The 72,089-nt window shown below is 38.2% G+C and overlaps 2 protein-coding genes across 3 annotated transcripts; both read right to left on the reverse strand.

The window, feature by feature from the left end:
* Nucleotides 1–14,074: 14,074 nt before the first annotated feature.
* LURAP1L (leucine rich adaptor protein 1 like) lies at nt 14,075–33,839 on the reverse strand. The gene is made up of 2 exons (XM_085042624.1): nt 33,648–33,839; nt 14,075–14,830 (listed from the first exon to the last, which is right to left on the reverse strand). The coding sequence occupies exons 1-2, from the start codon at nt 33,837–33,839 to the stop codon at nt 14,456–14,458; spliced, it is 567 nt and encodes a 188-aa protein (XP_084898750.1). The 3' UTR covers nt 14,075–14,455.
* A 25,454-nt stretch (nt 33,840–59,293) lies between these two features.
* On the reverse strand, nt 59,294–70,058 carry TYRP1 (tyrosinase related protein 1). Of its 2 annotated transcripts, none has more exons than XM_085042671.1 (8): nt 69,962–70,058; nt 68,952–69,424; nt 65,815–66,137; nt 64,311–64,515; nt 63,252–63,419; nt 61,704–61,883; nt 60,137–60,283; nt 59,294–59,603 (listed from the first exon to the last, which is right to left on the reverse strand). In XM_085042671.1, the coding sequence occupies exons 2-8, from the start codon at nt 69,331–69,333 to the stop codon at nt 59,398–59,400; spliced, it is 1,611 nt and encodes a 536-aa protein (XP_084898797.1). In that variant the 5' UTR covers nt 69,334–69,424; nt 69,962–70,058; the 3' UTR covers nt 59,294–59,397. The 2 variants fall into 2 exon arrangements, with proteins under 2 accessions (XP_084898797.1, XP_084898795.1); XM_085042669.1 differs by having other exon boundaries at nt 69,890–70,058.
* Between the last annotated feature and the right edge of the window lie 2,031 nt (nt 70,059–72,089).

A 72,089-nucleotide genomic window follows, 5' to 3' on the forward strand; every position in this document is an offset into this window, starting at 1 on the left:
AAAAATGCATGTGCCAGTATAGAGGTCAAACTGAAAAAAAAGAAAAAGTTGTTTTACGTCAAATTTAAAAAATTATCGCGCTTAAAATATTGTTTTAATTTTACCTCCTTTTTAGCTTGGTTTACAGAAAGCATTAGGACAAAGGTTAGCTCTTTCATAGGAGATGAGCCCTTCAAATTCTCCTGATGATATGGTACTACTTTGCACAAAACACATATAAAATCTTGTTGATCAAATAGAAGCAGAACTGAAACTCAGATGTGATAGTTCCTAGGGAATTGGTTTAAACTATAAACCATATGACTCAACAGGGAAGTATCTAGAGGCAAAGGAATGGAAATTAGGGCTAGAACGGTTCTGAATCATGATTTTTACATCTTAATTTAAGGCTGAATGATAGGCTTCAAGAAGACAAGAGACTTCCTTCTTATTCATTTGGGAGATGGGGTTTTGGTCCACTTTCTAAGGCTGGAGTCGAAACTTGGAATAGTATGTTCACAAAAAGTCAAAATTTTAACTTTCTTGCTATCTCAGAAATAATTCTCCTTTCATCTCAACCTAAACCACTTACTGAATAGGTCTGTATTTATAAACAGTTTTAATGTGGCAAAGTTGGCACTTTTTAGCCAAGACTGCTATTAAAAGAAACATGAAATGAAAATAATTCTCTACCTTAGAGCTCATTTGGGCTGTAAATATTTCCTATGCACAACTGTTTATCCAACTGATATCCACAGCTTAACTGATGCTCATAAAGTGCAAGTAAATTTTGAATTTGATGGAGTTAAATAATTAATGGAACTGTTCACTCATGTGTGCATTTAATTGATTAATAAAAAGTTAATGGGCATTCTGAACTTAGCTTCACCACTGGGGACTTAGAGCTGGTCAAATTAGTCTTTCTTAGTGGAAAGATCTTCGATCTGGGTATGAGTCAAGCAAGTAGCCAGAATTAAATCAATAGCCAGAGTAATATTGGTAGGACTCTTAATGAACACAATTGAACCAAAATCTTCAAGCTTACTGGGAAGAGCAAGCATTTTGGTCTGCTTTCTTGAATTCAAGGACTTTCTGGTATGCACCTCATCTGGGCATTTACTACACATTTCCAGACACAATTTAAGACACAAACACAGAATTTAAGATGTCAATAGCTTCCTGCTAAAATGTTGTCAATACTTTCTGCCAAGTGGAAAGCATAAATTGGATGAACATGTAGTTCCTTGGTGCTGCCTAGTGCTTTGGGATGCTGGGATTCCTTGTTTACCTAAACATGGATTTATTTTCTGAGTTTCAGACAATGTATTTTTAAGCTGTTGACTTCTATTTCAGGAGAAGTTGTTCAAGTCAAACTATCAAACTCTCATTGAATTCAAAAGTAGTTATTGTTAAAAGTATTTAAACTGTATTATAATGTTGTAAAGAACATCAATATCCATCTATTCCTGTTAACAGAGGAAGTCAATCAACCATAAAAGAGATGCACATTGAAAAATAATTGACTGTAGCTGCATGCTCTTTTGAAAGCACCAGGCTACATACTTTTGTAGGGAAAACATAACTATGAGCCTCACACACAGAAATATCTCCAAAAAGCAACACAAAAATTTCAAGGACACTTTTATGTGAGATGTTTTGACAGAGTTGGATAGTTCTGTTTTCACCTTTTTGGGCAAGAAAATAGTGTTTTGTCTAGGTACACTGATGCTGTTCGTGATTCAGTTCAACATTTATGTGATATGTTGGCCCAAAATACTTGTGTTCTTCCACAACAGTCTGGAAGCTTTTCCCGTGTAAACAGCATGGAATCCCCTGCAGCTATTTTACTACATAGCTTTACAGAGTGAAGAGAGTATAAATTGATGTTTTTGTCCGAATGCAATTACAGACATTCCAGCTCTTGTCAGACTAGATCATGCCCTTCTAAACATTTAGACAATTCTGAAAGAATTTGTGCCACCCATATTTTTTGCCACAAAGATATTATCACATTTTGACAACAATAACTGTCCCCATACTGCTTCTCCCTCTCAGTGAAAGCAACAATTAGATTAGATAATAGGTCCAAGTGTTTTTTCCCATTGCCTAAACAGAAAAAAGCTTTTAAAGTTCAAACACTTGCATGTGTTTATATGCTTATACCCTGAGGATGCAATATACTGTAATCATTCTTTTTTCAACAGCCATTGATTCCTTCTGCACTGGTCAATACTTATTTAATTCCACAGCCTATTATACAGATTTCTTGGTTCTTGCATTCTGTTTGGTATAATCCATTAAATGTGGTCCAGCCAACCATTTGTCTGAATGTCCTTGAGTTTCAGAGTGAATCAAATGATCATTTCCTAAACAATCCTGCATTTCCAAAGAAAAAAATAGGTGCAGATTCTGGTAAGCATGAGCCACTTTTATAATTAAAATGTGAGTTATATTAGAGAAAGAAGAAATAAATAGCTGGAAATTTTCTTGCAAGACAGTTTTGAATTTAAAATAAGAAACACACTCAACAGAGCACAATAGAAAAAGATTTGATCTGTGAAAGTAGGGATTGGGTCTCCTATGTTGCAAGAGGATGCTTGGTCTAAGTCTACCAATACCTTCTGGATTTATGCTGTTTATAGTCTCACAATCAAGTTTGATTCTCCCTACCAGGACTAGGTTATTTAGAGGTCACAGTACACACACGTAAGGAGAAGATAGTGTAACAAATAGAAAACAAATAGTAAATTAGACTGGTCACACTGTGTGGTGCTAATCTTTGGTGTACTGTGTGCCCTTTATTCTCACACAAGTCATTCTTGCAAAATTCCTGGGACAAATTTGGATAAATAAACCCTAACAAGTGTACTGCCTTTGACAGAAAGAGGGTTAGTCTTCAATAGTTTTTAAAAGATTCTGTTCATGCTAAGATCTTGTCATATTTTCATTTTACATATGAGCTATTTCTATACATTTCTGCTCTCTCACCCCTAGAATGACAAAGTCTATGTATTTTCTGCTTATGAGGTCTGTGAGAAAGCATGAAGATAGTTAGTTAGGGGACTTTTAACTTCTTCTACTCCTTTTAAGAGAAAAAAGGAATCACTTTTAGTTAATCCATAACCACTTCCAGAGACACCGTATGAAAAGTCCAATAACATGTCCGAACTCCGTGATGAGAAGACACATATTGTACTTCACAATGATACGCTGTACCCTTACACATCCCCAGCTATAAGGATACTTTCTGGTGCATTTACCTCCCTTTTCCTGTGATAGTCTAATGGAAGTTCCTTAGGAGACAGCAAAAAAGAAGATGCCTTTCTTGCTTGTTCCTTATCGACAGGCAACAGCCTAACTCCAGCATAAGAGAAGCATCAGAGAAAAGAAAACCCAAACTTTGCCTACAGTCTGAGCTTAGTCACTACTGGCTGACAATTCATGGAGTGAGGATATCAGTAAAAATAGTATGGGAACCCAGGAAGAGTATTCACACAGAACAGACAGAGAATTACGAGCAAATTTACCCTTCATTCTCTTGATCTCAGTCTTCTGTATTTGAATAATACATTTATTGTCTTCAGGGAGAAAACTACAGAATGTTAACACAAAATTATGGGAGTACATGCTAGCAGAATGCAGGATTGATTTTCAGGGAAAGAACTGAGAAGCGCTGTCTTTACTCAGTAAGATCAAACAGCTTCCCTAATCCTTAACAAAAAAAGGGAAAAGAAAGCCATTTCTAGGGTGATTGTTTTTGTTCCTCACTCCTCACCTGCCCGCCCGCCCAGCATAATTTGAAGATATCTGGCAAGTTGACAAAGAATTCAGAAATTTTAGACATCTTAAGCAGGTGTTATGACATACAATAGTACTGATTGAACTATGACTGAATGATTAATATTTTTCCCTAGTCCTGTCACAATGTATATTTTCCCTTATTTTTGAAAAACTGACTGAAGTGTTGGCCAAGATTACAACACAACTTAAAACAAGTACTGACATTTAAAAAGAAAAAAAACAGCTCATATTCTGACTAATAAACCCCCTACATTTTCATTGAACCCTGGTATGGTCACAATTTCAATTACACCATTATCAGAGAATATTGCTCCATGACACTCTCTGTAAAGATTAAGTAGGAAACAACAGAAATTTGGATTATCTTCCAGTAATGTGGTGATAACAGAGGCATTTTAGAGACTGTGAAAACAATGAGCTGTGGATACTAAGTGAAGACCTTTTGGCAAACTTTCATTTGGAGAGATCCAGTGTCTGCACATTTGTCTCTGTGCAGGCTGAAAGGATAACCAGAAGGAATTAGTTCCTGATTCAGCCGGGCATTTAAGGACATGAATAGTCCCATTGAAATCAATGAGATCACTCACTCACTTGAAGTTAACCACATACTTAAGTATCTTTCTGAAATGAATGCCTAATAAATGCCTACACTTGCAGAACAGTTGTAGGAAACTGGTTTGCCAGAGACTGGCAACAAATCAGCTTTGTAATGTTTGTTTGGAAAGTCTGTCAGAACTTTCCCATGAAAAGGTACATTTTTCTACCCCACTGCACTGCCAGGATAGCTAGGGGCAAGTAGGTGAAGCAGATAAAATCATCCTTTGCCTTGTTCGTTAAGAAGATTATGCTGGGGCATAGAGTAAGTTCTTCCCACTTTGCCTAGTGTGTCAAGAAAGCCAATTGTTTTGCAGACTAGATTTTCTCATAAGTTTATCTTAATGAGTGAATTTATTACTGTAGCAAATACTCCTCTTGGGAAGCTCTTCTAAAATGAAATTAAAGTGCTGATTGATTTGCAAGATTTGAAAAATATTATTCATGTGTTGTTTTCTTTCACAAAGGCAAAAATACCTGAACAGCATTGTTCCAAAAGTTTGAAAGGACATCCCCTATCACTGCGAATGAGTGCTCTCAGCTGAAAAGAAATTGAAACTAAAGTGGAAGATTATTAGTCTTATCTAAATTCAATTAGTTCAATGAAAAGGAGAAACCAGTGTCCATACTTTAGCATTATGAGTATTAGAACCTCAAAAAATTAAATGAGTTATTCATTTAAAATAATTTTAAACAAGTTAAAAATGTAAACAGTGACTGCTTAGGATTACTAAACAATAAACTTTTACACAGAACAAAAATCCTCCTAATTTCCAAAATGAGGCTAACTGTCCAAGAATTCTACACATAAAACAGAAAATACATTGAAAAAACATGAAGATATATACAGTATAAATTTTTTCCCTTACAGGCCAAAACCCACAAGCTTTTGAAGAGAACTATTGTAGTGAACAGTATTTTGTCAAAACTAAAAGGTAATCCTTGATAAAGTTATGTGATTTAGGTACTATGGGCTTTATTCCAAACTGTACTTTGAACTTCCCTCACTATCAAGGAAAAGTGACAAACCCTTGTACCTTATTGCTCCATATCAAAACCATAGGGAATTATTCTTTTTTTTTTCTTCATTTATTTTTAATTTCTTTTGGGAAAAGGCTAGATTTTTTTACCAGTTATTTTGATATTTTGACACAATGAAGCTCCATTTTGTATACAAGCTGCTGTAACATAAGCAGAATACATATGGTTGCTGAATTAAGGAATTGTAAATCTTTAAAGTTTGCCCTTCTCCACCACTTTTTGGCTAATTAAGTTCTGTTTACTGTACTGGTTAACACAAATCAGCATCTAGTAAATCCTGGAGTGTAGTTCTGAGAGTTGAAGGTGAGTTGAGTAGTGGCCAGTTCTTCTTCTACCAGGATTCCTTGCCTGAGTGTTAAAAGGTAGAGATTAAGCTTTTTTCCCAGGCTTTTTCCAAGGTGAAAAGGAAAGTAGCTTGGGATGAGAGGTAGAAGAGACAAGTAAACTGTAGCATGTTAAGGGGTTAATGAAATTATTCCCTACATGCATAGAAACAGCCCGTGAAAAGGAACAATGCATTCTGATTTCCTCACAAGAGTACATATCCCTGACACCTACAGTGGAGATACAGTGGACAAATGAGATGCAGTTGTTTTGTCTTTCATGATTTATCTGGCTTTGTGATTTTGGTTGCTAACCACCATTTGGAGCCTGCATGACACCAGTATCTTTTGACTTTGGCTGTGTTATAATCCTTTCTCCCCTCTCAATCCAACACCTAATCTTTCTCACTAAACAGTTCTCTTCAATACAATACAAATGCCAACTTGTAAGTTTTCCGTAAAATAACCTGGTGCTGATGGAAACGTGTGTTCCTTTTCCAGGCCTGGTTGTGAGAAAACCCAGCAAAGCAAGCTGTGGGGTTTTTATCTGAGAACATGGCTTCTGTTCAATAACATGTCAAGTTTCTCAAAATTGTCTGACTGAAGCCCTTTATTATCACACAGTGGTGAAATTATTTGCCTGAAGGGGAAACAGAGCATTAATAAATTGAATGAATTGTACATTGTTCATGACAGACCCTAATGGTACAGTCTTCTGTGTACTGTACATTCCAGATACAACCTCAGGTCCTACTGATTAATATTCATCAGTATAAAACCGTATGACTTAGCTTGAGATTCGTAGCACAAACCAGCCATTCCCAGGATGCCTTACTGAAAGCATTTCCCAGGCTAGATCACATGCCACCTAGTCTTAAAACATGTCAATATATCATGTTTACCTTGTCAGTGGTTCATTAGCCTGATGTCATGGCAAACTGGCAATTCCAGCTTTAAATAGTCATGTCATGATGTCAAGATTAACATCCACTTGGAAATGTGGAGAAAACCAAACTTGTTTCTTTTATTGCCCTAATTGTCACGGTAAAGAATCTGAAAAAGTGGATGCTGCCTTGCAAAGTCCTATATTATTTTCCTGCTCTTTGAGAAAAAAACATAGTAACTTTGTCTTTCTAAATGATTCTAATAACTTTAAGAAATAACAACAAATTCTTAAAAGTCTTGCTAGAATTTTGCTGGCCCAAATGAAAAAGACAAGGGGAGAAAAACCCTTTATAGTTTACTGTATCCCAGATTTTCTACATTTTGAAGAGAACTACAAAAAGAATTCATGTTGTGCAGAATTGTGAGGAAACATTGGTCCAGGGCTGACTTCCTCAGTAAACTGCTTCAAGGTGTTTTCTACCATGGAAATTCAAATGCATACTAAAATATCACAGGCATGCTTATTTAAATGTACAGGAATGCCAGCATTTTAACAGAAAGTCCAACTCCAGGCATGGTGTTTCAGATTACCACTATTCAGTTAATGTCTTGGTGGTTCTAACTGCCAAACACTTGAAAGCACAAACACGAAATGGGTAAGTATTTGATTTCCTAAACCCTAGATCAGCCCAAATATAGAGTGGAAGAAACCACCCAAACAACCAAACCCCGCCCAACAACTGAAACCCCAAAACCTGCAGCCACCAAACCTTTGCCCATAAGGAAGTCTCCACAAATACTGTATCAAATTCCCTATTGTTTGTAAGATTCACCTCTGGAAATCAATCACATGGTAATTGTCTTCAGGGCCATTGCTAGTGCGTACTTCACTGGGATCAGTGGCAAATTCTATTTATTCAATTACTGTAGTGGTATTCAGTTACTCCCTCATCTGTGGGTTCCAGTTCACCAAGAAACTATACTCCCTGGATAGCTTATGTTCTCTCTCTGAGATAAAAAGGGGAAAAAAAAGCCTTCAGTAAATCCTGGGTAACCTCCTGAATTTTAAATAATTTAGGAGCAAAAGGTATCATAATATTTTCATAAAATTTTGGATGGTGTCTTTCTCTTTTATGTGCGCTTTGGCATAAAGGGTCAACAGCAAATCTGTCTTCCCCTTACAAACTGAAACTCACCCTTCAGCTTTTGTCAGTGGCCAGAGTAATTTAGGCTACAGTATGACAAGTGGAATGATAAGAATGAAAACCCTAGGCTTTCATTATTTTTTTTAAAGAAACATAATTATCATCTGAAAGCCTTTTTCAACTCTACCTTTCCTGATGATGTTGTTCTGAAGAGCAATCAGTTCTATGTGAAGATTAAACAAGTCAGTAGCTTCCCATACAGCGCTGTGACTCATTTTGAAAATCTCTGTGCTGATATCAGCATGTTGAATACCAGAAAGAAAGTGACCCAGCAGTGACTCTGTGTAGCTTCGTGCACTGAAGCAAATATTTACATTAATTCAGAAAACGGGGGAAATGGGGTGGCACAATGAAAGCCATATTTGTTCTAAGAGTTATGTCACTGTTCCAGACACAGCTTCTCTGTGTAAAAAGTGAGGAGCATTTTAATTACCCTTCTCCTCCCCCTCATCAAAATATTTTTAGGATTATTTGACTGTACAAACTGTGTGATAGCCAGTTGTCAGGAACAAAGGGCATTGTATTTCTGAAACAAATGGTCTGAGCAATCAAAATTCTCAGAGATGCACAAAAGGTGAAGAGGTTGTCCCTAATTTGATCATTTATGATATCAACTGGGGAGTTAATAACTTCGCCTAAATAACCGGATTGCAAAATATAGAAATACTTTGAAAGAAATCTCATGTTCCCTGGAAAAGCCTACCTTTCAGAAAAAGTAGCTCTCAGAAAATGAATAGGGGAAAAATAAGCAAGAACTACTGTTAAATAGCTTTTTATATTCGTGTACTATTTTAATATAATTGTAACACTTCAAACATTTGAACACTTCCCTGGAAATCAGAGTGTCTTAAAGATAGAATAAGCAGTCTGCAAAGAGAGACTACCAAATGCCAAGTCCATAATATTTTTTTTCTTGGTATAACAAACACTTTTAGGTAGAATTCAAGAGCAGATGAAGTGTTCAGACTTGTTTTCTATGTACAAAACATTGAGGCTGCCTCCTGCAAGCCAGGCCATAGGGTCAGATCTGTCTGTAACGTACTGAGATCCTCCATCATTTCCATGCACACCGGACTGGGTGCATTGATAACTACTCTGTTATTGTCTCTCTTCCTTCCTTTCCTAGAGAAATGTCTTTGGTTCTCTTTTTTTTTTTTTTTCTGGTTTGCTTTCTGTTTGTTTTTTTGTTTTTTTTTTCTTAAAAAGGCAGCACAATCACTTTATTAAAAATACTACTTTATGCTACATTGGTTAATTCTGATTTGCCTGAGAAGACATTTGCTATTGTTTAGACATTCATCCAGTAAGATGATGGGAACACTTCTGACAGTGTTGAACAAAGAAAACTTGAACAAAGAATTAACCAAGTGATTTTCTAAAAATAATCTCAGAGATAATATTTATTGTTCTCTTTCCTTAATGTTGGCTCTTGGAAATTTACTTGGAATGAAAATAAAATAGTATTTTAGACTCAAAATAAGAGATTTTCTTTCTTCAAAATGAAAGTAGTAGCAATAGTCATACTACCAACAATATATAGTTACAATTGAAATTTCTAAATCTTAAAACCTATTTTTAATTCAGTATTTCATGCATTGTTTTAATGCTTTTACAACTTTAAACAGTTCTGAAAAAACCCCACATAATGAAAAAAGTAAACTTTTTCTGTTTTTTTAGGGATATAACATGTATTGAATGTAAACAGTCTAACAAGATTGAAAAGAAACACAGTGTACTACAAGACAGACCTAACACAAAGAGGTTTTTAATTTTGTTGTGTACTTTGTTCTTTGAGTTCATGATACATAACCCAAAATTTACTGCATTCTAACAATAACATTTTCCATTACAAAATCAAAGCAGTATCTTTTCTAGATTTAAAAGTTTTCCATGGTCTCACAAGTTTACAGATGAGCAATGCAGTCATTGTGTGAAAGAGTTTAAAAATATTATAATGTTCTGTCAGCTATAAAATTTTGGACCCATCAATGCTGACAAATTTGCACTGAAGATGAGTGTTCACAGGTAAAAAAAAGCATGTTTTCAAGACCTTTGGCCCCAAGCTGCTGCTTTTTCTCCATATGACTGTCAGAAAAAATGGGGGGAAAATTTTCAAAATTGCTCAAGAATACCAACTTGGTTTTTCCAGCCAGTTAAAAAAATATCAAAACTAAAACAAACAAACAAACAACCAAAAAAAAAAACTTAAGATGAAACTCCAGTAACAAATCAAGAACCCTTCCCTCCCTTTCCTAAACCAAAATTCTGTTACTGGTGTTTATTATCGCGTACTTGTATCATGGGGTCTCCTAACAGTAACTAAAAGACATATCAAACATCCTTCTTTTGAAACTGGGCCAACACAACCAAGCAAGATTATAAGAAATGTCAGTTCTGAAGACCAGATGTGATTGCTGGAAGAGCAGGGTTTTAAAAGGACTTCATAAAGATTGCTTACCCCATTAGTGGTATGCCATAGCATAGAAAATTCCAGGGCAGGAGAGTGGTGTGTGGAAAAAATAGTTTTATTTTCACTCTTGACATACTTAGTAGGGAAATTTAATCTCTAGCCAATGAGAAGGTCAATTTATTTATGTAAGGGAATTTATGTAAGGGAATTTTAATTTATGTAAGGGAAAAGCTTCTGTTTGTTTCAGGGCAAGATGCTCTTGAACTGTTTCTATAGTAAATTCATAGGTATTCTGAGAAAGACAAACTTGCTGTAAGAGAGCACATTTAAAACAAGACAAAGCCTCCTTTGCTGTAAGGTGATTGATGCTTTCTACTGATCTCACGTTTATTTGGTATATGCTAATTCTTTATATCAAAGACACATCTTTTAGACTAGGTTCAGAAGCGTTGGCAAGATGAAAAATACTAACACAAGCTTTTTCGACAGTTCAGTAACTGCTTAAGATTATTAAACAAAACCCCCACAGTTTCTCAGTCGATTATATAGGGTTATATGAGGTGCAGCTACCAGACGTTATTTTAGACTGCACTTCACTCACCTTGACTAACCAGTCCTCTTTTTCAAAGAGAAATGTAGAGAAAAATTTTTTAAACTTCAAACGATTCTACAGCACTTCCAGCATTTTACTCCTTCAAAAGTCATGGTTCATTTTAAGAAGATATACCAGATTTCTGTCTCTTTTAATCACCTTGTTTCTATTATAGGATAATGGTAGTCCATCTTCCAAAGGCAGTGATGCTGTTCTCTCTTTGGTCTCCCAGTGCAACATTTCTGGCCTCCTGACAGATGATTCAAGAGGTCCTGCTTGGTTGTTCGTACTGTCACAGCATTTGACTGAGCCATGCAGCCTTGAGATCAATACCAGACCTGGTAGCTGGCAGGGAGATCTCAAAGAATTTTAATTGCTCTTTTGAAAATGCCTCAAAACTTCATAACTAGACTGTCTTGGCAGAATCTTTAAAGTGCCACAGTTTTCAGATGTGAAAGTGTTAGCTTGTTTTTCCCTCTCCTTCAGTAGCTTTTTTGTGAATCAGAGCACATCCACTTACTAGCTGGTTGCCATTAGCAGGAAACAATCACCCTAAAACAGATAGCATACAGACTTTACCTTATTTTTGAGTCTCCCTTCTTGTCTCTGAATGACAGAGTTTACACAGGGGAATGTCTTTCAGAAGACAAAACTTCAGTGGTATAGAAATAGGAATGGACTGGGTGTTGCTGTCACCTGTGATTGTACAAAGCGTCTTGAAATTGTTTGTCTTCCCTTAAACCAAGCTAAGTGCCAAAGGAGCCAAGGTGATAGAATATGACAGAGAATAAATTAATTATATTTACTATTTACCCACTTTTTTAAAAAAATTCTGTTGCTTTTATCCATTTGAAAGAATCACAGCTTTGTAAAGTACTTTCAGATACTTTGCTCTATGCCACTGAATTTATTTTTTTTTAGTTCTGTAAATCAGAGAAAAAGTTACAAGGAAGTCCATGCTGGAAGAGGGCAGCCACATTCCTTTATGCCATAAAAGGATTTTGCAAGACCAAGGTCAACCAGGTAAAGAGGAAGCTGGAAAAAATATGTAAACTGTTTAAAAGCAAAGTTAAAGAGCAGCCAATGGGAATAATTTTTGAAGGAGCATTGACTTTTCCATTGTCTAAATAGCTGAGTTGTAGCTCAGTTTTAAGTTATTTGATTAATTCTGGGAGATGATCAAATTTCATGGTCTGTCCTAAGTAGGAAGGCAGAATAAATCGTTATCTTTTGACTATGAAATTCTGTTAATTCTTTAAGGAATCCAAGTCACACCTGAATCTTTGAAGCTTTTAGGTTTCAAAAAAAATGAACCAAGGTGTTCATGTTTCTGGATATCTGAAACACAACACCTGGAAACACTTGTTTCCTTCTAGCAGTCTCCTGACATCTCTGTTTTGGCACTCATACTCTTTCTCCACTTCCAGTCAAGAGACATAGAGGAACAACATCTTCTAATCACATACAGCTCTTCCTTTACCACTTCTAGTAGGAGGCTTTTTTTTTTTTTTACCAGCTTTGATTTCCATTTAAATGCACTTTTAAATCATAATGTGATAAATCTTTCAGTGATTAAATTACTCTTTATCCAATGTTACAGTTGTGAGTGGGCAGGTGACAGCTACAGTCTGTATTTTCCTTGAAGTAATTTCAGCATAACTCGAGGGGATATTTGAGAAGGTATGTTAAGAATATTTTCTTCATGGTGAAAAAGTTTTATGTACATTAGCCTACTGCCCAAAATCGCAGATGGAGAAGACTGTATATTGCACATTCACATTAGATTCAGAGGGACTATACATCCTGATGTTTAACTTCCATGCCAAGCAATAAAGGTAGAAAAACTTTCAAGAGAGTCACAGTTTTATATTAGGGAGATAGTTCTGTTCTCTAGATTAAAATAACTGAAAATAATAAAACCTATTTTGAATTCCCAGTCAATATTCTACTTAATGTCAAACTGAGAAGAAACTCTTCCCAAGATTTTTTCCTTCAAACTTTTTTTTAAGCCACATTCAGTAGATAAAAGCTGGGGAAAGAAATAAAAAAAATAACCCCAGAGAAGTTAAATCAGCATGGCATTGCTATTTGCTCATTTTTCTTCATGCCACCTGCAATACCCAGGTTGATCTCAGTAGAACTGAGAAGGCTCATTTTTGAAAACCACACATTTCTTCACTGTCGCTCTATCTGATAAATCATGATGTCCAAACCAGAATACATGTCTTATTTTTTAATTTTGAGAGAGACAGGTATCTTCTACATTGCGAAGCAATGGAACTACTCAGAAAACACAAATTAACACTTTCAATTTCTTGATTTTTTACCTTTTCTTCCCACTTGGTGTTGCTCAAGACTGGACAAGACGGATCCATGGAAACACGGCTTGGATGAGCAGAACTTTATTGGACTGTCCCAGAATGAACCAAACCCACATACATCAACTGCTGCATGTATTCGTATTCCTTCAGAAAGTGTAAAATAGCTTTTAAATGGGAGCCTCCCTTATATTTCGTAAACATTACTTTAGTGAGGGAATTTCATGCTGTACTGCAATAGGATTACTGTCAGACTTGGCAAAACAGAACACTTCTAGCTAATATGTAAGTATCAACACCTCTTTCACTATCTGTATGCTGGAAATACACATCCATGATCTTTTAGTGTCTAGTTCAATTTTAGTTCTTTTTTCTAATTTTTCTTACTATAGAAGGATAAAATCTTTGGGGGTTTCTTATGATTCTGAAGAATGGAAAAGAAAAATCCACCTCCTATTCTTCAGCACAAAAAAAAGCATGGACCAGGGCAGCCTTGAAGCCAGAGACTTTCCATACAACAGTTACCACTTTACTTCTCAGCAGTTTCCAACATAACTGATTAGCTGCAGCTCTCAACTGCAACAGTAGGCACAAAAAGGTTAAGGCAAGCTCATACCTGTAAAACAGGAAAGAAAAACACAGCAGGGCAAGACTGCTGAATTTAAAAATCAAATTTAGACTCAGAATTCAACATCAAAATTAGGCAAGAGATATGGGACTATTACAAAATTAAAGAAACCTCACAGAGAAAAGTTTAGGATACTTTATATTTAAAGTGAAGCAGCTTAACAGAATCAAATTTCATTGCTTACAAAAGGAAAATTATTTTGAAGAGGTATTTTCAAGATTCAGATTTAAGGCTCAATAAGAACAGTGTCTTTGGAAAGGCCAAAGCTGGTAGTCAAGAAAATTTATGACAACATATATTTATCAGAAGATATTTTATTGACAACAAATATAAAATTGTTGCTCTCATTCCCTGATGTTTTATTTTAAAGATAAAGCTTTTCCTTCCCCACTTTTACAGACTTGTAAATAAAGCATTGTAAAAAACTAAAACAAAAAAAATTGCAATAATAAATTAAGAAAAAGAAAATGTGAGAAGGAGGAGGAGGAGGAGGAGAAATGCCTGGCCCATCAAGGAGAAAATGCATTAGAAGCAATAGAAAAGTTACGCAATAGAATTGAAGTATCATATAATGTTCTCCTTCCAAGATAACTTTGGGGGTTTCGCACATGAAATGAAATAGCAGCAAAGAAAAAGGGTAAGTACAAGTGCATTTGCATCCCACTGGAACTTGTTCTTTTTAACCAAAACAGTAGTACTCATCAGAATCAATTTTGGGATGCTTATGCAGAGATTGTGAGTCCTCCATGACAGAAGAATCACTGAACTTGTCCATATCTGAAGGGGTTTGGTGACCAGGGACATCATCCACTAAGGTATCCAAATAACTCCCCACTGATATTCCATCCAGTCCATCACTACAGTCTTGTAAACTGTTACAGCTGCCATGGAGGGATGTCTCCTGACTTTCCAGCAAGCTGCACAGGCTGCCACTCAAACTGCTGCCTCGGCTGGCAATGGCTTTCTCTTCAATCATCCACTTGATTGATTCAATACTTTCATTGATGATGAGGAGCTGGCGCATGAGCTTCACATCAGTGGCTCGGAGATTAACCTACAAAGCAAAAGTGATTACAAAAATTAGTCTTTTCATAAGCAAGCCAAAGAGCCGGCTGGAGGCAATGAATGGGTTAAAAGAAAACACAAAAAAATCCAGCTTTCATATCTAGCACAAGTCTATTTCCATAACCAGTTAAAAAGCCCACAAACAAACCTCCAAAGAATAGCTATATTTTCAGTGGTGGTCGGGGAACCTGATCAGCCTACCTAAGCAGTCCATTAAGAGGAATGCTAGTCAATGACAAGACTTGCACACATATTGGAACAACGCTATTTAGATGAGAAACACAGCTGCTATGACAACTCCCGGGGACAGCTTTTCTCTAATCAGAGAAGGAAGATACAAAGCCATTTCTATTTACAATTACGCTAAGCTACTTAGAGCTACAGACAGCTAGGCATTCACCCCAAGTTATCCTTATTACAGCTACTCGGGTGACCTAAAATTTTCAGTTGTGCATATTTGGAAAAAAACTTGTGAATCTTTAACTTTTACTCACACTACTTCTGAGTGGACATTAAAATCTGCCATGTAAGTGTCTGAGAGTTGAAGTATTGAACTTATTAAACCTGTAAATTTCAGGTATTTAAACTCATATTAGGTGAAGGTGATGAGTTCAGAGTCAACTACTTATTATAGATATGGAGCAACCATTTCCAGTAACTAACTAAATAAAAAGTGGACATTACAAAAAAACTCCTACAGAAAGTGTTAATGGTCATGCACAGTGGAATATTACAATGTTGCATTTCACAGATACAGAGTTAACCATGTTTTCCTTAACAGGTAAACTATATAAGCCACTTTACAAGTCACATCAGATGAAAACTAAAGGTTAGACCTAAGATTCATATTATTACTTCTTTCTCTTGATCTGAAACATCATAAGTATTGGAAAAAAATAATCTGTGACACTGTCTTATGTGTCATATTGGGAATTTGAAAGTCTTCACTCAGCTGTGAAATAAAAAACCAAGTAAAATCCATTACATGAGACAACAGATGTTTTATGCAATTCTCTGAGTCCACAATTGTTGTACAGAAAAATAGCACCTGTATTGTTCATACACAATGGACTGGAACAGAATCAGTATTCTCAGGAAGCAAAGACTATATCTTGTTTTGCTAAGAGTGTAGTCTGAACACGATTCTTTCCATACTCAAATGCCATCTTCTCTGTGCCCCAAATTACACTGACCTGGTGCAGTTGCTCAAAAATTATTTTAATGCGTTTCTATTATCTTAGATACTGCAGAAGATTGTAGTGGTCCAGATGGGATGCTTCCTAGCAGCTGGTATGGTGTTGTGCTCTGTATCTGTGACCAAACCAGTGTTGGTAGCACCCCAGTGTTTCAGCTCTTGCTTAGCAGTGAGTGCAGTCAAAGCCTTTCCTGTCTTTCAGTCTGCATCCTCAGGGAGTAGACCGGGTAGACTGAGAAAGATGTTTGGAGTTGACAGAGATGGTACAGTTGACCAGAATACACCAAAGGGATATTCCTTACCCAGGAATGTTGTGCCCAGGAGTAAAACCCATGCATTTGATCTTTCCTATAGAGATGTTGCATGGAGGCTGGCTTGGTCTGGTGGTGGGAGATGGTGTGTCACTGACTTTGCAACATTTGTTCATTTTATTTATTTCCTTCATTTTTTAAACTTTCTTTACTACAATCCAAGTTTTTCTTACTTTTGTTCCTCTAATTCCCTCCCCTGAACCCACTGGAAGACAAGCAGGGAGGAGTGAGCAGCTGGTGGGTACTTAGATACTGGTCAGGGACAACCCAATGCAAAGACATTTCAAGCTCTGCCAGTAACAGACTGCCTCTGTAACTGTGCTATGTATTCCCAGCCTCCTCCCCCAGTCCCCAGAATGACTTCTGCGTTATTCTCAATCCTGTATCACAAGATTTAACACAGCTAACCTGGTACGGTGCAAAATAGCTTTACCTACCATTCACAGTTTTAACAATACTGCCCATCTATCATTGTTTCAGAGGTGAGGTTATGAAAACAGATTGACCATTTTGTAGTTCTCCCGCTCAAGCCAATTCCTTTACTCTTACCAATAAATCATTATAAACCATTCGCTTGGCAACTAGGCTGTCATGAAAGCAATAAACTACCCAACTACTCAAAAGCTACTACAGACTTCAGCAACTTGCTGAATGTAAACATGCTTGGAGACAAGTTTCGCAAAAGGCTGATTAAGGAAATGTTTAACAGAACTAGCATCAGTATGACTCAAAACAAAACAGTCCCTTTTGGATAAAGTAGACATCTCATACATTTCAGATTCAGTTCACAGGAGATAATTTTTTGCTCTAAATACACCCAACAGCTTCAGCATTTTTGTGGAACAGCCTTACTGGAAGCAATTCTTTGCATTCCTGAGTACTAGAGTCGTCCTCCTCCTGGCTACGATGTCATTCCAAGTCTCCCATACCAAGAGTGTGCTTTTCCTAAAGCAAATATTAAAAAGTAGTTTAACAAGTGTCATCTTTCTTTAACATGGGTTACTTCATCCCCTGCTTGATAACACAAAATGTCAAAATTATATTTTTGCCCCTTATCTGCTTTAGCACAGACACAATCACATTAGTTTTTACTCACTTATGTAGCTGCAACCCATTTATCTTGCAAGTTGTTAGAGTAAACAAGTCAGTCCAAGATGGTCCAGCTAACAGGACTAAACACAATAAAATCTCACCATGCTTGACTGCTCCACTTGTTTTGCACAATAACAGGTGAATTTCACTAAACAGTGAAATACACTAAACAGTGTATCACAGCTAATACACGAATTTCAGAACAGTTTTTACAGCTGTCCTTTGAGTTAAAGGTAGAGCACAGGACCACCATGGGAAGGTGTGTGTTATTATGGATCAGCCCTCAGCAAAAAGTTATGGTGTATAAAGGAAACGATTTGTGATGAAAATGATGAAAAACTAAGTTCTTGTTACAGGCTAAAGTTTATACATTTTTGCTCAGTTTGTATATTTGCAATAGTGCTAATCACAGGAAGGATAATAAATGTTTAACATTAAGAGCTAGTCACAGCAAGAGAAAATAACGAAATTAAAGTAACAGCATCTTTCAAGTAACACAGTCTGGTTCCATAGGTGAACAGATTAGCATTCAGACAGAATCAGATCTTCAGTCTGGAAGGAAGAACTGGACTAAACACCTGTCTGTGCCTTCCTCTCATACTTCTTGTTCTAACAAGATATTTCTGCCTTGTTTCCATAATAATATGTACAACACTGTCATAACTTATTAAAGAGAATTTATGTATATATAAACATAAATACAAGGGCTTTTGTGTACAAATATATGCAGAGAGATACACAAATATTCATACTATTTTTATATATAATTCACTGCTTTTAAGAAAGGATTTGACTAGGTTATTGCTTTTAGAATAAAACTCTTAATAACCAGGGCTGTAACAAAGACAATTATAGCTTCCTGGCAACCACCCATACTACTGCACTGGCTGTCCCTAGCCTGGTCACTCAGCGTTTGGATCAAAGTCCATGAGCAAAAGGAAAAGAAGTGAGTGAACCTAGATAATAAGGTATTTCCTTCAAGGTAAGTCTTTTAGCCACACCACAGCAAAATAAGTCCTTACAAGACACAAAATCTTATACTTACAAGTTAATGGATTCAGGGAACTATTTAAATCACCCAGATCAGAAGCTCTGCTCTGCAAAGGATCCCAAGCAGGACTCAAATATTGATCTAGGGCTGGCTTGTATGGAATTTGTGCTCTAAAACAGCTTGAGTTTGGACACAAATTCCACCATAAGTGGACGTGGATGGAAACACTAGCAAACTACAATACTCCAGGGAAAGCCCCTCAAAAGGTTCAGCACCTGGGAAGTCTTGCAGAACATAACGAGTGTGGAGAGGTTAGAAGAAATGGGCACTGCAGCCAGCCCATGGTAATGTTAAACACTACCATACCCATCTCTATCACACTTTTTACAAACAATTTCAAACCAGCAGAACTTTTCTATATCAAAAAGGTGTGTATGACTACTGGTTCATGAGTATTAATGCTACTGTTGTTTCTATTTTCTAGGATGTGTCAGAGACAGTTTTCCACTTTCCTATTCAATTTCTTCTTTCCTCTATCATTCAGGACGAAGAGCTTGCCAGGGATGCCTACCTCCCCTTTCTTTTTTTTAAAAGGGAGATTACCTGAACATCCCATGGAATAGTAAACTCCATGAACTAATTTGAGACGCAATTAAAAAAAAATCTAATAATCAATGTCCAAATAATTATTTGTATTGCATTCTGATAAGTCTCTTTCTTCAAAAAAGCTAACCTTATTCCACTTTCTCCTGGTGCTACTTTTGCTATGACAAACACTGAATAACAACTTTTCAAGTAACTAAGGAAATTAATTTATAAGGAGAAAGATAAAGGTGTGGAAAATAAAACAGTGGTTGGCAATATTGAACTATTAAAGTACTATCAAGACACAAATACAGTAAAAAGATATATAAGGATAAAAAACTCACCAATAAAACCTCATTGACTAATTCTCTAAGAGAATAAGGATAAAAAACTCACCAATAAAACCTCATTGACTAATTCCCTAAGAGAATACACATTAAAATACTGTAAGCAACTTATTCAAAGTCCAAAATGCAGAATACGTGAATTCAAGCTTTTTTTAACTGGAGTCACCAAGCTAACATATTTTCAACAGGGATAAATCTGGTGACATGCACAGGCCTTGTTTATTAAGGCATCACCATAAAGCATGAAGCATGCCATTTGAAGGTGAGCTAGCTCAAAGGGATACTACAACAGCTTCCCAACACCACTGAGTAAAAGAGATGCTCTTTTCTTTTTCCATTTAACATGTTTAAAATAAAATAAAACCACTAATAACAGATAATGTCTGCTCCTTTAACACACAGGATGATTAACAGTCTGCACAGGAGCTACATCCTATTTAAATTAAAACATGTGCATGTGCATGTCTTTAAACTTCTTGCCTGCTTCTAAATTGTCCCACTGATGCAAGGTATTTGCTTTGGTTTCTTCATATAATTATGCTGCTTTAGGCAATGGTATTTCAGGATCAAGATGAAAAAATTAGAATGCCTAGGCTGACTTCAGAATTTGAACATAATCTTCAGCATCTCCTGTTAAAAATGCAGGGAGTTTTATGTGACAGGGAGTAAGAACATAAGTTTACTGTCATTAACTGGAAGGGCTCATATATGCACAGGTGGAACACTAACTGCTTGTGGGAATGCACCACATGCATTCCACAGAAAAGCCAGCTAACTTTGGTTAATTCAGACACCACAATAATTCATGCTAACCCAACCAACCTGACTGAAACTGTACATGAGCTCTCTCAAACCTATGGAGATGGGGACCAAAGCCTGGCAGAGATGAGACTGTCAGAGTCAAGATAGGTGCTGCAATGTTCATCATTATGCTATGTGTCTCTGACTGTGATTTACCTCACACGGATTTAGCTAAATTTAATTTCAGTCAACAGTGATAAATGTAGATCAACAGCTTTTTCTGCAGCTGATTTCTTTCAGCATGGACTTGTGTTGTAATGTATTGCTGTATCATTTTCCCATTTATTTTCTCCTGGTTTTCAGGTTTGTGGTAAGCTTCAGACAATGAGGGAGCACATACAAAAGCTACATATATGTAAAAAGCTAAATTTATGTGATCAATTGTTGATTTGTAGTTATAGTTTGCTGATCTACTTTCCTTCTGCAAAGTGAGTAACTTACACTGACCTTTCTCAGCTGTAGTTCCATAATGAATCACAATAAAAATATTGTGGCAGACTACAGAAGCAGTTTTGATCACTTAATTTTTGACTTCTTTTTCACGAGATGGATTATACTCTTGCATCTCTTGAAGACTCCAAAATTGTTAAAACCCTCATATCAGATTTTTAGGTAGCATTCATTACAATCACTGAACTCCCAACTGCTCATAAAGCCAGCAGTCAAGTTTTCAGTTTCTGTCTGAACCCTTTGCTACTATAAACAGAAGCTCCAGCATAGCTCTTGTCCTGTTTCAAGCTGCTGCATTTTCACTGCAATCCTTCACCAAGTCCTTACAATAAATATTTCTGCAGGTCCTTCCGTAAAATTTGGCAGTCACGTAACACAGTTTTGAGAGTAGCCATTTTTAACTAGGAAGGAGAACGAGAGACCTTTTGATTCCACATCAGCCACAAAAGGATTCTCCTCTAAGGAGAGCTTACCAACCCATTAGCTAAAGCAAGCAAGCAGGCAGGTCAGGTCTGAGCCACTACCAGAACAAGGCAGGAGAATACACCAGAATAATTAGGAAGCAGAGCAGCTTCATGAGGCAGCAAGTTAGTTCAGTAGGCAATGAGAGTAAATAACCCAATGAGCAGGTTCCAAGGACATTTCTTGCGAATATATGAACAAAATATTATGCTAACATGTTTATCATCTGATACAGGAAATTACAGTATTGTTGATTTACATTTATCTTATAACACCCTATTTTAATATTTTAATTATATGCATACTAATTGATTTCCCTTATACTTAACAGGAAAATTTATACAAGCAAGTTGTGCAATTGTTTAGTCATACTATCTATGGAAAAAAAAGGTGAATCTCAAGGCCATTTTCCACTGCCTTGAAATATGCATGGTCCTTGTCTGGGGATTGTGTGTGGGCAGCCTGCCAAGTGCATTAATACCTTTGATAATAAAATATGAATGATTTGGATAACTCATTTGCTCAGTAGGGTACATTTTTTTCTTTTAACATTGTACTGTTTGAGGTATCTTGTAAGTTTAAATGCAATAAAAAATTCCCAGGGTGGGAAGTATATTTTTGTTAGTTTTAGTTTTTTATTTTATTGTGAAAAGAAAGAAATTATTTAAATATCTCCTAAGCGGATACGACAACGTCAGAAGGAAACATGATGTACAACTGAGAGAAAGTAGAAGAAAAAAAAAGGTAACTCATTAAGTCCTTATTTCCTTACCTCCTGTTCAAATAAAACTTAAGTTAAATAAGGTCTTTCAATATGGAGTACCATTGAATTTGGAGAGAGAAACATCCAGTCTCAGAAGGATGAATAGAAAGGGAAAATAAGTTTATTTGAATTAACATGAAAGGGAGCAGGGAGAAAGTGTAGGGGTTGGAGGAGAGGAAAACTTCTAATGCTGCTGGAAGGTTTTACTGAATGCTTCCAAATATCTCATAAAAGCATCATCTGACCTTAGAAATGTATCAACTATGACAAAGGTGAAAATGTGCAGAACAATCCATAATATGGACCCACATTTGTTGACAGACAAGATAACACCACTGCAAACATTCAGGTCAATATGAATCCACATTTGTCTGTGGGTGTCAGAAAATGTTACAGCAGATGGACCATCACAGCATCATTGTAAAGTGTTCAGGACACCAGCCACAACACAGGACTGTATGTGTCTTCCCACCAACATGAGACAGCACTGGAGCTCAGGAGCATATATGATTTTTTTTTTTAACTGGATTTTCCTCTGTGCCTTATTTATGCTTTTCTTAACTAAAACATTGTCTTAGAAACACTATGGAAGAAAAAGGAGAAAATACAACAACCACTCCATAACTGTTTATCCCTTTAAAATTAATTATTTTTAATACCGGCACTGTGCAAGTATACTCAAAAGCATATAACTAAAATGAAAATAAAATAGGTATATCTAAAGTCTGAAAATATTGCTTTTATGGAGATAACACCGAAGTTTAAAAACATTTTTAAATGTAAAAAACCCCCAAACCAAAACCCCCAAAAAACCAAGCCTACAAAAAACCTCACCAAACCACCCAACTTATTTCATTAAATCCAAACTGTGGCACAACAATATTAATACTGGAGAGAAATCTGAACTTTCTTGAAATTCAAGTCTGCTTTCACACCACTGGAGAGACACATAAAGTTAAAAAAACCCCTCAAATCTTCATCTGATTCTTCCAAGAATTCAAAATGGAATTCAGTTAAAAACAATTCTATGGTCCTGGAGATTGCGTATATCCTATTGAAAGAGTATTTTTAATCTAACAATCAAATCTTTAGTAAAGGCAACCTCCCATCCTATTTTCTGAAGGTTTATCTGGATAACAATAAAACAGAACTTCAAGACAGCTTTGTTATTACAAGTGATCACATGTGCTCTTAAAAAATGCTTTAAGCTGATCACTGGGAATGTTGATTAAAATAATTTAATCATTTCGATAATGATTAAAACATTATGAGAATTATGTTTCCATGCTAAATAATTTGAAACTTTTTGAATGAAGATTAATCAATATTTTATAAACTAAGGGGGTTTTGGTTTGTTTTCTTTATGTTTACTTCGTGAACTATTTGAAGTTCCAAGACTTTCAAATTCAGCTTCATTTTCCTTTTTAATCCAAATCTCCTCAGTGGTGCAATCACTACTCTAAAATATGGTTTCTACATAGTCTTTACAACTCTTTCTAAAAGTACTAGCAAGTTTGAGGTCTTTCAGACAAAATGAAGTTGCCTATTTTGAGTCTTTTTAACAAAAAAACTCTTTCAAACTTCCAGGTATCTGGAAAAAGTTAAGCAATTTAGCTCTTTCTCATTCACTAAGAAGGTATCAAACAGGTAGCAGCTAACCTGCATCTGCACCTAGAAGCAAACTAGAGGGTAGAACCATTTCTAGCAAGCTGAAATACTGAAATTGGCCAGCACAATGAGCCAAGCAGGCTGTTGAGAACTACACCAGCAGCAGGTTTGGAGCTCTTTTGGCTCAAAAAACCAGGAACCCCTTTTTTTCCTACAGAAGACACCACAGCAATTCATTCTGGAGGTCACAAGGCATGATTATCAATGTACATTAACAATTAAACAAAGACACATCCTATGCCTCTAGGCAAGGATGTGAGAAGGTACCAACAGTAATCACTCATGAACTGCAAACTTCAATGCAAAATTCTAGGTAACATTTTCTTTCCAAGTTATTTGAGCCCTTCTCTGATCAGTAACTATTATCCGCACCATCTACTGCAGTCCTCAGCTTCTCCTACATAACTCTAGCCCATGTCATATTGCTCTTTTTATACTTAAACCTGTTCTCAGCAATGATTTCTACACAGAAGAGTACTGGGGCATTGTGGTGTGATTCTAGCTCAGCAAAGAATCATAGCTATCAATGCAGCTATCAAAGGTATGAGTAGCTTGGGCAGAAATCAAGGTGATTGCTTACAGTTCTCATTTTTTCTTCTACTTGGGAAGTACTAGCTACTAAGCTAGTTAGAGAGCAGAAATAAGGTGCAAGACTTGCAAAACATGGCTAGGAAAAGACAAATATGGTCTTTGCGAATAATCAAGGGTGGCCTGGGAAATGAGATATTTAAGGAAAATACAGCAGGTTTGGACTAGAGAAGTTATGTTGTATTTGAAAAGGGCTGGTTACAGCTCTTCTGAAGTAATTTTGGTATTAAACTTCACCAGAGTACAAATTAATAAAAATGGAGAGACATTACAAAAGATTAAAGATCATAGAGTCACTTTGGTTGCATTTCCTTTCTTGTCTGAAATGGGTGGACTGATGCTCTACACTGGTGAATGCATAAGTAGCTTTATGAAGTTATCGTCACAGAAGGCTACCTCATCTGGCTATGGGCAAAACAGCAACCGTGTCTTCACTCCCCTGCTCCAGTCACAGCAACCAGTGCTGGGTGCTAACAAAGGAGGATGGAAATGCCATGGGCATTTGAAGAAAATCACTGCTGCTTTGGTATGCTAGTAGTACTACTCTTCTCTTGCAAAGAGGCTTTCTCCTCTGCTCCAGCAGGATTTACAGTTTTCTCCTACAAGCCCTGTAACACTAGAGCCCTGCCACAGAACACCACTTGAAACAAAAATATTTCAGTACACAATTCTGCCAAGACATGTGGACAAGCCATTAACAATCACAGTAGTTGAAATAGCCCTGTGAAGGCAAAATGCATTTAAAGTCACAGAACAGGAAAAGCCCTGTTTAAAAATTTTCATTCTGGCTTCGTATTTGCTCCTCTCAGAGCTGTATAGTTTTAAGAAAACTAGAAAAATAGTCCAAAGTTTACATTGACTCCTTGAATGATTTCTCCCAGCTGTGCAGACCCATCCAAATCCCATTTGTCAGGAAACCTTCCTGCCCATGGAAAGGATTCTTCAACATCCAAGTCAACATAAACCCCTTACATTACCATTGTGTTATCATTAAGCACTTATCTAAATTGGCATGGTTTGCCTTTGTGTAACAAAGAAAATGATCTGTATTTGCAGCTAAACTTAGAGAACAACTCCGCACTTTCAATGTGGCTGGAACAGGCCTTCTCCAGGCATTCTTGAAAATGTACATATTAATCTCACTCCAGGAAGAATGCTAGATATGCAGAATCAGAGAATCACAGAATAGATTGGGTTGAAAAGGACCTCTGAAGATCATCTAATGACACATCACTGCCATGGCAAGTTGCACAGGATTGAGTCCAGGCAGGTTTTAAAAATTTCCAGAGAGGCGGACTACACAACCTCTCCAGGCTGCCTGTTCCAGGGCTCAGTCACTCTCAAAATAAAAAAGCTTTTCCTTATATTTGCATGGAGCCTCCTGTGTTTCAGTTTGTGCCCATTGTCCCTTGTCCTGTCCCAGGGCACCACAGAAGACAGTCTGGTCCCACACTCTTGGCAAATGCCCATACAATATTTGTACACACTGATAAGATCCTTGTTCAGTTGTCTCTTCTGCAGGCTAATCTGGCCCAGCTCTCTCAGCCCTTCCTCATAAGAGATGATGCTCCAGTCCCCTACTTATCTTTATAGCCCTCTGCTGGACTAGCACTCCAGCAGTTTCTTGTCTTAAACTGGAAAGCCCAAAAAGCACTCCAGATGTGGCCTCACCAGAGCTGAGTAAAAGCAAGGTGTGTATGTAATTTCCACTGGTTTTCTGAAGAGAGAGCTAAACAATATAGATCCTGTTTTGCTTTACATAGAAATGCTTCATAGTTTCTTCCTTGGTGTCAGATTTGCTATTTTCTAGTAATTTATAATTATTGGAAGGATTAAGGTCTGAGTCTGAAGTTTTTAAACTAAAAAATCTTTTCAGCAAACACTAGATAGTAAGAGAGTAATCTCTAATGTTTGTTATATCTCATAAGCAAGTGTCTGAGTTAACAAAAGCAGTACAACAATCTCAAATACAACTTTTCTTTAAACCAGGAGAAATTCTGTAGAAAAAAATACAAAACAACAAAGCTATTCTACTTTTGTTTCTACCTTGGGGGAAAAATATTTGAGTGTGGGAACATCAGCACATTTGTTGCATTATAGTTCTTGGATGTGTTTCCTTCTGTACCTAGAGAGAGGTAGTTTTCATAGCCAAAGCAGAATGCAGTAAAATGGCTCTCCTTCTGGAAGCATTTTAGTCATGAATGCAGCTGATATCTAACAACAGTGAAGTAAATTACAAATTAAGCCAGTAAAGTGTTATAAAATCTGAAACCCCTAATAGTTAAATAGCAATTTACCATTGCTTTAAAGTCACTAAATGCTTTCACTTTCTCTGGCACTGCACCCAGCAGGGCCATACAGCATTGAGAGGTGTTTATTGTACAGCATGGCAAACGAAGCATTTGGATAACTTCTCTGGCAGCTTAGCTAGTTTGTGTTTACTGTTAATTAAGAAATGCGCCATACTGTTCTCTTGTATCTTAAAACCATAAGTATTAAGAAAGGCTAGGGTGGTGGGAAAAGACAAGGATTGGATTGCAGAGACCAGGGTTCCATTGTGTACCAGTGTGCTCTTCTGCATGTTTATGGAAGCTCTAGGCAAGGCTGCATATCCTGAAGAAATGGAGTAACTGAATTTATATACTTAAACATCTGACATATATGTACACACTCTAGTGTCCTTCCTTATCTTGCTCTGTGAAAGGAGAGAAACCTCCTTGAGAGCTACTGAAAAGAGGGGGATCCCCAGACACAATTTATTCCATGCACTCATCTGCAGGCAGGCACAAGAGGGACTCAGCACTGGAACACTGAAGAAGTGACGTCCAAAATAAATTATCATCCTAATATCCTTCCAGACTTGAAAAAGCTTAAATTATGTTGTTCATACTTTTCAAAGATGTAATATAAAAGGCTTACGGACCCTCTGGATGTATTTTGTTGTTTTGGTCACCCGCCAGGTTAGAGTTGCTTCCAGTTGCCTATTACAAACGCTTCCACCACAGGAAAACATTTATAATTAGATGCCACATTTATGAGAGTAAGGGCTGGTTAACAAAGGCTACGAATCTGTCTTCACAACAGAAAAGTTTCCCTCCTACTAGGAATCCATAATTTTATGATCAGAGTTCTTCATCTTTACAAACAGTAAACTGAGAACCATGTTTTAGAACTGCTTACATATAGGAAGTATAACCTCCATGTTTATAAATGCAGTTGAAATCCATGAGAGAAATTGCACTCAATTTAATTGAATTACAATTGCTTTTCAACAGCTCAGATCCCCTGTCTTTTTACTCCTGTAACTTTATCCTCATTTGCTTCTGATTTCAATATTCAGCCTATCTTCTAGGACATGGATGTAATGAAACACATAGAAAACAAACAAGTCCACTATGGAAAGTTTACAAGGTTGTGACTTTGAGGGTAGAGAACAAATAATCTTGTAACCCTTAAAACATGAACAGAAAATGTATTCTTTTTGTTTAACTATTTACCGTTAGGAAAAAGAAAGTATTGAAGAGTAGAAATGCACTTGTTGGCCATCACCTCTGCCTGATAGATGTATTTGGTACTGTGCATTTCAAGTTTTTCCTGCTCATATACAAAGGGTACTTTTAAATTACTGTTTTCGCAAGTAACCACACAAAAGAAGCATCCACACAAAATTATAATGATCAAAGGGCTGGAGAATCTGCCTTATGAGAAAAGACTGAAGGAGCTAGGTCTTTCTTCCCTAGTGAAGTTTTGGGAATAGGGGGATGACATTCCAGTAATTTGGGCTGATACAAAGAGGACCAGGAGAGTTAACGTTATTCCAGGTTACTTTTTTTCAGTGAAGACAATCAATCATGAGAACAACCTTCCCAGTTACATGGCTGGAGGTTTTTAAGATGCAATTGGACATGATGCTTGATAATCTCACCCAGACTCCTTTCCTTTGAAAGGTGAAACCAAATGGTCTTTGGAGGTCCCTTCACGGAACAGCCCTTCCACCCCAGGCTATTCTGTGAAAAGCCATGTTCTTCTGATGATTTCATCAGAAAGGTTATAATCTATTTGCTAGGAGTTACCATAAACCGTAAAACCCCATGCAGAAGGCGTTTAAGTATTCACATCTTTCCATTACAAATTGTCAGGAATCAGACTTCAAAAAGCAACTTCAATGATTCTTCTACTCTTGAAAAAGTAATCAGGAAGGACACATGAAAATGTAATACATATTCTCTGACAAAAAGGCTGGTCAAAATCTCACAGTACCTGGGCAGTCTAACTCGGAAGTCTTGACTGTAGTATCCCTGATACTGCTGTGAGTCACACATGAAAGAGATGAACACGTACTGAAGGATCTCACATGGATGCTGCTAGGACTCTTGGCCATGCAACAGCTAATAATGCAAGCATATATTCATCTGTACTTGCTGGGGACTTAAACCCTTCAGCAGCTGCTGCAGCTGAGTAAGAACAGACATAAGCACTGAGTACAATATGGAGATGTTCCACAATTCAAATCCTTCTGCCAGGCACTGAGTGAGATTTGTCAGTCAAAACATATGTTTAAATATATATTAATTTAAACAATCTAAGTCACCTCATCATTCCAGAGATGATCTGAAAAGATGGAAAACTTGGCAAAGTTCTAGTACTATAATTAGGTTGCAATTTTTCCTTATTAGACTTGATCATTTACCCTAAGAATCAATCTACAACTCCCTTTTAACATGAGTATCCTATTATCCCTGCCCATATCCATTATATGCAAAAATTACAAACTCTTCTACTACACCATGCAAATTGGAGGGTATGGAGAAAACTTGATAGCAAGATCCAGGATTACCACCTTTTTCAGTGAATTTCAGGAGGACTTGGGGAAACAAGTTAATTTCTATTTCTGTATGCCTTCTTTCTATTTCTAGGAGCCTCACTTCAGGGATTCACTGAATAGCTGCCTCTAAAAAAAAAAGGTTAATCAAACTCTCCTTCATAGGTTTGAGGCTTAGCCACTAGTAATTTTAAATTTAAGATTTTATCTTCAGTCATGTTTTTAAGCAAAAATTACAATTAATCTAATAGAAAACCAGCATTTGATACATAGCTTTGCATTGCTAACTAGGCACACTGAACCAGATCTTGGCTTCAGTTAAGACAACTGATGTTATCATACAAAACAGTGAATGTAGCAGCCTGTGCCTATAGCATGTGCTAAAGGGATATTTCAAGTCACAGTTGTTGACTTTTTAAAATCTGTTCTTTAAAGAAACCAATAAATGCAGACCCCACGTAACTGTGGATCTAATAAATCTAAGGAAATATGAAGTTGGTCACTCTTTAGAGCTGGTAGAATAAGGTTACAACAGCTCTTCCCTCCAACCTGTGCCTTCATTAGGGTGTTTGGGATGGTTAAAAAAAACAACCCAAAACCAACAAAAGAAAGCATCAAGAAAACAAAACAAACCATCAAAAACACCAAGACGGACTGCCAATGTAAAGATCACATTTGCCTTATTTCCAGTTTTGTCAGGGATCAATGTTAATTACCCTTTAAAAATAGTTATACTAAATTAGAGCTAGGAGAACAAAGGAGATGAAAACTCAACGAATGAGTTAGCATAGGAATATGCCTCTATTTCAAACAGCTTTAGCCTAAATCTGGCAGTTCAGCTTCTTGGAAACAGGATTGTTTCAATTACTTTATCCTTCAGTCTAAAAACTGCTGGACTCAGTATACCCAGTGTGATGTTCAGACTCACTAATACTTGAATCTCAACAGTGTTCACTGGAAGGAATCTCATTAAGAAGTCCCAGAACTGCCATCCACCCCTCACTTCTAAGATACAGCTTAGCTTTTCTGCCTGAAATATTTTCATTGAAAACATTTTTTTTATTATCGTATGCTATGCAGACTACACAGTGTTTAAATTTCTAGCTTGCAAAGAGCTATTAAACAGTTAATTTCAGAAAATTTTGAATTAAAAAGAAAAAATCCACCTACTCTCTTTCTTCGCGTGTTGAAGGAAATCTCCCTTTGAGTAACTCCAGAACTTGTGAAGGATAAATGAGGCTTTTGAAGTGGTCTCATTTCAGGCTGCAGTTAAGCCTCACAGAATATTTACTGCAATGAAGGTGTATGTGTTGAATGGTGACCTCAGGAGCATGGTGCACTACAAAAAAAGCTGTAGCACTGTGACAAATTTCATACTGAATCAAGGATCAGTTACAGGGAGGTATTCATTCCACCCTAGGTTTGACCAGAGCACAGTATTTTGACTCACACTTGCAATTATGTCTTGCTTCTCCTCTAACTTTACAGCCTTATAACTAAAAGGTTTTCAGGATCCAATGCAGTCTCCATCATGGCCTTCATGGGAAAACTGAGGGTAAGAACAGGGAAGCAAACCTGGCCAAGCAGGTCCGTATTTCAAGAAGGATACTCTGTGTGCTGTGTGTGTGATTCCAGCGACCATTAGTAAAATAAGAACCATTGTGAATAGCAAAAGGATCTGAAGCAGCAAGGGCAAGCCTCAAGACCTTTCCCCAGCAGATGGACAGTTGCCACATACATACACCCCACCCATCTGTCAGGTGCTGTAACTCACAGTCAAACCCAGTATTTCCAAGTCAAATACTGTCTTTTTATACATAAATAACCAGAAGAGCCTGAATAACCTTGTTTGTTACATGGTTACAAAAAGTTTCTCTCAACTCTGAAACAAGCAAGCAAAAAAAGCACAGATACGTCTATCCAAAATTCAGCAAGTGGGCTGTAGAAGCTGCCATCATAGTACAACCAAAAAAAGAAAGCTTAATGCATGACACTTGGTTTTCTAAACTTCCAGTCTTTTCCATTTTTTGCATCTGTTTACTACTGCACCAGCCATAGGCTACTTTTCTACATGTCCAAGACCTCCTATGCCTTGCAGCAAAGCCAAAGAACAATGTATTAGAAAGAGGTGTGAAACAGGAAGATAGAGGTTTGGGCTCCATTTTAGAAATCATGTGCAGTAAAAAAGAGGAAAAAAGGATAGATAGGAACAACGATTTTTACCTGATAATGTTCTTAAATTGATAAAATATGTGCAATGTCACAAAGAAAACTGCAGAGGGGAAAGTGACAGATTAAAAAGCTGGAGAAACCCTCAGGGTTGAGGAAAATCCTGAAGATGCTAGAGAGTAGAAGAAAAACTCAGGAAGGGCATTCACTTTCACACTTTGGATTACAGCAGACAGCTGGGAGCATAAAAAAAGATATAGACAGGGTAACAATACTTCACAAATAGTCATTATATTGGTGGTTTAATAGGCATATACAGACCAGAAGTCAACTGGGAAGAGGATTGTAACTTAACTGCCCTTACTTAGCATGAGAAATGAGGTCAGATATGAAAGTCAGTCAGCCAGCCATTGAAGTGAACAAGAGAGGTCAAGGCTTTTGGGACTTAAAACACGTTCATGCTCAGGGCAGGGAGGGGAGAAAAGAAACTGAATGGCAGGAGGAAGAAGAGGCAAAATTAAGACTGTGACATGAAATTTGCAAGTGTGAAGCAGGTGAAGAGACCAACTTGAAAGGAAAACGAGGTATGGGCAACTCACTCATGTCTGCCTTAATAGGCCTAGCTGTCTTGACACGTCTGAACAGTCATGCCAAGAACTCTGGCTACCTTATTTGCTTTTGGAGTCTGACATCCCATACAGTATAAGCTACCTGCAGGTCATTCTACAATCACTGTGCAAGCTTAAAATTAAAACAATAAGCATGAGATATGCTGACAGTGTGTTATGCAATGTCAGAACTGAAATTTTCTGTAATCATTACTCTAAAATCGCAGAATCACAGAACGGTTTCAGTTGGAAGGGACAATAAAGGTCATCTAGCTCCAACCTCTCTGCCATGGGTAGGGACACCTTCCAAGATACAAGGTTGCTCAAAGTCCCATCCAACAGGGCCTTGAGCACTGCCAGGGATGGAGTGCCCACAATTTCTCTGGGGAACCTGTTCCGCTGCCCCACTACCCTCTGAGCAAACAACTCCTTCCTAACATTGCTGCATCTACCCTCTTCCAGTTTAAAGCTGTTCCCCCCCATCCTACTCACTGTTGCCAAAAGTCCCTCTCTCTAGCTTTCCTGTTTGGCCCTGTTTAAGTACTGGAAGATGGCTAAAAGGCCTCCACAGAATACACTAACAGTTTGATTTGTGAAGGTCTCTTAACTCATATGAAACCATACGACAGTAACTGTGATTTATAAATTACACCACAAGATTAGCATTACCATCTTGGCTATTACCTCCCAGAATACCTATTCTCTTCCTCCTTTTGCCCAGCACTTACTCTTTAAAAATCCTTACAAACCCACACACCGTTTACTTATATATATATATATATATATATATATATACATATATATACACATATATACATATATATACATATATACATATATATATACCCCTATATGTAGCACTGTAGAGGGACTTACAGTATGGCATTATACTCGTTCCCATAGAATGAGATGGAAGTTTGCTGTAAATGGCTGAGTTCCAAGATTATTGCATAAAGTTATCTCAACACGTTGCCAGAAAAATCCCCATCGCAACATGATCAAATTTCATCCACCTTCAAATAAGCTTAGTGGCAGGAACTATGGAAAGGAACTGCAACTAAAAAGTGTCTTTTGGGAAGTCACATAATAATCACACCCTAATAAAAATGGAAGCTAACTGTGCACACATATCTGAAGTACCCTACATTGTCAAGATCGTATTTGCTCAGTGTTCATGGATCACTTGGCCACTTGCTTGCAAAGAGTTTTCTTTTGGACTGTCTTAGAGAAAACTAAGCCAGTGTTATGGCATCATTTTATGGTAAAATAAATTTATTGAGATGGTGACATATAAAGTAGGACAAGCACCTGCACTAACACAGCAAACAAGTCAGAAGATGTGAACTACATAGAGCACAGTCCCATCACAGACCACTGGCAAAAGAAAATATACCATTAAACCAAAGTATAAGTAGTTGATTTTTTCAAGAATTACTCTGCATCATCTGCAGTCTCTTTGGAACTAATTAAGTCTCCAAAGACTAAAGTCCAGTAGTCAAGTCCCTGAATTCCTGGCCAAATTTCCAGCCCAAAAATACCCTGTGTCTCTTTAGGTATTAGTCATCAGCAGGAAACAGGTGCAATGCAGAAAATGCACTTAAAACGACGGGAGATTATTGCATTATTTCGTTTATTGGTACTCCAGCTTTCAGTACTTCCAACGGGCTGACAAAGGAACAGAAGCCAACTGCGAGTCACTGGCGAGCAGCCCCGCTGCGAGGGAAGGAGCCGACAAGTGCCTCGCTCCACGCCGCACCGACGAGCGGCCCTCGCTGTCCCGGCCGGCGGCAGAGCCCTGGCTCCGGGATGGATGCGCGGCGCCCGCCGCGCCCCGGGACAGCAGCACCTCGTCCCGCGGCGGGCCGGCCTGCAGAGCGCAGTCCCGGCCCTGCCGAGGGGCCGGAGCCGCCGAGCGGGAGGCGGCCGTGCGGAAGGGCTGCGCCCGGCTACTCACCATCTCCTGCCTCAGGAGCTGAAGTTTCGTCTCCAGACGGGCCAGGGCGGCAGCGCGGCGGCGGCGAGGGGCCGCGGCGGCGGGGCGGGCCGGGAGCTCCTCCCCGCGCAGGGGCCGCGCCAGGCTCTCGGGCACTTTGCGCCCCAGCTTCTGCTCGACGTCGCGGAGGTCGGGCGGGGCGCCGGGCTCCATGGCTCGCTCTGCGGAGGCCCGCGGCGGCGCCGGCACTACCCGCGCCCGCCCGGCCGCTACCGGGGCGCGGAGGCGCGGAGAACCGCGGCAGCGCCGGGGGCGGCGGGCGCTCCGCGCGGGGCACCCGCGGCAGGCATGGGCATCTCCCGGGGCACCGGCCCCTCCCGCCCCCTCCCCGACCGCCGGGGAAAGGCAACAGCGGGCGGGCGGGGGCGATGGAGAAAACCGGCCCCGCTTCGCGTGCGAGACCGCGACGCGCCCGGCACAGCGCGACCGGAGTCATCGCGCGTCCCGCCCGGCTGCAACTTTAAAGCCGCGGGCAGGTGGAAGAGGCGCGGCGCGGCCCTCCCACCGCGGTGCCCGTGCGGAGCGGCGCGGCACGCCCGCGGCCCAGGGGCGCCCCCGCACGGCGAGGGCCGGCGGAACACCGCGACCGCGCGGAAACGGGCGAGGGAGAGGCGGAGGGGGAGGGAAAAGGAGGTAAAACGGAAAAAATAGGAAAGGAAAAGAAAAAAAAAAAACGGAAAAGGAATAGAGAAGGAAAGGCAAAAGAGAAAGAAGGGAAGGAAGGGAGGAAGGCAGGCAGGCAAAACCAGGAAAACAAATAGTAGCAGAAAAAGAAAGAAAGTGAAAGAGGGAAAATACAGTCTCCCCTTCCAATAGGGACAGGAGCATAAGTACAGTACAGTGTGAATAGTATTTCTACTCATCGAATGCTAAGTGCATTATTCCACGCGCCCCCCCCCCCCCCCGATTTTTCTATTATTTCTGTACCCCTCCTCTTTAAGGAGCAAAGCTTGCAAGCTGAGTCGGTTGCTCTGATAGCAAGGCACATGTTGGCTGTGCAGATAGCAGTGCTGGATGTTTCCTGTTACTCCTTGTCCCACGGCACTGAAAGGCATTTTAGGCACAAAATTATGATCAGCCGCATCTGTGGAGCTGCAGCTGACACATGTCAAGGGGGTTGAGAAAGCGAGACCAGCCAGTCTGGGTGTCAGGTCCTCTATAACAACTAGAATGACAAAGTGTGGTGCGGTGAACTTGGGAAAACAAAATGTTGTTACAGCAAACTGGATGCTTTCTGTGAAATAATTTCATCAGTACTTTAAGATCTGAGATTTGTTGTCAGAGAACTCTGCAAGGCTTTAGTATAGTCAAATAAAAAATCTGCAGGCATATCTGATAATCTTAAAGGTGCATTGATTTTAGCCTAGGGTCCTTATTTTATCACTATAACCGTCTGGAAATCCTTTGTGTGAGACATATGAAAAGATATTTATTTCTCTCATATTTGTCATAAATGTTTAGTTCATATGACAAAAACCCTATCAATATTCTTCTTAGAAAAGAAAGCTAAAACCTGGTTCACACCAAATAAGAATCTTCCTTTTTACTGCCACTACCCTCAAATATTTCCTGAAGTTCTATTTTAATACACTGATATTTACAGACTAGCTTCTATATAACCTCAAGCTAATATTGATTTATGTCATTCTGTAAATTAGTAGGGAGATCACCCTGAAATTCTTCCTCTGTGAGCTATGAACACCTTGCTAAGTAAAAGTTTAAGTTCAGATGACTGTTGTTACAACATTAAATTATAAAACTCCTTTGTTCTACAAGTATCATCCTATAAAAAAGGTCTCTTTTCAGATTTTCTGTTTGAAGAAACTTTAAAAAAAAAAGGTGACGTGTTATTTTTTGTTTAAATATTCCAGGTGACGTGGATTACCAAGCTTCTTAAAATGAAAATGTAAGAAGAAATAATACCAAGTTTTATGTTACTTTGAAAAAAGGTTTCTCAGTGACAAAATATTTCCCCAAATCCTAATGTAAATAGTCTAAAAATAACCAAAATAAGTCCTTTCTGTTATTCTGGATAAGCAACATTCAAAAAGTAAACTACATAATGTACTAGGTATATAAATTACTATGCATTCATGAATTTATGCTTTGCCATCTGGTGGTCTGATTCTTACTTCCCACTAGCTTTGCGTCAGTATAACAGCTAGCTAGTCAATGGGTGTACTTTTGATTTACAAAGATTAAAATATGTGCCTATGTTACAGTCACCTTGTTAAACCTTCAGGGTTAGTAGATTTGCTTAACTAATAAGTGTTTCAAGGAAACAGATTTCTCTTTAACTAAACAAAACCAGTAAACAGTATGTAAATTCCATTTTCGTCTTGTGGGACAGATCCTCTATCTTCATTTTAGAATCACAAAATATCTTCAGTAAGGGGTTCATAAGGATCATCTAATCCAATGTCCTGCTCCTTGCAGGGCTACCTAAACCATATGATTAAGAACATCATCCAGACATTCCTTGGACTCTGACAGGCTTGATGCTGTGACCACTTCCCTGGGAAATCTGTTCCAGTGACTGTCCACTCTCTTCATAAAGAACACTTTCATATTGTCCAGTATGAATTTCCCCTGCTGAATCTTCATTCCATTTCCTCATATCCTGTTGCTGGTCCCCAGAGAGGAGAGAAACTCCTCCACTGGCCCCTGTGAAGAAGCTGTAGTCTCAGATAAGGACAACCCTCAACCTTTCCTTTTCCAAGGTGAACAAAGTGACCTCAGCTGCTCTTGAATGTCTTATCCTCAAGGCCTTTCACACCTTGGTCACCCTTCTCTCGACATACTCTAATAGTTTGGAGTCCTTCTTGTACTGAGGCACGCACAGCTGCACACAGGACTTGAGATGGGCTGCACCAGTGCACTGTAGAGCAGAACAATCACCTTCCTTGACTGGCTGACAGTGCTGTGTTTGATGCACCCCAGGACACATCTGTCGTTTTTGGCTGTCAGGGCATATTGTTTCATATCCAACTTGCCAGCTACCTAAACCATCATATCTCTTTCTTTGGTGCTTCTCTTCACTCTCTCATCCACCAATTATATATAACCAGGATTACTCTGTACCAGGTTGAGAATCTGGCACTTACTCTTATTAAATTTTATGCAGTTGGTGATTGGTGCCTCTCTATTTTATCCACATCTCTCTGTAAAGTCTCCCTACCCTTAAGGGAGTTCACAGTCCCTCCTATTTTAGTACAACTGGCAAACTTCCTTAATATGCGTTTAATTCCTGCATCCAGATAATTTATAAAAACACCAAAGAGCACTGGCCTAAAATTGAGCCCTGGGGAACCCCACTGGTGACTGGCTGCCAGCCTGATATGACCCCATTTACTGCAACTCTTTGAGTCAGCCAATTGCTCACCCAATGTGTTATGAACGTGAGTAGCTGTGTGCTGGACATTGCATCCAGAAGCATGCTGTGAGAGACAGTATCAAAAGCTTTGTTAATATCGACGAACCCACACTGACTGCCTTTCCTTGGACAACTAGATGGGTGACCTTGTCATAAAAGGAAATTAATTTAGCAGGACTTTCCTTTCATGAACAAGTGCTGGTTATGACCAATGACTGTATTGTATCTCAGTTGTTTTTCAATAACTCAGAATAAATTTATCCATAATTTTATGAGTCACTGATGTGAGACTTACAAGCCTGTAATTACCAGAGTCTTCCTTCCTATGCTTCTTGAAAACTGGGAGAACATTTGCTATCCTTTTGGTTGACTAGGACCTCTCCAGGGTACAAACACAGTTGAAAAAATAATAGGGAGAAATTCTGCAATTACGTTAGCCAGATTTTTCAGTATACCAGGATAGGTCCCATTGGGCCACATAAATTTATGTGCATACAGCTAGAGCAGCAAGTCTCAAGCTTGGAGTCAGCTGGGATTTTCAAATTTCCCTAATCACAGCAGTCCAAAAGAGAGCTTAGGAATCCTTCATGTTAAATACAGAGGCAAAAAGGCAATAAATGCCTCTGCTTTGCGTGCATCCTGTTTTTGAGGGGATTGACCTAATCAGGTAATGGACCAATATTTTCTCTGGTTCTTCTTTTGCAGTTAGCATATTTAAAAAAGAAGTCCTTCTGTTGTCCTTCAAAATACTACTTTGTTTGGACTTTGGCTGAGCTTGGGCCACATAAATTTACTCCTTATAGTGGTGAATAGTATCTCTGTAGTTCTCCTGCATTACTATGTGTTCTTAAGACTTGTGCTGTCTTCTCTTTGTGTGAGATTCAGAGTTTTTTAAATTCTCTTACTTAATAAGGCCATTTAGAACACCCTTTACTAGCTTGTTTGTTTCTTTCTTTTTGTTTCAAGTTCAGATGGACATATTCACTGACTTAATATCTTGTTAAATACCTATCAACCATTTAATTGTTTCTGTAGATGGAAGTCTTGATATTTCAGTCCAGCAAACTGTGAATCCATGTGTGTATAAGAGACCAAACTGTTCATCCTCTTGTTGGATAGGCTCTCCATTGTCACACAATCCCATCTGCATCTCCCTCAGGTTATAACAGCAAAAGAATTTGTTCATGTTACTCTACTGAACATGGCCTTAGACTTGCCTAAGTCAAACCATGATTTTACATAAGAAATTGGAGAGTGGATGTTATGTGAAACATTTTGAAAGTAAACTGAAATTATTCCACTGTTTTGGCTTTTTTTTTATGCTTTAAACATACGAGTGTCGCTGTTGAGCCGCTAGCAGAGAAAAAGACCCAGGTTCTCAGTGTGGCAAGAAAAGAGAGCTTTATTATTTTGATTCCAACCTATATAGACTTTTCAGAGGTCACCCAGATTGGTCAGTCAGAAACCTCCCCCTAGGCCTGATTGGCCAGGCCTGAACTGTCCAAATCTCGAGACACTGTTTTAATAACATCCAAAATTTATCTTTGTTTATAAAACAAAGTTCTCATGGGAAAGACCTATGCTAGCCACATATGAGGTTTGGAACACAGTAGTGTCTTTGTCCAGTGAAAATACTGTGGAAAAAACCCTATAATGCTATCATGCAATATACCTCTATTTCCAAAGATCCCATTGTCAATTTGATTTTATGAACTTCAGACATGTAGTTTAATCAGATAAGCCTGCAGGGTGGGAACTTTGTTTTAATGGTAGTTCACAGGTTTAGCTCTTGAATGATTGCTGGAGCTGATCACATGGGAAATCAGAGGACAAATGTCATGAAACAGGATGACATCGAGCAGCTTGAGAAGAAAGAGGCTTAGAGACTTGTTCTCAATTTATTCCTTTTTTTTTTTTTTGCTTTCCATAAAGGATTATGCTTATTGAGGAGTGCTAGACTTCAAAATTGAAAGAAATAACAAAACAAATAGAAATTTATTTACAGTGATGTTATATTTAATGGCCAAGGCAGAGCAGCTCAGATTATTTGTATAATTGATTTTAATAAAAATTTATCTCTTTATGATACATTTGTTTTCAATTTATATTAAATAAAGTCCTTAAGATGTCTTAGAGGACCAAAAAGGTTGTAATAGGATTCTGGAATGTAGGAATTTTCCTGAAGCCAGATGCAAAGATAGGCACCTATAGCCAGGTCCTCTCTCAGCACGAATTCATCCAAGATGAGTTTGACTCGATGTTGGAAATACTAGCCCAATCCAGAGACTACTCATGGTTTTCAGTTGACTGATTTGGCAATCAGACAGACCTCAGCTTTTGGCCAATATAAAATGCTCTCCCATACTGAGCTGAATGCTCAGATACTATATTTTCTGGCTCCCCTTTATAAAAATAATGCTGGAAGAGTATGTTGAAAAGCAAACAGCAGGTACCTTAGGCCTACAGAAGTTTTCTATTTCCTTAATCTGTTCACAGTGTCAGGCAGATTCCAATAGTACAGCAAAATGTTTGCTTGATATTTCTCCTGGAGTCATGTCATTTCACACTATGAATACGTAAGAGTTTTTTAAAAATTAATTTCCTGGAGGACAGCCAATTTTGTGGAAATTATTTCTCACATTGTGATAATGTACTTCTCATAATAACCTACTTGTGGAGTTTGGGCTACAGAAATGGAAACTTCAACTTGTCTTCAAAGGCTTCAGGAGCCTTAAGAGAGTTCCAGGTGCATGACAGCATAGGGTGTGGTAGACAGCACTCCTGCCTTTCCTGCTTTCAACCAGTTACTTCACTGTGCCAATATTCTTTGTCAGGCGCTTCTAGGAAGCAATCATTATTTGTTTATTCAAACCAACACCCAGAGGAAGGTGAGGTGTTTTGAGAAGGATGTTCATCAGTCGTGCTTCAGTGTCACATTGCGTGACTCCTACTCAGGGAGAGTAAAGTTGAGCTTCTTAAGTAGTCTCCTTAGGAGGAAGGAAGATACTCTAGAACTGAAGTCACACTGCAAATGAGTACAGTGAGGTAGACTAACAGAAGGTATTGATAGTCATCATCAAGGTGACTATTCCTCAAATCCATTAACAAAATGGAAGCCTGGTGCAGGTTTTGTAGAATTGGAGAAGTTTGGGTCATAACAACCCAAATCAGAACTTTCATCTGGGGCAGTGTGTAGGGAGTTCACCCCAAAGCAGGCCTCCTCCAAATTTAAGACTGTATGCAGCTGGAAGAAAAGAACTGTGAAAGTCTGAAAGAGCTATCACAGTTACCTTGCACTGACAGACTGCTACCTCCCCAGCAGCCTCAGGGAGAATACAACTGCTGTGCATTGTCCTGTGTCCAAAATCCAGTGAACGGTGGAACATAAACATGGTGGTGAGAGAGCAGTAGGGCATTTTGTTTCCATAAGTTTTGACACACTGTCTCAGTGACACCTTCCAAAAGCTATTAATGCCTTTCTGGAACTCCTCACCATGGTCTAGGAGAAGACAGCAGAAAAAGGAATGCAGGAACAGCATTCAGAAACACAGATGATTATTTTCTTGGCTTTGTTTAAAGGGAGAAGATGAGGCTGCAGCACCTGCTGTTTCACAGGCTTGTACAAGAATCCAAATGAATCAGAACTGAAGACATACAGAGAAGGTTCAGTTTTTCAGTGTGTTCAGAGCAACTGATACTTATGCACTGACTCTAGGGGCATTAATCATTGCACACAGAGAACATAGAAATGTGTCTAGAGCACTATTATTCTTTTTCTCTTGCTTTACCCATGTACATACATTATTTCCTTAGCCATTACTGCCACTGGGAAGAGATTGTAAATACCATTTTTATAAACCAGACTTTGCTTTAAAAATACATGGATCAATGTACTGCATTTATGGGTCAAGCTTGGTATAAGGACCTTAAAGGCTGTGGTAGGCATTCATCTCAGAGTTACAGTGGCACTAATTTTTATAAGGCTGTAAACAATGCTGGAGACTGTGTAGAATTCTGTACAACTCCCAAGAGGCTGCAACCACCTCAACAACTTCCAAGTCCAGTGGTTTAATTTTTTTCCCAATTGTAAAGTTCATCATATTTTCCTGCAGAAAGATCCATCACTGCACAATAGTTTGAAATCTACTGACAGTAGCTTATATAGATCAGTTAGCAAATCAAGCCTGAGAAACAGCCTACAGATCTCCCAAGGATTTTGAGCCAGTTATTGAAAAACTGTTTAATTAAGCTGTGCTCCCAATGCACCAAAAGAATAGAGTCCTTTAGCTTTTGTGAAATTAATAATGTATGTCATTTTTACAAAAAGAGGAAACAAGAGAACTGTAGTCAATGCAACAGTCAAAATTTAAGACTTGTTTTTTCTCAGGACAAAACATTTTCAACCATCCAGTGTTTTTGTACCAAAACACTTACACCAGGCCCAAGCATTGGGCTACATCATATTTACATCAAAAAACCCGAAATTAAACTTCTTGAATCAGTCAGATCTGACACATAAGGAAGAAGAAGAATAACAACATCCTGTGAGTCATGTTCATCTGTTGCAGTTCTGACACATTACAGGAGGAAATGTGAGAGTTGCCTAGTTGTATTTCTAAATCCTTTGACTGTCTGCCCTTCTAATATCACAGATATATCATAATGTAAAGCTTGAATATGGGGAAGGTTTTTGCCATGAAATTGAATATTATTTTATTGTGACATCACTTCCAGATGCCACTACTTTCCTAGAGCCATTTTCATGTTTACTGCTTACAGTTGGACCTACACACAAGCACTGGTAGTTTTATTCTGTTAAAAGTCTCAGCCTGAGGGGCAATTTGAGAAAATAGAATCCATAGTGGAAAGATCAGGTGAAAGATACTTTACACATTAGTTACAGAATAATTGTTGGCATGATTTTTAGTCTCTGACATAGGGATTTAGAAATGTTATGTAAGGACAATTTCGTGTCCTGAAGAGAAGAAACTTCAGGGGGAAATGCAGGGTGCATCAGCACAACACAGTTGATACTGAATTAGTGTTGAGAAGATAGAAGTTCTCTTTCCGGGCATTCTGAGGCACTCAGGAAAGTTGCTTCAGACCTGTATGTATCATGTTCCTATCTGCAGAGTGAATTCAATTTGTTCTCTCAGTTAGAAACTTTTCAAGTCTTATTTTTCCTTATCTGGATGTAGACTTATGAAGTATTTTGTTATTATCAGAGGTTATTACTACTTCAGTTTCTGGTATTTTGCTTGCAAAATATGATCTGTTTTCCTCTGTCTACCGAGAAGGATTTCAATGCTACTGAAAATGCAGCCACTTTTGTGACCCATAAAACCAGGGTCTTTCTTCACATAATCCTCATGTATGTTCATGAAAGTATCAAGAGTATGCCACCCAAGTATCAGAAGTATTCTTGCATGCAGCAATAGTTTTTGCTTAGTTTTTATGAGTACATCTTTCAGTCCTGCTAGCAAGATAAACTCAAATAGTAAAATAAGCATGTTTCTGTAAAATTTCCTTAGCAACAGATGAAGAAAATGAACAGGTGAGTTGGCTGAGAGCACAGGAGGATGATCATTGCAGAAACTGTACACTGTTCCATGCACAAAACAGAAATTATTTTGGAGAGCTTGTTCCGAGCACATAGGAACATGCTAAACTTACACCTTATGTGTCTTTTTCCAATAGTGCTTCTTTTCAGTGTCAGCAACACTGCACATTTAAATGCACCCTTATTCAACTGAGTCCTGGCCATGAGCAGTCCTGTGTTATCTTCTGGCTCAGTTGAGTGAATGCATCATCACTGGGTGAAAAATGCTGTAGCAATTTTTATTGTCTCAGATATGCAGTGTGGGTTCCAAGGACACTGGAAGAGAGAGTCTATGTTTTTAATGTACTATATTATGTGCTTTAAACTTTCCGGTCATTTGCCAAAGTAAAAGTACATCTGTACCTGTTGTATCTTCAGCTTTAGCTGATACAGCCCGGGTATCTGATCAGTTGTACAGCCCTAAATTGCCTTCTCAGTAGTGTCTCTGCCAACATCAGTGCAACCCACACAGATAGCACTGGTGGGGGAAAGCAGCTATTCTACAATGAGTTTTATATTTTTGGTGGAACAGATTCCTTTCACCTGACTCAGCCATTGAGCATATTTCTGTCCCTGCTATGAGTTGTTGGACTTAATGATCTTGAAGGACTTTTCCATCCTAAACAATTTAATGATTCTACAATTTTGTACTGTGAAAAACAGTTCCTTTGATTGAACTTTTCTTTTTTAAATTACTAATTATCTAAATTATCATGGTTGTAAGTGCAACTTCATTTCTTCCAACTATGTATATAAGAAGTATTTCTCTATAAAAAGACTTGGGAAAGTAAGTAAAGGGAGAAATATACTTTAGCAAATGAATCCTTCAATTTTTTCTTACTCTCCATTTCCAGGACTAACATACATGACAAAATGTTAAACCCTTGTAGCATATGATGAAAACATTCTTAACCACATGGCTTATAACCCTGGAACTCAGTGTCATTAAATCTTAATTCAAGACTTGGGAGAAAATGTACATTATCTGCTATAACAACTGCAATTAAATGGCAGACACAAATTAGCAGAAGCATTCAGTTAAGATTTAGGCCTCCTACCTCTTTCCTTGTAAGCAACTTTAGATCTTGCTGCAAACAGTATAGATCCACTCCAGTAGCAGTTCCAGAAATTAAGCACTCAGAAGTTTGGACAGTGTTGCAAGAAAAAATGTAACTCTTTGAAGAGCAACTCAAACTGTCTTGCTCTGTATTTTCAGTATTGCATTTAATTATATGATCACAGGCTTTAGTTTCTACCACATCTTACTTTTTCACATTCAATTACTTTCCTTCTCACGTTCAATTACTTCCTGACTCAACGTAATTTCTCTCACCCGTGTCTTTCAGTTCCTGCCCTCTTTTAAGCTTTGTTGTTTCAGTCTTACTCTGTTGGTCTTGAGCTTACTGATTAATGTCTAATTTCCATTCTGTCAATGAAGTGCCCCTCAAAGTCCAACAATATCAAACTCATAGAATAATTTGGTTTGAAAAAGACTTTATAAAATACCTAGTTCACTTCTCCTGTCCTGGGAAGGGACACCTTCCACTGATTAGGTTTCCAAACAAAAAAGAAGAAAAAATATTTTTTTTCTTCTTTCTCCTCTTTCACTTACAGTCCAGTCAGCAGTTAAATTTCCCATTATAGCTTCAAGACATTAAAAACCATCATGTAAGACCAAGAAGCCATTTATTTTCCATCTTGCCTTTCTTGAAACCATATCCTTTCTAGCTCATTCTCTACCAGTTGAATTCTTCAGAATCTCCTTCACTTTTCATCTGATAACACCTTTTCCACTCCTCTTCTGTCTCCCTGTTTCCCTTCCACTCAGTCTCTTCCAGTCTTTTTAATCTACACCTGACTTCTAGGGTTTTGGTCTATGTTTTATATGGTTTGGGTTTTTTGAGGGGAGACAAGGGTGGCTGGAGGGGTGGTTTTGTTTGATGTTGTTTTGCTTTGTTTCATTGTGCTTGGAGGGCTTAGTACAAATGAAGAAGAGAGTAGTTTTCTGATTTTTGTTGTGGTGCCTGATTCCACATTCAGACTTGTCGAAACCAAACATGAAGGTCTGTCCTACCAGCTAGTGTCAGAATTAATGGATATGTGTACCTTCTCATTGCACTTGGTTGTAAGGGGATATAGCAAAGACCCTCTGACCATTGAAGGAGCATATTGCATGAGGGACTAGAAGTCATTGAGGGATTTAGGAGTACAGGGTGGAGAAAGCTAGATGAGCTGGAGAAAGCTAGATGAGCATAGGTAAGGTAACCTTTACAATAACAGTCATATCTACAAGCTTTTTGGGTATGTTGCACATATTTTATTTGGAAAGCCAGGGGGTGCTAGAAGAGAAGAAACATTTTATGAGAAGAAAAATTAATGTATATATCCAAGCAAAACCAAAAAAACCAAACAAAACAACAAACCAAACAAAAAAAAAATGGATTTGTCAGTTTGCTAGTTGTGTTTTTTGCTAGTATCTCCCATATTTTCATCCCATGGCAAAAAAGTGTTTCTCTGAGTTTCTGCATCACTTCTACCTGTTCTCTGTTAAAAAGAAAAAAAGAGAGAAAAAACTCCAAACCCTTGAAACTTTCTTTATTTCAGTAGCTGCCATGAAAGTCTAACTACATGTCAGGATACCTACAGGTACCCAAGGTTGCTGCAGGTGAGCTGTGCCCAATAGGCCAAAATTATGTCAGTGCCATGACTGATTCCCCTGCACCACTTAAAGTATCCTTTGTGTCTAGCTTCCTCCTTCGGTGATGCCAATAGTGTTGCAGGTTTCAGTCTTGCTAACAGAAACCGACAGACATCTGGTGATCTCATTGTTTCACAATTTGGAGTTTCTAATAGATTTATAGAAATAAAAACCATTCTGTGCCTTCATGATTTGTGGTTTAGCCCTGGAGAGAACTAAGATTAAAAGGCTCAAGTTATGCTTGTGGGATATAGCAGGTTGCCAAGAAGTTTAAACAACTAATTTTCCTAAGAACTAGCCATTTTTACTCCATGTAAGTTTGTAAGTTTGCCTATTAATTTTCAGATATTTGTCCAAGATGGACTGAGGTGAAGGAAGACTATATTTTAAGCAAGGGTTATCAGTGCAGCTAGGCACAGAATTGGACTGAGGAAAATGTGACTCTATTAAGGGCTTAGAGAGGTGCTAAAAGGAACTCAGTAAATATGTATGCTCAGTAACTATACCTGGGAACATAGCCATTCTAAAAGTGTGAGAAATGCCGAAGTATCTAAATAGTGTTTGGTTCAAGCAGAGGCCAGTTCAGTCCAATTTACTGGGTAAGCTATAGATACCAAACCCTACCTTGCCCTTGAGCATTCACAATGGAAGCAATATTATATTATAATGAAATTAAGCCTGTTGGTTTGTAAAATAGCAGCAATTAAATAAAATTAAATAATAGAAATTAAAAGAGGAAAGCATGAGAATGACAGCATTAATGTGAGGGAGAGCTAAAATAATATCACATACAATTGTGCCATTCTAACCACTAAACAAAGAGTAGTGTAAGGTTCTGTTAGACTAATTCATAAGGCACACATGGCTGGCAAAGCCATTCAAATTTCATTTTGTTCAGCTTGGATTGTCAGTTTAAACTGTCTGGCTTTGTAAGCCAAATTGTAATGCATTACTAACTCTGCAACCACAAAGACATTTAGGATCCTGAAATTTTTCTGTCATGTGAAACTGAGTACTGTGAAGGTGCCTATTTTAATTTTCAGCACAAAGTTAGGGAAAAAGCTGCTCATTCCTCTTTTTGTTGTTCCAGTAGCACAGATGTAAGGTATTCTACACATCTGTCAGATTAAGCAGTAGAACATAGGATTGTTCTTAATTATATATTTATCATCAGCATTATGCTTTTTTCTAGACTTCAGTATAAAAATAATCAGGTCAGCTGTAATCCTAACAGTAGAAGCTGGTCACGTATTCAAGGCAAAACTAACTCAAAGAATCACAATCACAAAGGAAAAAACTGTATCACCAGAACTCAACAAAATCTCAACAGGAGCTAAAGCGTATTATTCTCAGGACCCATTAATTCATTCTCTCTCAAGAGTGTGCTCTTCAGTTCTTTGTATATGAATGAGCTGTTTGGCCCATGCACTAAAACTCCTAGAACAGTGAAGTCGTGGTAATGTAGCTTGACACAGACACCCATTAAGCCTGTTTTCTAAATTCTTTTAGAGTTGCTTCCCATCATACAAAGATTCGTGTAAAAACCTGTGCACTCTATAATTTTGGTATTGTCTCCTTGCTTCTTGTCAGTTCTCCCCACTACCCCAGGAAACTGCTGATTATTTGTTCACTACTTCCTTCTACCACTCAATGCTTCCTCTGGAGGGCCTCCTTGCAGTGCAGCTCAGTAGATCTCTAGACTTGTCATTGATCTTCCATCCTCAGAATATTTGATTGCTCTTGCAAGGCCATGGCTCCCAGACAATAACTGAAAAGTTTGAGAGTCTGTTCTGTTCCATGATTAACTTCACTAAGAAGAATTCATATTTTCTTGGACATCAGAAAGAAACTGATTTGTAAGTCCACTTTCCAACTAAAGTGTTCCTGTGTCCATCCACTGTGGGAGGGTTGAGGGATAGGTGGTGGAAGGTAGACTTGAAAGGGTCAAAAGTCTTTTGACACCACCAGTCAATTTGTACAGCTTCTAAAGGTGTACTTACTTTCCAGTCTCAAAAAACTTTCCATTGAAAAAAGTTATTTTTAATTCAAGTACAATGGACCCTAATTTTTACAATATAGTTGTAAGTGAATGAAGCTGCTTAATTTTTGAGACAAGATTTTGGATTCTTTGTTGTATCCTCTAGATTCTAGTATTTTATAAGTTCACTTCATGAATTCATAGACTCATAGTATGTTTAGGATTGAAAGTTACATGAAAAAACCTCTAGTTCCAATCCCCCTGCCGTAGGCAGGACAATTTCCACCAAAACAGGTTGGTCAAAGCCTTGAAGTAGATTTCTTTCACTATGGAAGCTAAAATAATTGCTTGGATTTACAGATTTTATACTGTGTATTAAATACCATTAACGGTGTACTGACTTGTTGCAAAGACAAACCTTATTTCTTCAGAAATTCCACAATAGCAGAAGGGTCCTGTCTTCTGAACAGCAGTCCTCTTGTTGGCTATTACTAGCTCTTCAGCCAGCTCTGAATTTTGCAAATAGCGTCTGCAACGGAAATGACAGTAACTCAAACCCAGAACTGGCATGAATCTTCTGTGTTCTTGTAGTGAAGACACCACACTCATTAGTCAAAGCACAGAGCTTCTCATTGTCCCCAGGCAGACACTGGAAGAACATGGGAGGTCAGGAACTGCACGCAAAGCAGGTCATGACTGCTGTCCTACTTTTTATCTTGCTGTTGAAAGATTAACTTTTGACATCTTAAAGGCAGTGCTCATGCAACCTCTCCCTTCTTTTTCCCTTTGCACACCACTTGATGTCAGCTAGTCTTTGCTTATCAGGTAAAGGGGGCAGATATTTATTCACTACAATACCAGCTATACAGTCAGGCTCAGGACCTGCCACAAGCATAGGAAGGTCTGTGTTTGGCCTTGCACTGATTAAAAACCTGTAGTGCCACAAGATAAATGTCAATGAAAGTGGCACTGAAGGCTGATCTTATTTATTATGGGAAGCAAACTGTGTTATCAAAGCTGTCAGCTGTAGAAGAGTCATTTATTACAGGCAACCTTGATATCTTTGAAAGCAATAATATGAAGAGAACACATTAAATTATTGCCAGGAGTGACTCCTCAGCCTCCCCAAGACAATTATTTTAAGTGCTATAAAGAGAGGAAATAGCTTATTATTTTAAGTGTCTTGAATTGCTTTCCATCCCTCCCTGTTCTACTGGGAAAATTTTTAACACGGAACAAACACAGTGACATCAGTATTCTCTCTGTTGTGAGCTTTTAACAATAAATTGACTAACACATACGGGTAGGGATCAAGGGGTAAAAAACCCTAAAGTTCCTAGGCTGATTTTCTTCCTGCCTAGATTGATAAAGCACACCCCCATTACCAATTTGGTTACATACAATTTCTGGTTGATTATTTTCAGCTTTCCCTTATTAAGTATCAATCAACTAATGACAATCACCAGTGTCCATTAAGGACAAGCAAAATATCATTCTCTGTCAGTGATTATCTTTGGTTTTGCAGGAAGTGGAGATCTATTCCAAGTGTAAGTAAGCATGCAGCGCACCTCCAACCTCCTCGGCTCCATCCCTCCCAGTGGCTCTGTGCTCCATCCAACCAGCAAGTCCAACCAGGATAGTCTGTGGATCTTTTCCAGTAATCCCATGAACCTAATTTTGCATGTTTATCTAAACCTTGGTCCCTGGCTGATCCTCAGTCGCAAAGGTCAGCTCTAAACTTCTCTCAGCCACTCTAAGTGTCATTTAGTATACGGGTCTAGCAGTGTTATTTGCTCTGAAGCAAAAGACACGGAAAACATAAATTTAGCATGTGGGATATTTTCAGCTGCTAATCAAAGTTCTGCTAACCCAGATTCTGGCTGCCAAAACACCAGATCAGTCCTTGATGGTTTAAAACATAATCTCATTGTAAACTACAGTTTTTATAATTTGATTTATTTATTTTCATCTCCACTGCTTTGCTTTAGCTGGTGGGTCTTGCATGGCCCAGACCTAAAATTGTGTTGTTAACAGAAGCCACTGTGAGCATGTAATTCCAGGGCAGCCCCTACAAATCCCGACTTTCTTACTCCAGTTGATACCTTTCTACTGTGTTGAAATGGTTAATCCATAGCTTGCTTTAGTTAAGCAAGTAAAAATATGAATAGCCTCTGATGACAGCAGTTAGCCAGCAGGGACTGTAGCCTAAATCACCTATCCTGATATTTTCTGATCCTAACTAAACTTTGCCTGGCTAAGGAGAAGACGCAAATTACATCCTCAGGAGGTGACTAAGCCCAAAAATCAGGTTTGAATTCAGGCTCAAATTAGTTGCAGCCAGGTGATACCACAACAGATATAAATTTTTCCAGGTGGCTCAGGGTCTTAAATAAAGTGAGATATTTCAAGCCTACTTGTGTTGTCTTCAAGATAGCCCTAAATGCAGTTATTGAAGGATCTCCTGACACCAACCTTTCTCCTGAGTGATCTTCTCCATTTTATGTTTGTTTCTCTGATAACCTGTATCTAGAAAGGTGGTGTCTGACTGCATCAATTTTAGATGGAAGAACACCATGCTTAGCCATAGGTGAAGAATGTGTCAGCCCAAACTGTAAGCTGTTGGGAATCTAAATTATATTTCTCCTTTGTATGGATGTTATCCTCTCTTATTCCTGAAAAGAGGTCCAGACACACAGTTGATACCAATAAATAGCCTGGGGTAGAGAAATGTGAAGGTTATACACACTGGCTCTGTGTGCTGTTTAGACATAAGGAAAATCTTTTGTCTGAGACACTAATGCCATATTCCTTATAAAATGGTGAAACAATTAAAAAAAACCTAAATCTTTAGGGACGAATCTATTCACTTAAAAATACTTGGTGATATCAAGAAAATAGTTGAGAAAGCATTTGGCTTTTGAGGCCCCAAAGTGTTACTCTGAAATTTTGTTTTATTTTCAAAATAGAGTCTTTGATCCATAGACATTATCTCACTGAACTAAGTGCAAGTCCAGAAAGAAATGTGATCCCTAATTGACAAGTTTTATGGTGTCACACATGTCCTTCCAGACCCTTGTTCCTCTGGAAGAGCTAAGCTGCAGTCGTGATCTCTCTCCCCCAGATGCTGGAGGGGCCATGTCTACACATTCCATCTATCCTGTGCTCATCTCTCAGGGACTATCACCCGTGCATCCCACAGGGAATTAAAAGTGAAATTCAAATGTCACCAACATCTGGCCGTAGATGTTAAAAATCTCCCTCTTCTCTTCCAGACTCTGCATACCTGGAACATCAGCACAATGTTATTTGAGAATTACTTGGCTCCATTTTCTTCTCTGTCTGGAAAAGCAGCACAAGCTGATTGAGAAACCAGAAACTGTGCCCAGATGCTCCTGAGCACAGGGGCTGAAGTTGATCTGCTTGTTAATGGCAGGCTGTACAACAGGATGCAGAAGGTCTGGAGAGTCCCAGGCTGTGTCCCTGAAAGCAGCCTTGTACAAAATAGCTGTGCAGGCTGCTACAATCCAGCTCCTGGGGAGGACCCAAGAACATCCAGTGCTCTGCTGCCTGTCTGCCTTCTGGGGTTGTAGGAGAGGCTGCTGCCTGCAGAAAGGGGTGACAAGAAAAGGCTGTTTTCCAGTTTGGATTTGGGGCTTTTGAGAAATTTATTGGAAGGCAAAGTGCAGCAGTGCAAAACCCTCGGGCAGCCCCCCGCTGCTGCCGGGGGAGGGTTGCCCAAAAGCTGGAATACGCAGGGAGAGCTCTCCGTGGCCACGAACTGTGGGGCTGATCAGACTCGGTCCTCGCAAGTTTAGAAGGGCAGCTATCTCGTTCCAGGTCTCCATGGTGTCTTTAAAGGATAACAAGGGGAAAGGTTGGGGGACTGTGGAGGGAGGAGGGAAGATAAGGGAGGGAGGGAAGGTAACGAGGGAAGGAGCTCCATCGAGGCCGGGACGAAAGAGAGCTTCTTCCGCCTCCTGCTGGGGTTTTTATCCCTGGACTGGGAGGCAGTCCTGACTCACGTCATCCAGTCAGGAGGGGTCAGGGGTGTAGGGCCAGGGGAGGGAAGAACGCATCACGACGGCAAAGCGCATTATTTTTTGCATAAAACACATGGATATCAAACAATAAAGAGGATTATTTGCTATCCTGAAAAGAAGGCTGTGTTAGAATGATACTGCAAGAGCTACTTAAACAGAAAGGCCCATGCAAGAAGGAAAATACTACCACTGTTTAAATACAGCTAAGTATTTCTACAATGGAATACTTATTCCTCCTTTTTTGAACGTAATCTGAAAACTTGATTAAAACAAGCAATACTAATTTACATTTTAGTTCTCGTTTCTGTCTTCCCATCCCTCAAACATTAACAGTGGTTTTTTGTTTTGGTTTGGTTTTTTGTTTGTTTGGTTGGTTGGTTTGGTTTGGTTTTTTGGGGGGGAGGGATTTAGTATTTTTTTCATTGGTCAGCAAAGCATTTAATATCATACTTTGGACAGAAATTTTCAAGTCAAATCTTTGGATGCAAATGTTTGTTTAGAAAACACAGTTTCCTCCCAAATACGTGAAGTTCATCCACATGCAGAGGGCCTGCTTTCAGAAAGGTGTGATGCCAACCATCCCAAGTCCTTTGAAGATATAGATTGTGAACAGACATCATACAGAAACATAAATTTCTGCCTGAAGGAAATTTTCCCCCAGAAGTAATTACTGTCTTCCTGTCTCCCCTGTTTATAGAGTTCTCCTCACCTGTCCATCTTTCCATTACTGGCATGACCAGTAGCTTTTTACAGATTTCCAACCTGCAGCCTGATGACAGATTTGAAAAGCAAACCCTGGCTGTTCCTGTGGTCTGACCCATTAGCCTCAGTGCTGCTGAGCTACACCTGAATAAAGGCTGAGAGATGAGGCAGACAACAGAAGTCTTTTTTAGTAAAAGCATTTAAAAATCCCAAACAGTAAAAGCAGGTGAACCGCTGGTTACCAACCAGTCAGACCTAGCAAGCACCTCCAGCCTTATGTGACACAAGCAAATGTCAAAGCTAAGGCTCCTTCTCCATGGGATGTAAAATTATAGAACCATTGAGAATGAAGCTCCTGAGAATGATACAGGATATGACCCTGAGATGTTAAGATTCACAAAATTCCTTCCGGATAGCCACTATTGGCTGATTACTAAGAGCAGTGTTTGAACTATTCTTTCCTTGTCATTATCCTTCTTTGTCTGTCATTTTGCCTTATATTATCTTCCATTACTAAGAGAATAGACTTATTTTTCCTGTCACTTCACTAACAACTGAAGGGTAAGAGACATAATAAACACTTATGACTATTTTCTTCTGGGTCAGAAATAGTTTTGCAATAACTTTAAACAGAACCCACATTTGCTGTATGTGGGAAGCTGAAATATGAAGTACTCTTTTCTCTGACCCCAAATCTCCACTACTAGAAAAGACATTTTAAAGGCTCACTAAGGATAATTATAATAAGCCTGAGACTGATGATGGACCATCTGAAAAAGTTACTCAACGTTTTTCTTATTCAATTGAAGAAGTCATGCTCTGTTTGAAGGCCTTGCTGCTTCAGCTGAAAATTTATCTTCCAAGACTGCCAGAAAAAAACCCAAAAAACACATTAGCACTTCTAAAATAACAAGTTCAGGTAATAAGTTGCCAGTATCAAGTCATGTCAGTATTTGGTAGGCCACTATTTTCTTATCACTTGAGATGCAGGGATAAAAAAAAAAAACTATAAAAAAGGATATTTCACTGGGCAGAGAGCTCACCTGGGTGCAGCAGCATACCCTGTGCTGTGTGCTCCCTGCTGGGGCTGGCTGCAGCACCCTGGGGTTTCACTGCCTGCTCACTTGGAGCCATGGTGTAAGTAAAATTCACCTGATTTTAAACAAGACTTTTGCTTTATGGTCATATTAAATGCAGTTTCTTAGTAGCTGTTAGCAAGGGTGCTGTTTTTCCTCCATATAAATAAAAAAATAGGAAGTAAGGATGATCCCTGACATTCAAAGTCCAACTGAAACCAGAATCTTCGCTTTTCATTACTGCCAGACATAATTGTTCAATCAGTCAATGCTATTTAATTTTATTTTGTGCTTTGTCTGTAACTATGCTGCTCATACTGAGAATTGTTCCTATATATTGGTTTGTATAAGGTGTTACAAGAAGATAAAATTCCACTTGGAGGCCTTAGATGCAATGATATTATGTTGAGAGTTTTTTTGGGTTTGGGTTTTTGAGATTGTTTTGGTAATATATTATCTGGTAATCTAGAGAGAAATATTGTTCTTCCTGCAAACTTCAAGCTTAATAGCCTGAGTCCATTTCAGCTACAACACAACTTTCTGTTTCTATACAAACATTTTATCAGTCTTCTCTCTCCTCCCTTGAGGCTTTTTATTTGGAGAAATTCTCTTCGACGCAAGGCCTTTTATCTATATCAGTAGTTTTCTCTGAAACTTTCTGAACTGAAGCAAAGTAAAACTTAACACCAGTGGTAAACAGACAGGTTGAATGGTCAACTTAAAATCCTCTTAGGCAGTCATCCTAGCCCCAGTTCGCTTCAAATTAAGGTTGTTCCATTCTACGGCATCACTTCTGTCTCCCTTTGCAGATTTTTTTTGCTTCAAGCAAGAACCATGACTCCCTCTTGTATTGAACAGGGGCATGGACTTAGCAAGATACCAGCCTTATTCCTTGAAGAGCTCTTGCGAATTATAAAATCTAAATCCATTCTTGGCTGATTGCCAGAGGTCCTAAAGTCAGTTTCTATGTGCATGAAAACTAAACATACTGTAAAATTACTGTTTGGATGCTGTCCTTTGCCCCCAGCAGTTGAGGGGTGAAGAGGGAACAGAGATGAACATAATTGGAATTGGAAATGCTGTACCTAAGCACACTGAGGGTATTAAGGGTGGGCATGGGAGGATGACACAAAACAATGCACACTATGCTCTGCTTTCAAAAATCTACACAGAAATCAAGTCAAGGTTTATTTCTGTTGAAATTGTGCTGATTTAATTCTCTGCAGTGAGCACCAGAAAGCAAATATTATGAATGCAATTTCCCTTTCACTTTACCATAAAACAGAAAGTGCTAAAGCCAGCACATTCATTCTGAACTGAAGGTTAAATGAGATATCAAATTAAAATTTAGTTTTGATAGAGGATATCCATACACATAGTTTCAAATTCACATTTTGAATCTATACATCTCATTTTTACTCAGTCTTCCTTGTCAAATTATTTTGATAGTCAAATATTTAGCTGGTAGGCATGTTTTGAACACTAAAAATATTAAAGTAGTAATCTGAATACTTCAGCAGTAAATCTCTTTGGGGAGTCATTGTGAGTCTATGTCAGCTATTAATAAGTGTTGCTTCACCCTCCCACACGTGGAAGAGGTGAGACTTATGGAGTCAGAAACATTTCTCTAAGTTACAAAATAGTTCAGCTTTGTGCCCCAAGCAAATGTTTACAAAATTTGTGATTTTACTACTCACCATTAAGAGGAAATTAACAGGACAGGCTAATCACTTTGCAGCTTCCACTAAATTCTTTAATCTGCCTTTGAAAATCTTTTTTTTCCTGTAGAAATACTAGTGTAAAAGGAATTTTTTTCACCAGAAGATGCCTTTATTGTGGGCAATAAAGCCAACTCATAGAATCTTTTAAATTTCCAGGGTATACAGTGTATTTATTGAATGAACTATGCTATATCTTAAGGCCAACTGCTTTGCTGTTTTCACTTGAGTATCACTTTGGTGGTAAAAGTTTGCTGTTGCAAACTTGTTTGCAGTATATTTTTTTCCTTACTGGAAAAGTTGGGATGTGGAAATAGAAACACTTCTTACTGGAATTTAGGGAAAGAGAGGAGATATCATTACTGTGCTGTTTTGCTGCCTCTCACCTTTCTTCAAATTGCAAGTTCACAAGGTATTTTGCAGGTTATCGTTGTGCCTCGGTACGTTCTCTTCCAGTGCTATCCTCAGAAGGATGACCATCCACTTAGTGCATTTTTTTGCATCAAATCTCTCTTGAAACAACTAAATAAGGCTGATTCACTCTTCATAACTCTGCTACAGGAGCTAGCCCTGTAGCCCTGGTTCTTCTTTCTCTAATGCATCTCTACCTCTCCTCTCGCTAATTCTCTTCCCAGTGTGCAGACTGCACACTTCCTCTTTCAATTCCTAACTTTTCAGGCTTAAGCACATGGCATTTTATGAAGCCCTCAGAATCAATATGATTCCTAAAAAAAGTACTTGGTTTATCTAATAAAAAAGAAAGCTGTTAATCTAGCAAACATGGTCTAACTTTGATAAATTTGTCGTATTTGATCCCAGTTGTATTTCCGTGGTCTGTTTTGAAGACTGTCATGCTACTGAGTATAAATTAGTAAGTTTGTAGTTGCACAGGAGATTTTTACTTCACCTCCCTCACAAAATATTTCTACTCGCAGTTGCACATTATGCCAGGTGACATGATAAAATTATTCAAACACCTTACAGGTGGACTTGCAGTTTCAGAAGTAATTTTTAGGCTCTTGGATGGAAATTACGTGCTGTCTTGATGCAGATTTATTGTTTAGTTTCTGTCTTGTAAGGCAGTTTCTGTCTATCATTCCATTAGCTTTCAAGTCATTTGGTACAAGAAACATAGCTCATCTTAACAAAAACAGAGATAGAATATCATAGACATAGGAAAATTTATCTGCATCCTGCTAATCTTTACTCTACATTTATTGGATTTCCATTTACATGGTTAAAGAGAAGTTTCAATATTTCATTTCCAAGGTCAAATGCAGTTTTGGCAGGCTTCTTTTTGTTTCTAAAATTCCTGACCTTAATTCCTTTTCTTTCTTGACTATTTGAAACATCTTTTAATTTAGTGTCATCTGGAAAGAATATGAATCACTGTTTCACTATTTGAATTCAGTGGTTTCTGTCTATTAATTCATCTTTTTACAAGAGAAATTAATTTCAAAAGCCAAACTTAGACTTGGTTAGGGAGCTAAGAGGGCAAATTAATGTTAAAGTCATTAATATCCCCAGCTGTAGAGGATGCCTAAGAGGCCTAAATTGTTTGTGTGTTTGGTTAGTTTTTGTGGTTTTCTTTTGATTTGCAATATAGTCACTGCAATATAAGTAAAAAGAATAATAATATGGTATATTATTAGGCAAATAATTATTTGTGGAAAGAGTCTCTATCAGCAACCACATTCCTGGGTTTTGTTCCCATTAGCATCATTATCAATACTTATTCAGTGATCTCCAAATTTAACAAAAATTTCACAATTCTAATTTGTGGAGAGTTACTGCCTGACAAATCTTTGAAGACCTCTACTTGTATCCAAATCTGAGGCTCCTTTATCTTTTCCCTTAGTGGTGCCAACTTTTTGTTATTTATGTCACAGTTACTCTCATCATGGTCACCCATTCACCATGAACTTAGCTCTATTTTCTCATCATTTCCAGGTATACCATTTCCAGGTATACTTTACAGTTGCCTTATAAAACTCATATGAATAAACTTTTAGGAGAAGAATAGGGAGGAAAAGTCATGGGGAAAATTAGGTCCTGTGCTTCATAATTGCTGCACCTAGGACTTTTCAGTTAGTTTTTTTTCCCAAATTTTTCCTTCCTCTCTTCTTGTGACCTTTCCTGTTTTTGTCTCCATATAAAAAGATAAAGGCTCTAATTATCACAAAACCAATTTTCTGGTTTTTATTTTTCTTAATTTTTTCATATGCTGGCCATGTCAGATTTCAAACCTAAGCTAGTTTCTCCCCATCATATTATCTCAGGAACAAGCACCAGGAGGCTTCAGTGAATGGCAGGAACTTCTCCACACTCAGACATAGTTCAAGTACTGGAAATAGTGACCAAAGGAAGAAGAACTTGCGAGACTGTTTTCAAGAATGGGTCAAGCACACAGTTCTCCCCTTTCCTTCCCTCTCTAATTCCTGTGCTTGCTGTCCTTTTTATTTAATCTCTGTCATAAAAATCTACTTTGCTTCCTTTGTTTATGTTTGGCCGCTGTAACTAGTAGGCACTTCTCTTCAATCTCTGACCCTAAAGACTTGTGCCCTCCTCAAAGCACAAGTCTATGCTTTTGCTTTAAGGATTGAACAGGTTTAATGTCTAACATCCTCTTCTCAGTATCTGATTTCACCTTGACATTTTCCTTCTCTTGTCAAGCTTCTGTATGCTTTTTTTCATCCATTGAAGCAAAAACACTTTGGAAAGGAAACTCTATTTTTTTTTTCAGTTTATAAATGAGTCAAATGAGTCACAGAGGTAAAAATGTGCTAGCTAAGAACATTCATCTGGTCAGTAACAGCTAAGAATAAAATCCAGGTCTCTTGACCCCAATCCAAAGCATGTTGGATCACCCTGCTTTTATCCGCTGAAATCACAGTGTGTGACTTGTTAAGTTGCTAGTCAGCACAGGCAAGAATGGCAGGAAAAGGCATTAAAGTTGGAACAAAAGCTGCTGCTTGTGTATGTGGAATACGTATTATCTAGACTCTAAGTAAAAACAAGAGCACAAGAAAAATTTCCTTTTCCTTATTAACTGCGCCATGGGTACCACCGGTGAAATTTTTCTTTCTCAGTATCAGTTATGAAGGTATGTTTCTGTTGTACTCCATACCTCATGCTTGGTAAAATGGGTTGAGATGATAACCCATCTTCTACTTGCCTAGCCAAGAGTACTTTTCTTCCTATTTGCATAATTCTCAATGTATCTCCTTGCAACTGAGCATGTGTGCTTTAAGCTGAAACCCTTGAGATTATCATGGCATGTGACCCTTACTTCTACCTAGTAACTTAGTGTTGGGGAGGACTTCCTCACATTGAAGGAGCTCAATCCAAGTCACTTGCCATTTCTGCAAAGCTGGGCTCAGACAGAAAGAGAGACAAAGGACATCTTGATTTTACAATCTATTAAAGTTGAGTGCATGGTGTGGGGTTCGATAGCCTGAAACCAGGAACATCTCTCTTGTCAGCTAATGACTGCTAAATGAGATCCAATAATACATCACAGGAAGAAAATCTGATTATTTATTGGGACCAGGTTAGGATGAGAGAGAGGAGGTGAGGCTTGGAGCCAGATTCCTGAAGCCTCACCTCAGGCTGTAAAGGCAGATGTCAGTTTGTTGCTCTCCTGTTGGTTTATGTTGAATTAATTCAACCACCACTGCTTAAGGCTATTTTTTCTGAGTCTATTCTACAGCCTAATGCCTAGGGCCTTCTCTCAAAGTACAAAAGTGGGTTTAAATTCCAGCATGAGACAATTGAAGCAAAGCCTCTCATTTCTGGGGAGAATGCCCTGCCATGGGGACAGTGGGAGAGAGAAAAGGAGCAAGAGACTCAAAAATAGAAATAAAAATTAAGCAAAGACTGCTGCCAGCTGTCCTTTCAATTGGATGCCCTTTCAGAGAGCTGTGTTTGAACACCAGGCTGAAGTGTCCAAATACTGGAGGGGTTTTGATGATGAATCTCTTTTCATAGATCCACTTAAAAGTGTAATAAGTTCAAAACTGTATTTTGTGAATAAAGTTGGATTTCAATTATACTCCTCAGAATCCCATTGTTGCTCCCTGTCTTGCATGCTGGCTATCTTAAAACACATTCTTCTCACCTAGCCAAGGTGTTTACTTGCATTTTGCACTCTCCTTCTGTCCTGTTTTAGACTTGACCTTTTCACAAAAGTTCGTCATAAAAGAGTTCTGGGTATAGAGGTTAGATGAAGTCAGATGATATTTTCTATTGGCAAATTAACTAATGTTTGCCAGATTTTACAGAAATATGCATAGAAAAGGCTTGTGAGTGACCCTTGAATATTTCTGTTATAATCAACATAGAATTAGCATTGCAAAGATGATTTATTTATGCCTAGGTGGGATGAAAATGAAAGTGAAGCCTGTAGCAAACATAGTGAGACAGCTGATAGTTTATGCTCTTTATTTTAAAGCAGGTGGATGACCACCATTTATGAAATAAAGCAAAAAGATCCCCAGTTTCAGTCAGATGCAAAAAAGTGCCATCTCTTCAAACAACAGACTGGCTTGGTGTTGGTATGCCATCGTAATCATCTGAGTAGTGCTGATACTGGTCAGTAAGGAGAGGCTGATGCAAATCATCCTTATTTTTCTTGACCCGTACGATACATGCAGCAGCAGCAAAGATAATTGCAACAAGAACCAGTGCAGTCACTATTGCAATAGTGATCATCTCTGTGACACGGAGAGCCCGAGCTGAGAAAGAAAACAAAAGGCAAAGATATTAAAAGCAAATGTTGAGTATATGGATGAATAACAGAGGTTCAGACTGAAACTCACCATTTGTCATTATTCACTGAGCTGGGGAGCAGAACTAATTCAATTTTTTTTGATAATTTTTTTCAAAATGTGAGAAGATTTAGTCTATCTTGCTCCACTTTAAAATCTGCTCTGGACCTTTCTCCTGCCACTCGGTTTGTGAAGAATTGCATTCCCTCTAGGAAGTTAATGAAGCTGTTTTGGTATGAATAAGGATGTTCTACAAAGTTAAGATCCAAATGGGAACTTCCCCTAAAATTGAGGTAGACACTGACAGCTTTGTGCTGGAACAATCTCTGACCAGTAGCTATACCAAATCCCAGACACACACCTGGAAAGTTAGGCAGGAAAGGAGAAAAAGCCTTTACAAAGACAGCAAGTCATGTGGGTCAAACTTGTGTAACTTTCAAGGGACAAAGATACAGTGTATAAAAAAAAAGGAAAGGAAGCATCTAGGTTGCACAGTTTACCTGGCCACTCGACTTCATAGCTGTATCCCAGGTTTTCAGGTGCAGTAACAAACATTTCATTATTGGTTACTGGAGGCCAGAAAGGCACCATGTTGTACTGTCGGTTATGTCCAATAGGGGCGTTCTCCAGTGGGTATGTTGAGATATCTAAATTTGAAAGTCAAATCACATTTCTGTAAATAAATTCAAAATAAATTGCACTTCTTCATTTTTTTTTTCAGCTCAGGGTTTTGAGTGCCCCAGGATGCTTTTTCTGTTGTTTCAGAAGGATTGATTTTCTAGTGTGGCAGATATAAAACAGAGGCTTTACTCTGTCCAAAACCAAGGCCACTAATATTATCTCTGGTTTTGAATAGAAACCACCAGTAAATTGTAAAAAATACTGCCTGTGTTGGACTTTTCATTTCTTCTCACTTGGAAAAGAAGAAATATGGTAAAGACTTTTTTCTACATTCTAGCATTGCCTGATTGTAACAATGATGAACAGCTCTCTCCTCAGGAGGACAGTTGATGTAAATTCCAGTGGAATTTTTTTGCAAAATTATGTTAAATCAGAAGGAAGTCAGCTGAAATTAAAAATAAAACAAAAAAAAAACCAAATAAACAAAACCACAAAAACCCCACCAAAAAACCCCAAAAACAAACAACCCAGAAAAAACCCAAAAAAAACCCCAACCAAACCAAATTAAACCAGCAGCAACAAAAACAGCAACAAGAACAAAACTCAAAACATAGCGAAAAGGAAACCTATCTTGGTTAAATGATGCTAAACCTTGTGACAGATCATGTAAGAACCACAAGGGGACACAATTGCTCTCTTAGAGCTGATGTGGGAAAATTATATGAGGCGGGTTGTGGAAGCTGCACAAAGAAGCCTCAATTGTGCAGCATCTAAGAGGAATACAGTTGCTGCATTGTGAAGACTGATGCATAGACATAAAGTTTAGACCAAATTCTCCCCCTAGTTCATTGATGTCTGTCTCCTTCCTTCTTTATTTTTTTCCTTCATTCCTTGCATATCCATCCTTCTGTTCTTTCTTTCTCCCTGCCTTTCACTTTTTCCCTTATTACCTTTCTCTGTTCTTTTTGGACTTAAAAAAACAAGGGCAGAAAGAGTAACCATCCTTTAGAAGTATATGGAGATGGTTATTGAATGCTGGCAGTATATCATAAAAGTGGTAAATATGGATGTGTATGGCACCTGTTTTTCTTTGACAAGAAGAAAAAAAGGGTATTTACTCCACACAGCAATGGAATGTCCTTCCAGGGTTACACTGTCTTTGCTCTCTGGAGACAATATATTCGCACATACTGTGTTTTTGAATTGTGCCTGGTCTCTCTGGCCAGGTCCCTTCACAGAGAGTCATTTGCAAATGGATGCCAGTGGGATGAGGAAGAGAGCTTGCTTGCTATTACTTTGTCTTTGTTAACTATACTAACTATAAAAATTCCAGTCCTCTCTCCTAATCTTAGGGGCATCTTGCTGTCCCACAAGAAGCAGTTGAGCTCTTGTGACTACGAAGATTGACAACCACTCATCCTGCTTCTGTCCATGAGAACATCTCACCTGCAGAATGTCGTCTCAGCCACTCGTCAAAAAGAGCATCTGTAAATGTGTGCAGGAGGACAAAAATGGGATCATTTGGTGATAAATGAGTTTGCCCTCCTGTCCCATTCAAAAATAGATGAGCCAAGTTGTGAAGACTTCGAACTGCTGGGTCATATTTTCCCGAAGGATCACTGTACCCTGAATATGCAAAGAAAGAAGAACACAAAAGGTCCAGTGAAGATTTTTCTTGGAAGCTTCAGTCCCAAATGAATACCTTTTGTCCTCTGAAAGGCTTTAATATTGTTGTGTTGCTTTACTTAAAAAAAATTGGTAGCTAATTCTCTACCTACTGACATTTGAGAAATGTTCCTGAAATGCATAATTTTCAGATTAAAATAGCCTTTATAAAAGAATGCTGAGTATGTGGACTGCAAAGCTGCTGGGTTCTAATGCCAAAATGGCCAAAATAAACAACATCATAGCATGGAAATAGAGGCATATATATTTAGGTCCTACATATATCTAACTATAAATAAGTAGTTGTGTATGTTTTCTAACTGCTTACTAAAGCAGGTATGTGTTGCCATTTATTCTAATGAGCTACCTGTGCATCATTCTCGTGCATCATTTCCATGTGTACCAGAAAGCTTCACATGCTCTGATATTGTTTATTTTTTCAGTGAAGACAGACTTTGTAGTTTTGCTAGTGCCCAAAATCTTATCACCCACACATCAGATGTTATGATCTGAAGCATCATGGAAACTCCTCCTGTGTTCAAACTTGGGCCAATTGTTCCAGAGAGGGATACATACAGTTAATTGTCTAAAGCTGTGTTTAGATATGTAAGTATTGATAGGCAGGAATCCAAACCATAACTTTGTAATGTTTTCCTCCTAAATGCTCTGGATTATCAAGGTATAGAAGAAGTTTTCAGGATACTGTCTGAGCAGTATAAATCAAATCTTTAGGCTGTTTGCTCTGTTGGGGGTGTGTGTGTGTTCAGGTGCCAGAAAGTTTAGTTTAAAATGTGCAGAGCTTATAGAATAGAGTTTTATGGCCCAGAGAGTAGATCTAGCATGTTTAGCAGTAAATCCTGTACCAAGGCCTCAATTACTATTTCAATACCATTGCACAAAGTGCTACCAAAGCTTTCAGTTTATTTGCTTTCTTTTGTTTGTTTTATTCAGATACAAGAATAACTGCTAGATGCACTTGTTTGCCTCATTTGGGGATGCATCGGCATCAATCCACAGGCAAGGACCATATTTTAAACAAAGACAATTTATTAACTATGTTTCAAGGACCTGAAGTTAGTTTCTACTTAGTATACCAGCAACAGACTCCTGAGACTTCCACCCATTTTAAGAAACATGAGCTATAGCTATAAAGTAATTTATCAAGAGCTTATTTCCACTTAATATTAATCTAATACTTAATGCTAAGAACAATGTATTCTTATTGCCCAGTCATCTGTCTCTACACTCATACTTCCAACAGGAAAAATGGCAAGACTGCTTCTTGACTTATTTGGAGTTGCTCCAGGTCGTTTTATTTGCTGTGTTTACCTTCTACTGTGTTACGGAAACTGTCTGTTGAATTGGAATAGAAAGGAGGAGTGTCAAATACACCAACTTCCAAACACTGAGCGACATCCTCAGGCTCTGGGAGACGCTGTACCATAGGTCGTGCTACATTTCCAGCAGGATTTCTTCGGATGGGACCACCCTCAGTGCCTGGAAATGGAGAGAAGAGAGAAAATGAATTAGTGCAGAACAGTAGGCCACAGAATAAATCCTTCTCAAGACTGAACCATGGAGAAAAAAAGTCCCTCACAATGACATTTACACAGAATGAACCAGCCAGTTCCTTATGTCAGGCAAAGGATCTTCATGGGGTGCTGTGTTCTGGATCCTCTACATCAGGATGTGAAAAGGTGTTTAGAAGCTTCTTACTGAAGTTTGTTTTTCTCTAAGTGATTTTAAAAAAAATTTCCATAGACTTTTAATGTGATTTCCCTTTGAGACCTACAACAAGATTTCTGAGGATGTCCTGATAGAGTAGCTAGGTAAGACTATAGCTGATAATATAAATGACTAACCCGATATTGAGAGGGTTCCTGTTTTTTCCTCTATTTCCATGTCAATGCTTTTATGAATATAGAAGAAATTTATGGGGATGTTTTAAACTCCTGTAATTTGGGTAGGCATGCTAGAATCCATTATTACTCACATTCACAACATGGTCCACATAATTAATGTGAGGATTTTTTAGACGTTCTCATTTTAGGAGCAGAATGGCATGAAGGTGGTGAGTTGAGTAGTCAGAAGAAAACTTAAGCTTCAGTTAAGAAATTACACTGTCAGACTAAATTATTTATGGTGCAGGAGATGAATAGATACTGCATAAGAAGGGAGGGCAAAACGTTTAATTTTTCCTATGCTACAATCTCTTGATAGTATGTTGATATGATATTACCCCAACAGACTGATAAATCATGGATCAAGAATATTCAAAAACCACTTTAGGACCTTTTGGCTGTAAAAACCCATTACAATTTAAAGTATTATATTTATTTATTATTAAGAGAATTTTCTCTCCAGGTGTCTTCCATCATTCATACTTACTGTTACAGATTGTTCCCAATGTTTCATAATCTTCTACATTTTCACAGAGCACTCGCCACTGAGAGAAGATTGAGTTCTGGCTTATAAGAGAGACATCAAAATTGCTTCTAGCTCCCATCAAGTCATCTGAGCAGATATCACATGTATTTTGTCCTGTTGCAAAGTTCCAGTAGGGCAGTCCAAAACTGGGGTCCTGTAGCATGTTCTAAACCACATAAATATGGTGTTACTATGATTATGACACAGGCAGCTGTAATATTTACTGCTAGAAGGATGCTAAGAAACAGCTAAATACATCTTAGTAAAAGTCAGAATCCTGCCTTGTGGAGGAGAAGCACTCTATGGAAAATTTATGTATAAGATTTGAGTAGTTTTTCACATTGATAACTTTGTTCCACAGAACAGATAGCTGGAGTACTGAACTGAGTCATGGATGTCCCTCCCTAATTAGACAGTACCTCTTCCGTGAAACCATACTGTGAGTAGTAAGAAACATAAATTTACACTGAGACCCTGTTTTCCAAATATTTTAATGGCCTGTCAGCAAGAGCAGTGTTAGTAGTGCACATAATAACTAGGCCGACTGTGGAACAACTGAAGGAAATGTAAAAAATAGGTATACTGACTTTCCCAATTGTCATTGTTTGGTTCTAGTATGGGTTGGAGTCGACCAGTTCTGGAGTTAGTGAGGCAAAATTATTTTGACTAATGATCAAGTCTACCGACATAAATAGGAGTATATATTAAATCACAGAGAGATAGAACTTCTCAGGACTTCCACATAGCAAAGTGCCACTGATGACAAATCTGTGTCATGGAAGGGAATTTGTGCCTCAGCCTGATGTAAAGCAATTAAAGATAGTGGAAACACTGAAGTGATTTCAGACACTATTTAGTCCTGACCTTGAAAACTTAATTCTTGCTTTTTTAAGAAAGATGATGGTCCATAAAATACTATACCCTCTTTATGAATAGGACTGCATAAGTGAAAAGAAAAAAGAGAATCACTGATTTATGGAGCAGGGTACAACAAAACACTAATTTCTCTAACCAGTTACACAAATAAAATGTGATTCTGAATCACTAAGCCACCTGTGTTGTCACATTCTTCAGAATTTCTGCTGCTTTGATTAATGTTATTCAAGAATCACAGTGCTGAGATTAAAAACACAACTGGAAATAACTTTGTTGTTCCAATAAAATGTCTTTTATAGATATATCTAGAATATGTATCTTTTTTCCAAGAGATTTTTATGCCAGTTTTACATTTTCTCTTGCTCTGATTAAAATATTATTTCTAACATCTCTATAAAAGTGATAGTCTGAAACCTTAATGCATTCTATTAAACTTAGTATGCCAAATGAGTTACTAAATATTAAAGCAGAATCATTTCAACATGTAGAAAAAGCTGCTATAATTTTTTGCCTATTATAATAAGGAGAGAAGTTTTTTAACTGTCCAAAGCATAGCATTAATACCAGTCAACATTAACATGAACTTCACCTGCATGTCTCTTTCAAGCTGCAGTAGATGGTACCTATGCCACGTGACAAAAGCTGGTCCCTCATGAGAGAAATCAACTCCTCCAAAACTCTGCTGCCCTGCACCAAGGAAAGTCTTCCTGACAGAATAATAATGAGACCACACAAAGTAGTTATAAATGGAGATATTCTCGAACTGAGGTGTGTTGCCATCTGGTCCAAAAATTTCTTCACGTCTTCGTGTGGCAATAACGATGTCAGGATGGATTGTCATCTTGGCTTGGTGTAAAGCGTTCACAAAGCGATTTCTTTCTTCTGCACTTAGATCCAAAAGATTCCTTCTGACTGTGATAACAGAGAAGAAACCAATTACCAAAGTAATAGACACTCAAGACTGATCTCACAGAACTAATTTATTATGTTCCTAATAATTCTGGGTAAATCCATTCTCCTTCAAAAATTTACCCTTTTTTTAATGGGGGAAATTCACTGAGCATAAATAGAAGGTGTCATTTATTATGAGAAAAGCTAAAATAGATTAAAATAAAGGCCAAATCCTTGCAATTTTATTGCTTTGGAAGAACTGTTACAGATTATCTTTCCATCCTTCCAGAGAAAAGACAAAGACATGTCATACAAACCTTTCAGAATTTCATCTAATATACTGAAGTTTTCCTGTGGTAGGACTCTCCCTGAAATGAATACTATAAACCAATTTATAATAATTAGAAACTCTCTGTTTAGCAATTTAATGAAGCATTAAATTTTTTATTTTTGAACCTTTGTAGGAAAAATGGGAGATTCACCAGTGAATTATTGTGAATTTCACACAGTACAATATCTCTTTAGTGCCATTACCTAACATTATTAACATTCACGATATATTAGTCCTTTTTAGAGGTATATCTCAAAATAATTAAAAAATATCACTGCCATATAGAGAGAATGAAACAAGGAAGAAAACTGACTTGTTAGAGTACCAGCATTTCAGCAAGAAGAACAGAGTTCAGGTCTCCTCAGTCCTTCTTTGACCTAGTCTGAGAAGGTTTCAGGCTAAGTTTAGACTAAGATGCAGATAGAAGTCCTCAGTGTTTTTATTCTATATTTACTTACTGTCATTATAAAAATACTGCACAAATCCATAATTTTCCAAATGAGTGACAGATTATGTTGCTACAAGAAGCAACATATCTTCAAACTTAATCTATATGAAGAATAAAAGTTAAATATATTTCACTAAAAAATGTTGACTCAGTGGCATATTTTAGCTTTTGGGAAATTCAAAGAAATTCTTTTATGAAACATGAATTTCATGCAAGGACTGTGTATCCTGAAACATGCTTTTCTGTTTTACAGAACTTAACTGACATACTAGCCCTCAGGACTGATGAAGTGGGATTTTTGTTGGTTTTTCTTGGTTTTTTGTTTGGTTGGTTGGTTGGTTGGCTCATTGGTTTGTGGTGTTTTCTGTAGAGTTTTAAGTAGAGAACTAAAAGGATCCATCTAATTCTGATTTACATAGGAATCTTAACATTCTCATTTTCAAAGTATATGCCTAAACCACAATGAAAAATTGTGACTATTATTAGAATTAGTCAGGAACTGAGAAGATATGAAGATACCAAACTGCATTTTACAGCAATTTACAGTATGGATATGCCAACACTAATGCAGTAGTTATTTCTAAAATCTGAGCAGATGCAGCCAGGTCTATGAATGGGCAAAAGAGGTGACCTCAATGTGAAATATTTAAAACATAATAAGTAACTAATTTTTTCTTTTCAAACTCATGTTATCATGCATGATATATCTGATTTGCTTGGCATTTTAATGCATTGCAAAGGATTTAATGAGAGAAAAGTGAAAAGTGCCCTTGTACATTCTAGCAAATCAGCTAAAACTGCTGCTTGCCTGTCTCTAGGTTTATGTTAAGTTTGTGTGTCTTAACATTTATCCATTGATTATTCCTTGGACTTACTATCATTGTAAAAGAGAATAGGTCAGAACACCAGAAAGTGCAATCTGGCTTAGCAGATCCAATTCACAAGTCATATTTTCTGCTTTCTAATTTAGTTCTTGAAGCTCAAAGGGTGAAACAAAAGATTCAAAGATCTTTCCTGTAACCATCAACAAGTAATTATTAAGAAATTGTTGTTAAAATTTTGATTTGGTAAGCAGTCCTCTGTTAACCCTTGTTGAAACATGCTCTTATATTCATGGAATGTTTCCTTATCTGGTGAAAATATCAGTGCTGATTTCTGTTTCTGCAAGAGGCACTGCATACTTGTGCTAGAGACCTCTTGTTCCTGCTATCAACAGAACCCATTGCTCATTTGGGGGGATTATAGATTTTGCAAGATTTCAAAAACATCTTTAAACTTAAAAGTGTTTAAGTTAAAAAAACAAAGACTGAAATCTTGTCCATTCAGATTGTTTTGACTTAAGAACAAGGATCTGTTCCCAAGCCTCTTTGTCTTTTTTAATTTACCTATAATATTCAACATTTTTCCAGTCCTGCAAGGACTTAATAGCCATTTAAAAAAAAAAAAATCAAAGATCTGTTTAGTGATATACTAGGCTAAACTGAAACTGGAGAGCTCTCAGAAAGGCTTACCACATCCTGGATTGATAAATTTGAACTGTCTATAGTCATGACTTAATGTTTTTAAAGATATTAACAGCAATAAAGTAAGTGAAAATTTACCGGGCCAGAAAGGTAGTTCAGAATTTTATAAGGGATTTTGAATGAAAAGAACTGCTGTCACACTCAAAATAGTCAAAAGATATTAAACATATCAAAGTATATATTATTCCCAGACACACTCACAAACACATATGCATGTCTATATACATAGTTTTACTTTTAAATAAATCCAAATAATAAATTTCTGTTCCATTTAGATGTTCTATTCTTTAATGGACTTTCCTCCATTGACTACAGGTTTCTTTTTTCCTTTTACTGGGTAGTAAATATAACTAATTGATACACATGCTGAACAGCTCATCTAGCACCTGCCTTAATAACCCCTTTAGCAACATGCCTTTGCCAAATAAACATAAAGGACATCTTTTATTTTAAAGAGAAGAAATATGCCAGGTGCATTTAGAGGCAAGCACCGACAGCAAGCAATTCCCGTGTCATAATTCCGATGTTCTTACCTATGTTGATCTGCTGGCTGCAGGTAGGTCCCGTCCATCCGGGGCGGCAGGAGCCGCAGTTGTAGCCGGAGAAGTTTCCATTGCAGCGGCAGGTTTGGTTGAAGAAGCGGATGGGCCACTGCTCGCGGTCATCGCGCCCGTCGTGGATGTACTGCGGCCCGTGGGGTCGCGAGTCCACCGTCACCGGCACGCACCGGCCCCGGCCCGTGGACACGCCACACCGGTCAGTGCCCGGCCCAAACACAGGGAAATAGTCTGGGCAGCACATGCCGCTCCTCAGGGACTCGACAGTTGCGCACTGCCGAGGGAACTGAGCTCCAGCTTGGCCCAACATGCTGAGCAGCAGCAGCAGGGAAAGGCAGGGCAGCCTGGGGATCCGCATGGCAGCGGGTCAGGCAGAGCCGGCTCGTTCCCAGAGCTGGCTGTCCACACACGCTGGCCTTCCTCTCCTGTGATGGGACACCCAGCTCCCTCTATGGAGAGACAGAGAAACAGAGAGAGAAAGAGAGAAAGCAGAATAAAAACAAATTATACAAATCTCCCTTTTACCCCAGAAAATTCTTTCTAGCTCTACACTTCAATACTCTGTCTGGAAAGGCAAATGACTGTAGCTGCAGACACTAATGTTGTTCTTCTCACTATCTGCACAAAAGATAGTAACTAAGCAAATCTATATTTGCTCATTAGCTTCTAAATTCTTCCAAAATGTTCATTCACATTCTACACTTGCCAGGCAGATTTGCTTCACTGCCACAAAATTCTAAAACCTGACTCAGGCACCAGTTCTCTGAAACTTTTATTTTCACCCCCCCTTCTCTCCCCCAGTGCATGCCTTTTCTGCATCTAATTAGTGTATCTCATTCTCCTCTCTATTTTCTTGCTGTTCTCCAATGCCAGCTCATGCAGAAAGTGAAGCTATACTTCTTCATGCATTGTACCTGTTTTCTCTTCTGGTACCTCTGCACTGCTGAGGTCCTGTTCTATCTCTGCACGTCCTATGACTGTCTAACCTGAAATAAGCCTGGCTAATTTCTCTCCTGGTTCAGTCTGCTTTCTAATCCTTCTTGTAGCAACACAGTATGGTTTGGCCTCACCCTCCTTCCTCTCTTAATCCCCTTTCTACTTCAGTGCATTTCTCTGGACTTTAAGTACTTGACTAGCACATGATTTCTTTCATGCTTATCTCCTTGTGATTTTACAAGTTTTAGCAAAGGTCAGAGACAAATACTTGAATTCAAAACAGAACAAATGTGAAGTTGGGTTTTTGTTTGTTTTTTTTTTTAATTGCTTGCAAAGAAAGGCTCACTTTAAAACAGAAAAAGAGCACTGGGGAAAACCACATTTAACAGACACTTAGAAAAAAACCTTAAGATGGCATTTTCAAGATCAGGCTGAAGTAAGAGACTAAGATGTTATTTATAAAATTAAAGACTCCAATCTTAAAGTAATAGTTTTAATTTTAACAATTTATTTGAAACAAAAATAAAAAGACAATGATCACATTGGAACTTCCTGAAATGCTAAGTTCTGAGCAGGTGCTATGAAGGGTAATGAAACAAAGAAATTGTCAAAACCCATCTCTTAAATGAAAAAAATTTTTAATTTTTCAAGGATAATTTCTGCTGCTCAAAAAAACTGACCTTATTCAAACTATCACTCTCTTTCTTAGCTTTTGATGAGGATGGACTTCAGTGAGATGGAGATACGTCAAGAAACATCTTAACTGGTGTCAAGACAAAATATTAACAAGTTTTCTGGGAAAATGTTCAATCACAGTGTAACTGACATCAAGCAGAAAATGGATTATCTACTCCTTCTGCTTCCCTATGTGTAAGTCCTAATGTGAGATTGCACCCATTTCTGGCAGAAGGACGAAACAGTTTTTTTGTGCCTTTATTCTTGCCAACCAGCCATGCATCAGAGCAGTGAACCTTGTGCTTTGTGTCTTGTATAACCCAACATGCCTGCTTCAGTGTAGGACCTAGGCTTTTAGTACACTTCTCTGTCTCTTTAATCCATTCTCCATTTGCAGACAGGCATATTTGCTAATCCTCAAATGAACCTTTATTCTTTTCTGGCTTCCACTTCATTCTCCATTTTTGCCTATATTCTCTTATTTACTAGCTTATCCTGCTTCTCTCCAAGCTTACACCTTTTCTCTTTGAACATGTCTGTTGGGACATGTGTGACACAAATTCACTGTTTTCACATCAGAAAGTAAACCTGAGCTGGTAAAAAACCTCTTGAGATTTTATCTGAAAAGAACTTCAAGTTCACAGATGAAGCATAGAGGTTTAGCTATGAATATTTAGCAAATACAGCAAATTCATAATAAGCTTAAAAGGGATAAATCCTGCTCCTTAGACAAAGCCCCAGCAAAACATGGCAAACAAATCTACTGACTGGGGTTTCCTGGCATAATAAAACTCCCTTGTAATAGTGTGCATGATTTAGACCTTTGGTAAACCTCCTGCGTAGAAAATACCTATGAATGTTTTACAACAGACTACTAGTGATGCACTGCTGAGGATCAAATCCCTTCTTTGCCCCCAGGTGTTCCCTTGGGCTTCCTGTTGGAAATGTTGCTGAAGAGTTTGGTGGAAACCAATCCTTTTTGTAATCTTTATTTTGATATTTGTGTCTTTGGAGATATTCTTGCCTTTAGAAACTCCCGCTTTGCTACTGTGCCTGGAATGATTTGACCTTGGAGATTATCCAAATGCATAACATCTGTGTTTCTGTGGCTCAGTTCAGAAAGAGCTTGTCTACAAAAGCAAGGTAATGAGGAAGATGTCAGTGTGTGAACCTCTAGCTCACTAATTGCCTGTGTGGACTAAAAAACCTGAAAATAGAGTTAGTTAATATGCTATGAATTTGCATATACCTTGTGCTATTCTCTTATTTTAAGCATGAATTCTTGATGATCAGAACAGATCAAAACACAGGGTTTGTCTGTGGTCTAAATCCCTAAACTACTGGAGAAGGTGTAAAAACCTAGCCAGTTCTGTTTGTGCTTGATGAAAGCTGAGGTACTGATTCTGACACACTCCATGCCATCAGCTATGCAGTCAAACATCAGTTCTGTGGGAGCTAACCTGTGAGCTCCCCTAAGAGCTGGAATACAGACATCTGTTTGTT

Source organism: Lichenostomus cassidix, chromosome Z (genome assembly GCF_008360975.1).
Source record: "Lichenostomus cassidix isolate B80296 chromosome Z, HeHo_3.0, whole genome shotgun sequence".
NCBI classification, from domain to species: Eukaryota; Metazoa; Chordata; class Aves; order Passeriformes; family Meliphagidae; genus Lichenostomus; species Lichenostomus cassidix.

Bases quoted from the DNA above. Each gene is read 5' to 3' on its own strand.
- LURAP1L (XM_085042624.1), bottom strand. From the start codon at position 33,839: ATGGAGCCCGGCGCCCCGCCCGACCTCCGCGACGTCGAGCAGAAGCTG. The intron at 14,831-33,647 runs GTGAGTAGCCGG...TTTGCTTTGTAG, and splicing joins AGCTCCTGAGGCAGGAGATG to GTTAATCTCCGAGCCACTGA.
- TYRP1 (XM_085042671.1), bottom strand. From the start codon at position 69,333: ATGCGGATCCCCAGGCTGCCCTGCCTTTCCCTGCTGCTGCTGCTCAGC. The intron at 66,138-68,951 runs GTAAGAACATCG...CTGTTATCACAG, and splicing joins CAGCCAGCAGATCAACATAG to TCAGAAGGAATCTTTTGGAT. The intron at 61,884-63,251 runs GTAAACACAGCA...TTGCATATTCAG, and splicing joins TTTCCGTAACACAGTAGAAG to GGTACAGTGATCCTTCGGGA.